The following is a 71,921-nucleotide window of genomic DNA, read 5'->3' on the forward strand; positions in this document are numbered from 1 at the left end:
GTAACTGTGTTTCCACCAAGCTGTTCCAGACCTGGAGTGGGTAACAGGTAACTGTGTTTCCACCAAGCTGTTCCAGACCTGGAGTGGGTAACAGGTAACTGTGTTTCCACCAAGCTGTTCCAGACCTGGAGTGGGTAACAGGTAACTGTGTTTCCACCAAGCTGTTCCAGACCTGGAGTGGGTAACAGGTAACTGTGTTTCCACCAAGCTGTTCCAGACCTGGAGTGGGTAACAGGTAACTGTGTTTCCACCAAGCTGTTCCAGACCTGGAGTGGGTAACAGGTAACTGTGTTTCCACCAAGCTGTTCCAGACCTGGAGTGGGTAACAGGTAACTGTGTTTCCACCAAGCTGTTCCAGACCTGAAGTGGGTAACTGTCAAGGCAACAATAGCATAGCCTAGTCGGGAACGGCCCAACAACAAGGCATAGCCTAGTCGGGAACGGCCCAACAACAAGGCATAGCCTAGTCGGGAACGGCCCAACAACAAGGCATAGCCTAGTCGGGAACGGCCCAACAACAAGGCATAGCCTAGTCGGGAACGGCCCAACAACAAGGCATAGCCTAGTCGGGAACGGCCCAACAACAAGGCATAGCCTAGTCGGGAACGGCCCAACAACAAGGCATAGCCTAGTCGGGAACGGCCCAACAACAAGGCATAGCCTAGTCGGGAACGGCCCAATAACAAGGCATAGCCTAGTCGGGAACGGCCCAATAACAAGGCCTCGTCGGGAACAGACTAATAAAAAGGCCTAGTCTGGAACGGCCCAATTACAAGGCATAGCCTAGTCAGGAACGGACCAATAACAAGGCCTAGTCGGGAACGCAGGAAATCAACCAGTGAAGAGCATGCAGACAATACAAGCCTTTTATTTCAACTACAATCGACAGATTGGAAAGCAAATGTCTCCTGCTGAAAAGAGAATACTCTATGCTGTAGGCTGCCAAAATATTTGATCAACTTCCAAGTATTGTTCTACAGAGAAGTGTAACAGGGATAAGCTATTAGCACGAATGCTTCGGCCATCACCTGCCCGTGACCTGAGTCAGTGAAACTGGAAACTATTTTCTTTGACTAATTTCCTCATATTGTACCCACAACACACCTGGGCTTAAACTATTGATGGATTCATCATTTTTATTGATCTCAGATTCTCAGTGTCAAAGTAGCCTGTAATTTCGATCATTTGTGCAGTATATAAAAAGTCTCCAGTCATGTAAAATTCCATAGAATTGTATGAAATTCATTGATAAAAGACTACATTTTTCCCAGGACCAGGCTACTAATTTTACCCCCATGTGTGCAACTTTTGGCTCCCAAGTGGAGCAGCGGTCTAACAGGCTGACTACACCGCTTGTGTTGCAAAATAAATGTAGAAATCTGTTATTCAATTACTGCACCCAATCAGTTCTATTTCTGACGCAGATCACGCTGCCAGTCCTGCCTCTCCCATCTCCTCATTGGTTTATAGAAGCAGGTACCCACGTGCCATCTCCTCATTGGTTATACCCACGTGGGTGACTGAAAGACGAACGAGGTCAGTGGCGGTAATGCACCTAATTTATGAAACGCAACAAGTCAAGAAGAAAAAGCCTGGAAGGAAGAGAGATGACTAGAAACAATTTGGTTAACCGTTTTATGTGTGGATTAATTGTCGTAGTAGAGGACCTTGTGCATTTCATGTAAAATAACTCATCGTTTATATCCAAGAACAAATTAGCTAGCAACAACAAGCTAGCTAGATACAGTGCCTTGCGAAAGTATTCGGCCCCCTTGAACTTTGCGACCTTTTGCCACATTTCAGGCTTCAAACATAAAGATATAAAACTGTATTTTTTTGTGAAGAATCAACAACAAGTGGGACACAATCATGAAGTGGAACGACATTTATTGGATATTTCAAACTTTTTTAACAAATCAAAAACTGAAAAATTGGGCGTGCAAAATTATTCAGCCCCTTTACTTTCAGTGCAGCAAACTCTCTCCAGAAGTTCAGTGAGGATCTCTGAATGATCCAATGTTGACCTAAATGACTAATGATGATAAATACAATCCACCTGTGTGTAATCAAGTCTCCGTATAAATGCACCTGCACTGTGATAGTCTCAGAGGTCTGTTAAAAGCGCAGAGAGCATCATGAAGAACAAGGAACACACCAGGCAGGTCCGAGATACTGTTGTGAAGAAGTTTAAAGCCGGATTTGGATACAAAAAGATTTCCCAAGCTTTAAAACATCCCAAGGAGCACTGTGCAAGCGATAATATTGAAATGGAAGGAGTATCAGACCACTGCAAATCTACCAAGACCTGGCCTTCCCTCTAAACTTTCAGCTTATACAAGGAGAAGACTGATCAGAGATGCAGCCAAGAGTCCCATGATCACTCTGGATGAACTGCAGAGATCTACAGCTGAGGTGGGAGACTCTGTCCATAGGACAACAATCAGTCGTATATTGCACAAATCTGGCCTTTATGGAAGAGTGGCAAGAAGAAAGCCATTTCTTAAAGATATCCATAAAAAGTGTCGTTTAAAGTTTGCCACAAGCCACCTGGGAGACACACCAAACATGTGGAAGAAGGTGCTCTGGTCAGATGAAACCAAAATTGAACTTTTTGGCAACAATGCAAAACGTTATGTTTGGCGTAAAGCAACACAGCACATCACCCTGAACACACCATCCCCACTGTCAAACATGGTGGTGGCAGCATCATGGTTTGGGCCTGCTTTTCTTCAGCAGGGACAGGGAAGATGGTTAAAATTAATGGGAAGATGGATGGATCCAAATACAGGACCATTCTGGAAGAAAACCTGATGGAGTCTGCAAAAGACCTGAGACTGGGACGGAGATTTGTCTTCCAACAAGACAATGATCCAAAACACAAAGCAAAATCTACAATGGATTGGTTCAAAAATAAACATATCCAGGTGTTAGAATGGCCAAGTCAAAGTCCAGACCTGAATCCAATCGAGAATCTGTGGAAAGAACTGAAAACTGCTGTTCACAAATGCATCTCAGCGGTCTAAGACGCTGCATCTCAGCGGTCTAAGACGCTGCATCTCAGCGGTCTAAGACGCTGCATCTCAGCGGTCTAAGGCGCTGCATCTCAGCGGTCTAAGGCGCTGCATCTCAGCGGTCTAAGGCGCTGCATCTCAGCGGTCTAAGGCGCTGCATCTCAGTTGGCCCGGCATCGTGCGGGTTCGGCAGGTGTAGGCCGTCATTATAAAAAAAAAAGTTATATTCTGAATTGCCAAGTTAAATAAAGGTTAAATAAAAAACTTCTGTATGTGCCTCTACACTACGCTTTATTATTTTAAAAAAATATCCCGGTACCTCAGAGGTCACCTCCCTCTCACATTTTGATCCGCACCTCAAATTATACACATGTAACGGCCTGAGAGCACTGGACAGGAAACAACCACATGGAACCATATGGTCAACACTGGACAGGAAACAACCACATGGAACCATATGGTCAACACTGGACAAGAAACAACCACATGGAACCATATGGTCAACACTGGACAGGAAACAACCACATGGAACCATATAGTCAACACTGGACAGGAAACAACCACATGGAACCATATAGTCAACACTGGACAGGAAACAACCACATGGAACCATATGGTCAACACTGGACAGGAAACAACCACATGGTCAACACTGGACAGGTTACAACCACATGGAACCATATAGTCAACACTGGACAGGAAACAACCACATGGAACCATATAGTCAACACTGGACAGGAAACAACCACATGGAACCATATAGTCAACACTGGACAGGAAACAACCACATGGAACCATATAGTCAACACTGGACAGGAAACAACCACATGGTCAACACTGGACAGGAAACAACCACATGGAACCATATGGTCAACACTGGACAGGAAACAACCACATGCAACCATATGGTCAACACTGGACAGGAAACAACCACATGGTCAACACTGGACAGGAAACAACCACATGGAACCATATGGTCAACACTGGACAGGAAACAACCACATGCAACCATATGGTCAACACTGGACAGGAAACAACCACATGGTCAACACTGGACAGGAAACAACCACATGGAACCATAAGGTCAACACTGGACAGGAAACAACCACATGGAACCATAAGGTCAACACTGGACAGGAAATAATCAAATGCAACCATAAGGTCAACACTGGACAGGAAACAACCACATGGTCAACACTGGACAGGAAACAACCATATAGTCAACATTACATGAGTATTCCACAGGTCACATTTAGGATTTTAAAAACAGATTAAGATTAGGGTTAATGTAATAATGACGTGGTCAGACAGGATACCAAAGACACTTTTATTTCTGTATTGTCATGGAAGAACACACAGTCGGTCCCACACTGGCCTGTTGTAACTCAGGGACAAGCTGCAAAAACACACTACTCCATCTCCACAGTGAAACATCTCTGAGTGAGAGAGGCAGAGATGGGAGAGGAGGGAGGGAGAAAACGTTCTCTCCCTCCACTCCAGTCTCTCCTTCCCTCCCTCCACTCCAGTCTCTCCCTCCCTCCCTCCACTCCAGTCTCTCTCTCCCTCCCTCCCTCCACTCCAGTCTCTCTCTCCCTCCCTCCCTCCACTCCAGTCTCTCTCTCCCTCCCTCCCTCCCTCCACTCCAGTCTCTCCCTCCCTCCCTCCCTCCACTCCAGTCTCTCCCTCCCTCCCTCCACTCCAGTCTCTCCCTCCCTCCACTCTTCCTTCTCCCTCCTCCTCTTGCTTTCTCTCCATCCTCCATCTCTTCACAGGGTGATCTTTGTGTTGCGGAAGCTGGAATTATCCCTAAGAAGAAAACACAGATCAATAAACAGAATTCTCCTTAGAGTCAACACAAAACACTGAGTGGTCGTTGTGTGTCCACGATGGTGTTAGGTGAGAGTGTGTGTGTGAATCGTACTTGAGGCTGTCGTTGTGTGTCTTGTACTCCATGATGGTGTTGGGAGGGAGGTTCAGAACGCGTCGAAGAGTGTCTCGGATTCTAGATGTCGTCACCTGATCGCTGGCCGTCTTATTCCATATAGACAAGATGTCTTCCTGTAAACAACAAGAAGAACATTACACACTAACCCTGATCGCTGGCTGTCATATAGACAGGATGTCTTCCTAGAGAAACACACATTACACTGACCACTCGATATTCGCGTTCACAAGTCAAACGCTCGTTGTCGAGTCATCGAGGGCTCCCCTGCTCCCCCTCTTCGAGAGGGAATCCTTTGCCAACTTTGTGCCCTTAGTAGTAGGGATGTGACATTTAAAATGTTTAAACAAATTTTGGATCGTTAACGTTTAGAAGAAAATCCCTAACCGAAAACCTTTTTATTACAGTTATCCCAAAAATACCACTCGCAGGCCACTAACATGCAATTACATTTCACAAATACTGTAAGTAGGAGATCGCAATCTTTTCTAATTATTTGGATATAAAGCGCTCCGCAACTCATCGTTAACAGCTGAAAAATAAATGATAGAGAGATGGGGAAGTGACATCATCAGTCCTGTATGAACTGACTGAAATGGAGGCAGTACAGATGCTGAAAGGGAGGCGCCGTGAGACCAAACCCGTTTCTGGCAGCCGTGAGATAAGGGACGGAGGGAGTAAGGCATATCTAGAACCAGACTACTAGATACCAATGGTATAGAATGTCAGCTTCAATACCCATAAGGCATATCTAGAACCAGACTATTAGATACCAATGGTATAGAATGTCAGCTTCAATACCCATATCTAGAACCAGACTACTAGATACCAATGGTATAGAATGTCAGCTTCAACACCCATAAGGCATATCTAGAACCAGACTATTAGATACCAATGGTATAGAATGTCAGCTTCAATACCAATATCTAGAACAGACTACTAGATACCAATGGTATAGAATGTCAGCTTCAATACCAATATCTAGAACAGACTACTAGATACCAATGGTATAGAATGTCAGCTTCAATACCCATAAGAAATATCTAGAACCAGACTACTAGATACCAATGGTATAGAATGTCAGCTTCAATACCCATAAGGCATATCTAGAACCAGACTACTAGATACCAATGGTATAGAATGTCAGCTTCAATACCCATATCTAGAACCAGACTACTAGATACCAAATGGTATAGAATGTCAGCTTCAATACCCATAAGGCATATCTAGAACCAGACTACTAGATACCAATGGTATAGAATGTCAGCTTCAATACCCATATCTAGAACCAGACTACTAGATACCAAATGGTATAGAATGTCAGCTTCAATACCCATAAGGCATATCTAGAACCAGACTACTAGATACCAATGGTATAGAATGTCAGCTTCAATACCCATACCTAGAACCAGACTTGTTGGATGTCTGTGAACACGCGGTCATGTATCACATTGAAGTGGGAAACGAAGTACGTACTGACAACATGGAGGAATAACCCATGTTATACTAACCCTAACCCCTAACCCTTAACCCCCAACCCAACAATCCATCACATTGAAGTGGGAAGTGAAGTACTGACAACATAGATGAATAACCGATGTTATACTAACCCTAACCCCTAACCCAACAAGCCATCACATTGAAGTGGGAAGCGAAGTACGTACTGACAACATGGAGGAGAGGGAGGAGAGGGAGGTGCGCCGTCTGGTAGGGTTTCCACTAGTTACCACAGACAAAATTGGCTATATTGTAAAAATGTATGAAAACAAGTTTAGCAGTGTGGTTAAGGTTAGGGTTAACGTTAGCAGTGTGGTTAAGGTTAGGGTTAACGTTAGCAGTGTGGTTAAGGTTAGGGTTAACGTTAGCAGTGTGGTTAAGGTTAGGGTTAACGTTAGCAGTGTGGTTAGGGTTAGGGTTAACGTTAGCAGTGTGGTTAAGGTTAGGGTTAACGTTAGCAGTGTGGTTAGGGTTAGGGTTAACGTTAGCAGTGTGGTTAAGGTTAGGGTTAACTTTAGCAGTGTGGTTAAGGTTAGGGTTAACGTTAGCAGTGTGGTTAAGGTTAGGGTTAACGTTAGCAGTGTGGTTAAGGTTAGGGTTAACGTTAGCAGTGTGGTTAAGGTTAGGGTTAACGTTAGCAGTGTGGTTAAGGTTAGGGTTAACGTTAGCAGTGTGGTTAAGGTTAGGGTTAACGTTAGCAGTGTGGTTAAGGTTAACGTTAGCAGTGTGGTTAAGGTTAGGGTTAACGTTAGCAGTGTGGTTAAGGTTAGGGTTAACGTTAGCAGTGTGGTTAAGGTTAGGGTTAACGTTAGCAGTGTGGTTAAGGTTAGGGTTAACAGTGTGGTTAAGGTTAGGGTTAACGTTAGCAGTGTGGTTAAGGTTAGAGTTAACGTTAGCAGTGTGGTTAGGGTTAACGTTAGCAGTGTGGTTAGGGTTAACGTTAGCAGTGTGGTTAGGGTTAACGTTAGCAGTGTGTTTTATGTTCAAATCAAAGTTTGTCCCATGCGTCGAATACAACAAGTGTAAACATTACCTTGAAATGCTTAATTACAAGCCCTTAACCAACAGTGCAGTTCAAGAAATAGAGTTAAGAAAAAAATGACCAAGTAGACTAAAACAATAATTAATAATAAAGAGTAAGAATAACGAGGCTATATACAGGGGACACCGGAGTCAGTGTGCGGGTTAGGGTTAGCATGTTATTGGAGGTCATTTGTAGGTTAATAACCTCTTGAAGCTAGGGGGCACTATTTTTATAGTCATGTTTGGAAAAATAACGTTCCCAAAGTAAACGGCCTATTTCTCAGGACCAGATGCATATAATTGACAGATTAGGATAGAAAACACTAAAAAGTTTCCAAAACTGTAAAAATATTCTGTGAGTATAACAGAACTGATATTGCAGGCGAAAGGCTGAGGATAATCCAATCAGGAAGTGCCTCTTATTTTGAGACCTCTGTGTTCCTATGCAGGCCTGTCCTCCATTTAAAGGGATATCAACCAGATTATTTTTCTGTGGCTTCCCTAAGGTGTCAGTCTTTAGACAGTTTCAGGCTTTTATTTTGAAAAATGAGCGTGAAGGATCACATTGCGTAAGTGGAGAGGTGGGGGCTCTCAGAGTGAGTTGGTGCGCAATTGAGTAAACCGGCCATTGTTCCTCCCGCTGTTATGGAAAAAGCTACACACTCAGTTGATATATTATCGAATATATATTTTAAACTACATGAGGAATTATTATAAAAAACGTTTGACATGTTCCTGTGGACATTATGAAAACTATTTGGAATTTCCGTCTGCGTTGTCGTGACTGCTCTTTCCTGTGGATTTCTGAACATAACGCGACAAACAAAAGTCAGTATTTTGGGTATAAAAATAATCTTTATGGAACAAAAGGAACATTTGTTGTGTAACTGGGAGTCTCGTGAGTGAAAACATCCGAAGATCATCAAAGGTAATCAATTAATTTGATTGCTTTTTTTGATTTTCGTGACCAAGCTTCCTGATGCTTAGTGTACATAATGCTATGCTAGGCTATCGATAAACTTACAAACGCTTGGATTGCTTTCACTGTAAAGCATCATTTCAAAATCTGAGACAACAAGGTGATTAACAAAAGGCTAAGCTGTGTTTCAAAATATTGCATAGTGAATTCATGAATATGAATATTTTCTAGTAATATTATTTGACTGTTGCGCTATGCTTTTCAGTGTGAGTTCAAGGTGATTAACAAAAGGCTAAGCTGTGTTTCAAAATATTGCATAGTGAATTCATGAATATTTTCTAGTAATATTATTGACTGTTGCGCTATGCTTTTCAGTGGTTGCAAATTATCCCGCTTACAGGGATGCCTTTTGGACCCAGACTTGGTGCTCCGGTACTGCTTGCCGTGTGGTAGCAGGGAGAACAGTCTATGACTTGATGATGAGTCTGACAATTTTATGGGCTTTCCTTAGACACCGCCTATTTTATAGGTCCTGGATGGCAGGAAGCTTGGCCCCAGTGATGTACTGGGCCGTACACACTACCCTCTGTAGTGCCTTATGGTCAGATGCTGAGCAGTTACCATACCAGACAGTGATGCAACTAGTCAGGATGCTATCGATGTTGCAGCTGTAGACATTTTTGAGGATCTGGAGACCCATGCCAAATCTTTTCAGTCTCCTGAGGGGGAAAAGGTTTTGTTGTGCCCTCTTCACCAATTTCTTGGTATGTTTGGACCATGACGGAAAGGCTCTGGAGCAACGAACCGCCCTTGCTGTCTCTGCCTGGCCGGTTCCCCTCTTTCCACTGGAATTCTCTGCCTCTAACCCTGTTACAGGGGCTGAGTCACTGGCTTTCTGGTGCTCTTTCATGCCATCCCTAGGAGGGGTGCGTCACTGATGTGATCTTCCTGTCTGGGATGTGCCCCCCCTTGGGTTATGCCGTGGCGGAGATCTTTGTGGGCTATACTCTGCCTTGTCTCAGGATGGTAAGTTGGTGGTTGAAGATATCCCTCTAGTGGTGTGGGGGCTGTGCTTTGGCAAAGTGGGTGGGGTTATATCCTTCCTGTTTGGCCCTGTCCGGGGGTATCATCGGATGGGGCCACAGTGTCTCCTGACCCCTCCCGTCTCAGCCTCCAGTATTTATACTGCAGTAGTTTATGTGTCGGGGGGCTAGGGTCAGTTTGTTATATCTAATTCTCTCTCTCGGAGGACCTGAGCCCTAGGACCATGCCTCAGGACTACCTGGCATGACTCCTTGCTGTCCCCAGTCCACCTGGCCGTGCTGCTGCTCCAGTTTCAACTGTTCTGCCTGCAGCTATGGAACCCTGGCCTGTTCACCGGGCGTGCTACCTGTCCCAGACCTATTATTTGACCATGCTGGTCATTTATGAACATCTTGGCCATGTTCTGTTATAATCTTCACCTGGCACAGCCAGAAGAGGACTGGCCACCCCTCATAGCCTGGTTCCTCTCTAGGTTTGTTCCTAGGTTTTAGCCTTTCTAGGGAGTTTTTCCTAGCCACCGTGCTTCTACACCTGCATTGCTTGCTGTTTGGGGTTTTAGGCTGGGTTTCTGTACAGCACTTTGAGATATCAGCTGATGTACGAAGGGCTATATTAATACATTTGATTTGATGATGGTGTCCACATCACCAACGAACTTGAAACTCTCGACCAGCTCCACTACTGCCCCATCGATGTTAGGGTTAAGGTTTAAAACCATATTTTAAGAAGAGAAAATGTAAAAAGAGTTGGGTTTTATGATTTTGTGGCGGTGGTAACTAGTGACAACCAATAGCCAGGAATGTGGTAGATTGAGCTGTATTGCACCAAGCGGCCATGCGCCAAACCACACGTGTGTGTGTGTGTACGTACCTGGAAGAGAATAGAGACCACCACCCCACAGATCTCCTCTTTGTGTGTGTGTGTGTACGTACCTGGAAGCGAATAGAGACCACCACCCCACAGATCTCCTCTCTGTGTGTGTGTGTGTGTGTGTGTGTGTGTACGTACGTACCTGGAAGCGAATAGAGACCACCACCCCACAGATCTCCTCTCTGTGTGTGTGTGTGTGTGTACGTACGTACCTGGAAGCGAATAGAGACCACCACCCCACAGATCTCCTCTCTCTGTGTGTGTGTGTGTGTGTACGTACGTACCTGGAAGCGAATAGAGACCACCACCCCACAGATCTCCTCTCTCTGTGTGTGTGTGTGTGTGTGTGTGTGTGTGTGTGTGTGTGTGTGTGTGTGTGTACGTACCTGGAAGCGAATAGAGACCACCACCCCACAGATCTCCTCTCCCACCATGAACTGTTCTCCCAACATGGCCAGAATAATGTTCTCCCAGAACCTGCTGGCCAGACCTGTCAACAACAACATTAACAACATGGCCAGAATAATGTTCTCCCAGAACCTGCTGGCCAGACCTGTCAACAACAAGTGGTGTCAGATTTCACCTCCTGTTTCACACAGTAGACATTCTCCGGTGCTTCTGAAAATCAGGGCTACTGCTCAATTCAAGCCATTTTAATCTAGTGTCCACAGATCGATTTCTAAGCAAAATGGCGGTCGGAACCAGTACCAGAACGTCCCTTAAGCCGACGTAGCTAGATAGTTGGCTAAGCTAGCTACTGTAGCTATCCAGTACCTCCTCCAGTATGTGTTGTGATGTAGCTAGTTCGTTAGCTAGGCTAGCTACTGTAGCTATCCAGTACCTCCTCCAGTATGTGTTGTGATGTAGCTACTTCGTTAGCTAGGCTAGCTACTGTAGCTATCCAGTACTTCCTCCAGTATGTGTTGTGATGTAGCTAGTTCATTAGCTAGGCTAGCTACTGTAGCTAACAAGTACCTCCTCCAGTATGTGTTGTGATGTAGCTAGTTCGTTAGCTAGTCTAGCTACTGTAGCTATCCAATACCTCCTCCAGTAGGTGTTGTGATGTAGCTAGTTCGTTAGCTAGGCTAGCTACTGTAGCTATCTAGTACCTTTTCCAGTATGTGTTGTGATGTAGCTAGTTTGTTAGCTAGGCTAGCTACTGTAGCTATCCAGTACTTCCTCCAGTATGTGTTGTGATGTAGCTAGTTCATTAGCTAGGCTAGCTACTGTAGCTAACCAGTACCTCCTCCAGTATGTATTGTGATGTAGCTAGTTCATTAGCTAGGCTAGCTACTGTAGCTATCCAGGACCTCCTCCAGTATGTGTTGATGTGATGTAGCTAGTTCATTAGCTAGGCTAGCTACTGTAGCTATCCAGTACCTCCTCCAGTATGTGTTGATGTGATGTAGCTAGTTCATTAGCTAGGCTAGCTACTGTAGCTATCCAGTACCTCCTCCAGTATGTGTTGATGTGATGTCTACACTTGAAGGGAGATTTAGAGAATGGTAAAAGACAACATGAGAAGCAAAGCGAACAGGTTGTGTCTTATAATAACAACAGACCTTTCCGCAGCCTGATGATCCACTTCCCTCCGTTCTTATTAGCTTCATCCTGGAGGGTTACACACACACACACACACACACAGTGAATACCAAAAAGGTATGGTTATACTGGATGGGATGCTATCATACTGATGGACTCACCATCTTAAAGACACACACCTCCCACATTATACCTATATATAATAAAAATTAAAAAATTATATCTATATACAGATGTGGCCAAAAGTTTTGAGAATGACACAAATATTAATTTCCACAAAGTTTGCTGCTTCAGTGTCTTTAGATATTTTTGTCAGATGTTACTATGGATACTGAAATATAATTACAAGCATTTCATAAGTGTCAAAGGCTTTTATTGACAATTACATGAAGTTGATGCAAAGAGTCAACATTTGCAGTGTTGACCCTTCTTTTTCAAGACCTCTGCAATCCGCCCTGGCATGCTGTCAATTAACTTCTGGGCCACATCCTGACTGATGGCAGCCCATTCTTGCATAATCAATGCTTGGAGTTTGTCAGAATTTGTGGCTTTTTGTTTGTCCACCCACCTCTTGAGGATTGACCACAAGTTCTCAATGGGATTAAGGTCTGGGGAGTTTCCTGGCCATGGACCTGAAATATCAATGTTTTGTTCCCGTGCCACTTAGTTATCACTTGCCTTATGACAAGGTGCGCCATCATGCTGGAAAAGACCTTGTTCGTCACCAAACTGTTTCTGGGTGGTTGGGAGAAGTTGCTCTCGGAGGATGTGTTGGTACCATTCTTTATTCATGGCTGTGTTCTTAGGCAAATTGTGAGTGAGCCCACTCCCTTGGCTGAGAAGCAACCCCACACATGAATGGTCTCAGGATGCTTTACTGTTGGCATGACACAGGACTGATGGTAGCTCTCACCTTGTCTTCCCCCGGACAAGCTTTTTTCAGGATGCCCCAAACAATCGGAAAGGGGATTCATCAGAGAAAATGACTTGCCTCATCAGTCCAATCCCTGTACCTTTTGCAGAATATCAGTCTGTCCCTGATGTTTTTCCTGGAGAGAAGTGGCTTCATGGCTGCCCTTCTTGACACGAGGCCATCCTCCAAAAGACTTCGCCCCAAGCATACTTCCAAAGTTGTGGCAAAATTGCTTAAGGACAACAAAGTCAAGGTATTGGAGTGGACATCATAAAGCCCTGACCTCAATCCCATAGAAAATGTGTGTGCGAGCATGGAGGCCTACAAACCTGACTCCGTTACACCAGCTTTGTCAGGAGGAAGGGGCCAAAATTCTACCAATTTATTGTGGGAAGCTTGTGGAAGGCTACCCGAAACATTTGACCCAAGTTAAACAATTGAAAGGCAATGCTACCAAATACTAATTGAGTGTATGAAAGTTCTGACCCACTGGGAATGTGATGAAAGAAATAAAAGCTGAAATAAATAATTCTCTCTACTATTATTCTGACATTTCACATTCTTCAAATAAAGTGGTGATCCTAACTGACCTTAGACAGGGAATTTTTACTTGGATTAAATGTCAGGAATTGTGGCTACGGTGTATATAAACTTCTGACTTCAACTGTATATATAATAATAACAATGTATATATCTACATGTTACCTTCCACATTATACCCATATATAATAATAATATAATGTATATATCTACATGTTACCTCCCACATGGGTTTGATTCCCTCTTTAAACAGGTGGAAGTCAGAGTGGCCAGTCAGATCTCCCGGTCGCACCAGGTGACTGTAGAACTTCCAGAACTGCTCCACCTGGCAACCAATCACAGCACAAGATCAACCAATCAGCTGGTCACATCCTAACCCTATCAACCACATGTTAAACACAGTGTGTATATGATGAGTGTTAGTGGTGTGTGTGTACTGACCGATGCGACCGTGCCGATCTGTCTGATGTTCTGTTCATAACTCTGTGTGTTGGCGGGCCGGGACGGAGTCCTCCGAGAATACCACAAGGTATAGTTATACTGGAGAGGATGTTCCCCTACTGCAGGACTCACTGTCTAACACACACACACACAGTCAGTATGAGTACCACAAGGTATAGTTATACTGGAGAGGATGTTCCCCTGCACGCACGCACACACACACAGTATGAGGCATTAGCTATAAAACAGGTTACACAGGCTTAATCGGCAAGGATTACTTGAACCCAAATATTAAATCAGATTTGAGGGAAAATAGGATAGATGAGCACAGATTGACAGAAGGAGGGGGATGAATCCCATTTGTTCCCATCTGGTCAAGTCTGTCAGTGATGCCAGTTGTAGAATGTAAAGTAATGCTTCAATTCATATTTAAGGAATGGATGTGGTATATTATTACGTATTTCTTTCAAATAGACTGTTGTTGGCAATTAGCACATTTTGCAGGTTGGATTAGTGAAAATATATACAATGAAATGAAAAATCAACAGTACCAGTCAAAGGTTTAAACACACCTACTCATTCAAGGGTTTTTCTTAATTTTTTACTATTTTCTACATTGTAGAATAATAGTGAAGACATCAGAACTATGAAATAACACATATGGAATCATGTAGTAACTCCCCCAAAAAAGTGTTAAACAAATAAATATATTTTATATTTGACATTTCTTCAAAGTAGCCACCCTTTGCCTCGATGACAGCGTTGCATACTCTTGGCATTCTCTCAACCAGCTTCACCTGAAATGTTTTCCAACAGAAGGAGTTCCCACATATGCTGAGCACTTGTTGGCTGCTTTACCTTCACTCTGCGGTCCAACTCATCCCAAACCATTTCAATTGGGTTGAGGTCGGGTGATTGTGGAGGCCAGGTCATCTGATGCAGCACTCCATCACTCTCCTTCTTGGTCAAATAGCCTTTACACAGCCTGGAGGTGTTGGGTCATTGTCCTGTTGAAAAACAAATGATAGTCCCACTAAATGCAAACCAGATGGGATGGCATATCACTGCAGAATGCTGTGGTAGTCATGCTGGTTAAGTGTGCCTTGAATTCTCAATAAATCACAGACAGTGTCACCAGCATAGCACCCCCACACCATCACACCTCCTCCTCCATGCTTCACGGTGGGAACCACACATGCGGAGATCATCCGTTCACCTACTCAGTCTCTCACAAAGACACGGCGGTTGGAACCAAGAATCTCAAATTTGGACTCATCAAACCAAAGGACAGATTTCTACCGGTCTAATGACCATTGCTTGTGTTTCTTGGCCCAAACAAGTCTCTTCTTCTTATTGGTGTCCTTTAGTAGTGGTTTCTTTACAGCAATTCGACCATGAAGGCCTGATTCACGCAGTTTCCTCTGAACAGTTGATGTTGAGATGTGTCCGTTACTTGAACTCTGTGAAGCATTTATTTGGGCTGCAATCTGAGGCTGGTAACTCTAATGAACTTATCCTCTGCAGCAGAGCTCCTGGGTCTTCCTTTCCTGTGGCGTTCCTCATGAGAGCCAGTTTCATGAAGGTGTTTGATGGTTTTTGCGACTGCACTTGAAAAAACTTTCACAGTTCTTAATTTTCCAGATTGACTGACCTTCATGTCTTAAAAGTAATGGACTGTCGTTTCTTTTTGACAATTTGTACTGTTCTTGCCATAATGTGGACTTGGTCTTTTACCAAATAGGGCTATCTCTTGTATACCACCCCTACCTTGTCACGACACAACTGATTGGCTCAAACGCATTAAGGAAGAAAGAACTTCCACAGATTAGCGTTTAACAAGGCACACCTATTAATTGAAATGCATTCCAGGTGACTACCTTGTGAAGCTGGTTAAGAGAATGCCAAGAGTGTGCAAAGCTGTCATCAAGGCAAAGGGTGGCTACTTTGAAGAATCTCAAATATATTTTGATTTGTTTAACACTTATTTGGTTACTACATGATTCCATTTGTTATTTCATAGTTTTGATCTCTTCGCTATTACTCTACAATGTAGAAAATAGCAAAAATAAAGAAAAACCTGTTAATAAGTAGGTGTCCAAACTTTTGACTGGTACTGTATGCGTGATTGTGTGTTTAGTGTGTGTTGCGTACCTTGCGTCGATTGTTGTTGATGGAGCAGTCTTCCTCCCGGTTACAGACCGTCTCATCCTGATCCTCTGGGTCGTCATCTTTCAGACTGGGGGGAGAGAATATAAACGGAGTGTACAAAACATTATGCTCTTTCCATGACAGACTGACTAGGTGAATCTGTGTGAAAGCTATGATCCATTGATGTCACTTATTAAATCCGCTTCAAATCAGTGTAGATAAAGGGGAGGAGACGGGTTAAAGAATGATTTTTAAATCTTGAGACATGGATTATAATCTCTGGTGGACAGATTCGCATGTAAACAACGAGAATCTGTCAAGACTCACATACAATGTGACTACGGGTAGCAGAAGTTCCTCGTTTTGGGGAACGATCATTTGGACGAATCAGGATTAGGCCGTGTTTAAACTGGGGAGATGATTTCAAGCCCTGTGCTCAGTAGTTATTGTACCCCCAGGGAAACACTAAAGCCCTGTGCTCAGTAGTTATTGTACCCCCAGGGAAACACTAAAGCCCTGTGCTCAGTAGTTATTGTACCCCCAGGGAAACACTAAAGCCCTGTGCTCAGTAGTTATTGTACCCCCAGGGAAACACTAAAGCCCTGTGCTCAGTAGTTATTGTACCCCCAGGGAAACACTAAAGCCCTGTGCTCAGTAGTTATTGTACCCCCAGGGAAACACTAAAGCCCTGTGCTCAGTAGTTATTGTACCCCCAGGGAAACACTAAAGCCCTGTGCTCAGTAGTTATTGTACCCCCAGGGAAACACTAAAGCCCTGTGCTCAGTAGTTATTGTACCCCCAGGGAAACACTAAAGCCCTGTGCTCAGTAGTTATTGTACCCCCAGGGAAACACTAAAGCCCTGTGCTCAGTAGTTATTGTACCCCCAGGGAAACACTAAAGCCCTGTGCTCAGTAGTTATTGTACCCCCAGGGAAACACTAAAGCCCTGTGCTCAGTAGTTATTGTACCCCCAGGGAAACACTAAAGCCCTGTGCTCAGTAGTTATTGTACCCCCAGGGAAACACTAAAGCCCTGTGCTCAGTAGTTATTGTACCCCCAGGGAAACACTAAAGCCCTGTGCTCAGTAGTTATTGTACCCCCAGGGAAACACTAAAGCCCTGTGCTCAGTAGTTATTGTACCCCCAGGGAAACACTAAAGCCCTGTGCTCAGTAGTTATTGTACCCCCAGGGAAACACTAAAGCCCTGTGCTCAGTAGTTATTGTACCCCCAGGGAAACACTAAAGCCCTGTGCTCAGTAGTTATTGTACCCCCAGGGAAACACTAAAGCCCTGTGCTCAGTAGTTATTGTACCCCCAGGGAAACACTAAAGCCCTGTGCTCAGTAGTTATTGTACCCCCAGGGAAACACTAAAGCCCTGTGCTCAGTAGTTATTGTACCCCCAGGGAAACACTAAAGCCCTGTGCTCAGTAGTTATTGTACCCCCAGGGAAACACTAAAGCCCTGTGCTCAGTAGTTATTGTACCCCCAGGGAAACACTAAAGCCCTGTGCTCAGTAGTTATTGTACCCCCAGGGAAACACTAAAGCCCTGTGCTCAGTAGTTATTGTACCCCCAGGGAAACACTAAAGCCCTGTGCTCAGTAGTTATTGTACCCCCAGGGAAACACTAAAGCCCTGTGCTCAGTAGTTATTGTACCCCCAGGGAAACACTAAAGCCCTGTGCTCAGTAGTTATTGTACCCCCAGGGAAACACTAAAGCCCTGTGCTCAGTAGTTATTGTACCCCCAGGGAAACACTAAAGCCCTGTGCTCAGTAGTTATTGTACCCCCAGGGAAACACTAAAGCCCTGTGCTCAGTAGTTATTGTACCCCCAGGGAAACACTAAAGCCCTGTGCTCAGTAGTTATTGTACCCCCAGGGAAACACTAAAGCCCTGTGCTCAGTAGTTATTGTACCCCCAGGGAAACACTAAAGCCCTGTGCTCAGTAGTTATTGTACCCCCAGGGAAACACTAAAGACGTTCGTCCTACATTTATATTTTTATTAAATGCCATGTTTCATATTAGCACCCCCAAAACAATAATTTGCAAATGTATCAATTTGATATGTCACTTTGAGATAAAAGCGATGTTGCTGTGCCGGTACATAGCTTTGGAACACAGAATTGCACCAGCTGGCTGTGTAACGAGTGTGTGGCTTTTTGACAATAAGGCACAAACGGGAGTAAGCAAGAAGGAGTTGACCGGGAATGGCAAGAGGAATGTCCAGTTGTCCTGAAAACATGGTAAGCTAACGTTACTGAGTGTCAAGCTAGTTAGCTTGTTGGTTAGCAAGCTAAGTAGTTGCGTTTTACAACCAGACTGTCAGTTTTACACATAGCTAGCTAGATAATGAACTAAAGTGCAATTATCAGAACCCATTATCTAGCCTATGGTAGCTATATCTGTCAGATGTAAAGCAAGGAGGATCATGGGATGTGTCAGAAGCTATGCATGTTGACTAACTACCACACGTTAGCTAGATCCAATTAGCTAGCTACAGCCTACAGATGTAACCGGAATAATCTGGGCTCTGGAGAGATAGTTAGATGGTCAGAAAGCGTCACCCCAGCCACTAGCAGCTGATGACCTTGGTGATGTGGAGCCAGCATCACCCCAGCCACTAGCAGCTGATGACCTTGGTGATGTGGAGCCAGCATCACCCCAGCCACTAGCAGCTGATGACCTTGGTGATGTGGAGCCAGCATCACCCCAGCCACTAGTATCTCTGTAGCACCTGGAGATGGACTGATAGGGGTAGTGAGTGTCCTTGAAAGTGAGCCCTCACCCCTGACCTCCCACTGATCCAGGGCCTCCTGCCTAACCCTAACCCTAACCCATATTATCCAGGGCCTCCTGCCTAACCCTAACCCATATTATCCAGGGCCTCCTGCCTAACCCTAACCCATATTATCCAGGGCCTCCTGCCTAACCCTAACCCATATTATCCAGGGCCTCCTGCCTAACCCATATTATCCAGGGCCTCCTGCCTAACCCTAACCCATATTATCCAGGGCCTCCTGCCTAACCCTAACCCATAACATATTATCCAGGGCCACTGGTTGAATTGGATGTACTCAAATTGATGCGCTCTCCTCCCAGACTTTTCTAAAAACATAGTGTCCATCCTCTGTCCCCAGGTGAGTCTGCTGGCCTATGGAACTCTAGAGCAGCCACCCTGTTCAGTCATCTTTGAGAAAGGATGTAACTAGCTAACCCTTTCAATTGCCACATTGTGGGGATGACCAATGCAGTAAAATTTGGTATAAAACAACTCATTTTCCAATTGTTAGATTACCGAATAAATAATTTTTCTTAGGATGTTTGGCATGTTGGTTTTCACTTGGTTTCTTTTTTTACTTATGTGGTAACTTCAACATCAAGCACTGAGTTTATGATTCACAAGGTTGGTGTGGATGAAGGGGAGGAGATAGGTTAAAGAAGGATTTTTAAGCCTTGAGACAATTGAGACATGTATTGTGTACCGGTCATTCTGAAAGTATTCAGACCCCTTTACTTTTGGATGAAATTCAGCTCTCTTCCTAGAGCTGGCCGCCTGCCCAAACTGGGAGAGAAGGGCCTTGGTCAGGGAGGTGACCAGGAACCCAATGGTCACTGACAGAGCTCCAGAATTCCTCTTTGGGGATGGGAGAGCCTTCCAGAAGGACAACCTTCTCTGCAGCACTCCACCAATCAGGTCTTTATGGTAGAGTGGCCAGACAGAAGCCACTCATCAGAAAAAGGCCCGACAGCCCGCTTAGAGTTTGCCAAAAGGCACCTAAAGGACTCTCAGACAATGAGAAACAATATTCTCTGGTCTGATGAAACCAAGATTGAACTCTTTGGCCTAAATGTCAAGCTTCACGTCTGGAGGAAACCTGGCACCATCCCTATGGTGAAGCATGGTGGTGGCAGCATCATGCTGTGGAGATGTTTTCAGAGGCAGGGACTGGGAGACTAGTCAGGATCAAGGGAAAGATGAACGGAAGTACAGAGAGATCCTTGAGAAAAACCTGCTCCAGAGCGCTCAGGACCTCAGACTGGGGCAAAGGTTCACCTTCCAACAGGACAACGACCCTAAGCACACAGCCAAGACAACGCAGGAGTGGCTTCAGGACAATTCTCTGAATGTCCTTTAGTGGCCAAGCCAGAGCCCGGACATGAGCCCGATCGAACATCTCTGGAGAGACCTGAAAATAGCTGTGCCGCGACGCTCCCCATCCAACCTGACAGAGCTAGAGAGGATCTGCAGAGAAGAATGGGAGAAACTCCCCAAATACGGGTTTGCCAAGCATGTAGCATCATACCTAAGAAGACTCGAGGCTGTAATTGCTGCCTAAGGTGCTTCAACAAAGTACCGAGTAAAGGGTCTGAATACTCATGTAAATGTGATATTGCAGTTATTTTATTTTTTTATAATATTGCACACAAAAATAAACCTGTTTTTGCTTTGTCATTGTGTGGTATTGTGTGTAGATTGATGGGGAAAAACAAATCCATTTTAGAATAAGGCTGTAACATAATAAATGTGCATGTCACACTGCATCACTGCATCACTGCATGTCACACTGCATCACTGCATGTCACACTGCATCACTGCATGTCACACTGCATCACTGCATGTCACACTGCCTGTCACACTGCATCACTGCCTGTCACACTGCATCACTGCATGTCACACTGCATCACTGCATGTCACACCGCATGTCACACTGCATGTCACACTGCATCACCGCATGTCACACTGCATCACCGCATGTCACACTGCATCACCGCATGTCACACTGCATCACCGCATGTCACACTGCATCACCGCATGTCACACTGCATCACCGCATGTCACACTGCATCACCGCATGTCACACTGCATCACCACATGTCACACTGCATCACTGCATGTCACACTGCATATCACACTGCATCACTGCATCACTGCATCACTGCATGGCAATCATCTTGCTGCTTTAGACTGGAACTGATGCTTTGTGGTTTTATACTGCCGCCTATTGGAAATATTTTAACATTTGAAGTTATTAATTCACAGCAGACCGTAAAGACATTGGAGAGGTAGATGAGAAATGTATATTTTTCTTATTAATTCCAGAGATCAGTCTCAAACCTGCTCCACGCCAATTGCAGGACTTTCACACAGAGGTCACCAAGTCACACCCAATTCAAACCACATTTTAAATAAATACAAATGTGGCTTGTTTATCAAATGTTCTTCCTTGGAATAATAACAGCATTTTTAAAACTGTAAATACTTGTAGGTTTAGATTTATTTTTATTATGAAAATGCTCTTTAGTATTATAACTAACATATTACTAAAATAGTTTGTAAAAAAGTGTTGTAGGCTACCCTGGTCTATAATTAGGGTCACGGCGTGTTCAGGGGTACAGCTAGGGGTCACGGCGTGTTCAGGGGTCATGGCTAGGGGATACTGCGTGTTCAGGGTTACGGCTAGGGGTTACTCCGTGTTCAGGGGTTACTGCGTGTTCAGGGCTTATGGCGTGTTCAGGGTTACGGCTAGAGGATATTGTGTGTTCAGGGGTTACGGCGTGTTCAGGGGTCACGGCGTGTTCAGGGGTACAGCTAGGGGTTACGGCGTGTTCAGGGGTCACGGCTAGGGGATACTGCGTGTTCAGGGTTACGGCTAGGGGATACTGCGTGTTCAGGGGTTTACGGCGTGTTCAGGGGTTTACGGCGTGTTCAGGGGTTTACGGCGTGTTCAGGGTTACATATTGAGAAAGAGGGACATGTTTTGTTTAGGTTTTACACATTTTTCAAAATAAAATATAGTTAACCATGACCAGAAAATGTTTCACTTTTGATGGGTAGGCACCAGTCATTTATGGCACCGTGGGTCACCACAACGTGCACCCAGGCAAACAGTGATATCGCTCACCGGGGAAATCTCGTTTAGCGCAGCTGGCATTGTGATGCAGAAGAATGGGTTGAGCACGGTGCTCAATATAACCAATAGTAGCTGGCAGCATGAAAAATGTCCTCAAATAAAGGCTTTTTCGCGGTTACTTCAAAACTATGGCAAGCAGCTGGGACATACGATAATGTTATAAAACAGGCCTCCATGGCGGATTCAATATACTAATTTTCAGTGGAGCCAGGCCTGACTTAAATAGTTACCACTTCCATGCAGTTTACAGCCACGCAAGGGTTGCTGTTAGCTAACGTTACCTAATTGGCGGACTGTGGGTAGATGCTACCTAATTGGCGGACTGTGGGTAGATGCTATCTAATTGGTGACTGTGGGTAGATGCTACCTAATTGGTGACTGTGGGTAGATGCTACCTAATTGGTGACTGTGGGTAGATGCTACTTAATTGGTGACTGTGGGTAGATGCTACCTAATTGGTGACTGTGGGTAGATGCTACCTAATTGGTGACTGTGGGTAGATGCTACCTAATTGGTGACTGTGGGTAGATGCTACCTAATTGGTGACTGTGGGTAGATGCTACCTAATTGGTGACTGTGGGTAGATGTTACCTAATTGGTGACTGTCGGTAGATGCTACCTAATTGGTGACTGTCGGTAGATGTTACCTAATTGGTGACTGTCGGTAGATGTTACCTAATTGGTGACTGTCGGTAGATGTTACCTAATTGGTGACTGTCGGTAGATGCTACCTAATTGGTGACTGTGGGTAGATGCTAAAACAACTAACATCGTGGTTAGCATCATGGCTAGCGCAGACAGATAACTTACTGTTCAAATTGATTCATCTCAGCTTCGAGCAGTCTTCTTCACAGAGAAGCGAACCTCACGACAACAAGGAGAGTTGATGGGTTTAAACGTTAATCGTTTATTAACCCGCTGGTTACGTTCACTCGCTTCAAACAACACGCAAGATAGCTGGTCGCGGTGCAACTGAAGTTCCACACAGCCGCGGTTCCGCTTGTGAACGGAAGCAGACCGGTCGGTGGATGGGACAAACGGAACGAAGTTGAACACGGAATGCCTCAGCTCCGTTCATTTCTCGAATGTATTGATGTTGATTGGATGGATGGATGGATGGATGGACGGATCTGTGGCCTGCTTTCCTATTTTAGATAATTCATAATAAACATAATGTAATACATGTTGCGGACCGGTATGCTCAGGCAGTATCTGAAGAACTGTAGCAGTAATATCATAGTCCACCACAGGAGGGCGCTTTTACCTCAGTTGTTCTAGTCTGTTCTGTCGTCAGTAGATGTAATACAAGCCTGGAACTGACAGTGGTGATGGTTTGCAATTTTGGGACTTTTCTATTGGTTTATTAAGCCAGGCAAGCACAAACAAGCACATATAAAATATTTGATTTATTTTGGACATCAAAATTGAGGGAAATTTATGAGTCAGAAAAGGATGTTCATATGATAGGCAAGATAATGTATACAAAACCGTGCAGAACATATCCAACTGACAATATCCTAAAGAAAGTTAACTATGGAGTCAAAGTTGGAGCAGAAATAACTAAATGACAGTTTATGAATGTGTATACTTAATCCAGTATACACTAATGTATTAAACAACAGACAAAATTCACATTCTACAGAACAACGGCAGAGTTATATCTTAAGTGTAAAACTAATAATGACTCAATAATCCTTTCTAAGAATAAAGTCTGGAAGTTGTGGGCGGAACTAGAATGTTGTCTATCAGAAGTATTACAATGTAAATGTACTTTTAATCCGTCTGTCTGCATATTTCAAGACATGACATTTGAGGGTGTAGTGAGATACCCAATGGGCTGGATGATTCTCTTCTCATGACATATATTAAGAACTAGGAAATCCCACTCCCCTGGCCAGTCCTGACAATAAGACCGCAGAAACCTGCCCACATCCTGGTTCACTCTCCCCACCTGCCCATTACTCTCGGGGTGAAAACCTGAGGTGAGGCTGATCGAGACCCCCAGACGTTCCATGAAAGCCCTCCAGACTCTCGAAGTGAACTGGGGACCTAGATCAGACATTATATCCTCAGGCACCCCATAGTGCCGGAAGACGTGCGTAAACAAGGCCTCCGCAGTCTGTAGGGCCGTAGGGAGACCGGGCAGAGGGAGGAGACGACAAGACTTAGAGAAACGATCCACAACGACCAGGATCGTGGTGTTTCCCTGTGAGGGAGGAAGATCGGTCAGAAAATCCACTGACAGGTGTGACCACGGCCGTTGTGGAACGGATAAGGGATGTAGCTTACCTCTGGGCAGGTGTCTAGGAGCCTTACACTGGGTGCACACTGAGCAGGAGGAAACATAAACCCTCACGTCCCGAGCCAAGGTGGGCCACCAGTACTTCCCAGTCAGAAAGCACACCGTCCGGCTGATCCCCGGATGACCAGAGGAGGGTGACGTGTGGAACGTACAGACGCTCGAAGGGACACTGGAGGGGAGTGGGCTCTGTATATAGAGGTGTGGTGTATATAGAGGTGTGGTGTATATAGAGGTGTGGTGTGTATAGAGATGTGGTGTGTATAGAGGTGCATATAGAGGTGTGGTGTATATAGAGGTGTGGTGTATATAGAGGTGTATATAGAGGTGTGGTGCATATAGAGGTGTATATAGAGGTGTGGTGTATATAGAGGTGTATATAGAGGTGTGGTGTATATAGAGGTGTATATAGAGGTGTGGTGTATATAGAGGTGTATATAAAGGTGTATATAGAGGTGTGGTGCATATAGAGGTGCATATAGAGGTGTATATAGAGGTGTGGTGTATATAGAGGTGTATATAGAGGTGTGGTGTATATAGAGGTGTGTATAGAGGTGTGGTGTATATAGAGGTGTGGTGTATATAGAGGTGTATATAGAGGTATATAGAGGTGTAGTATGTATAGAGGTGTATATAGAGGTGTGGTGTATATAGAGGTGTATATAGAGGTGTGTATAGAGGTGTATATAGAGGTGTGGTGCATATAGAGGTGTATATAGAGGTGTGGTGTATATAGAGGTATATAGAGGTGTAGTATGTATAGAGGTGTATATAGAGGTGTGGTGTGTATAGAGGTGTATATAGAGGTGTGGTGTATATAGATGTGTGGTGTGTATAGAAGTGTGGTGTGTATAGATGTGTGGTGTGTATAGATGTGTGGTGTGTATAGAGGTGTGGTGTATATAGAGGCGTGGTGTATATAGAGGTGTGGTGTATATAAAGGTGTGGTGTATATAGAGGTGTGGTGTGTATAGAGGTGTGGTGTGTATAGAGGTGTATATAGAGGTGTGGTGTATAGTTTTTCCTAGCCACCGTGCTTCTACACCTGCATTGCTTGCTGTTTGGGGTTTTAGGCTGGGTTTCTGTACAGCACTTTGAGATATCAGCTGATGTACGAAGGGCTATATAAATACATTTGATTAGATTTGATATAGAGTTGTGGTGTATATATAGGTGTTTATAGATGAGGTGGTGTATGTAGAGGTGTTTATAGAGGAGGTGGTGTGTATAGAGGTGTTTATAGAGGAGGTGGTGTATATATAGGTGTTTATAGATGAGGTGGTGTATGTAGAGGTGTTTATAGAGGAGGTGGTGTATACATAGGTGTTTATAGATGAGGTGGTGTATGTAGAGGTGTTTATAGAGGAGGTGGTGTATATAGAGGTGGTTATAGAGGAGGTGGTGTATATAGAGGTGGTGTATGTAGAGGTGTTTATAGAGGAGGTGGTGTATGTAGAGGTGTTTATAGATGAGGTGGTGTATATAGAGGTGGTTATAGAGGAGGTGGTGTATATAGAGGTGTATATAGAGGTGCTGATCCTTTCCTTCCCATCCTCTTAGCGCTCCGATCCACATTCTGACCCAGCTCAGCTGGTTACCCCTGACAACGCTGTGTGTGTGTGTGAGAGAATTGTGAGTAGTCAGGCAGGTTTTTAGTAAGTTATTTATTCTTGTTTTCTGCAGTTAGAGAGGATCAGTAATGCTGTATGTATTCTGGAAGGACCACTGCAGGAGCGTAACATGGCTGTTGCTGTTGTCAGTCTCTCAGAGTTCTCAGGATATAGTTCTCTCTCTCCAGCTGGGCGTTCCTTTCTGATAGTTCTTTAATCTGTTCCCATAGCAACTCCACTTCCTCTCTGACCGCCAGCATCAGGTGGGTCTTTACAAGGTCCTGAGTGGGCAAATATTAAGAACACCATGACAGACTGACCAGGTGAATCCTATGATCCTTCTTGATGTCACTTGTGAAATCCACTTCAGTGTAAGTAAAGGGGAGGAGACAGGTTAAAGAAGGATTTTTAAGCCTTGAGACATGGATTGTGTATGAGCAAGAGGAAGGATTTAAGTGCCTTTGAACGGGGTATGGTAGTAGGTGCCAGGCGCACTGGTTTGTGTCAAGGACCGCAATGCTGTCAAGAACTACAATGCTTCTGGGTTTTTCCACGCTCAACAATTTCCCACGTGTGTCAAGAATGGTCCACCACCAAAAGGACATCCAGCCAATTTAACACAACTGTGGGAAGTATTGGAGTCAACATGGGCCAGCATCCCTGGGGAAAGATTGCAACAACTTGTAGAGTCCATGACCGGCGAATTGAGGCTGTCCTGGGGGGGGGGGGGGGGGGGGGGTGTTCCTAATGTTTTGTGCACTCAGTAGATATCACAATATATAACTATCACTATATCCCAATATACTGTGTCAATATTTAACTAGAGATATAGAACACACTGTAAACTCTGTGGTTTATAATCTGGGTGGTGGTGAACTCAACGAAGCGCCCCTTGACAGGAACCTTGAGTGGGTATCGATCACAGATACGTAGCATCTCATCATATTTCAACCAGCCATAAAAGTGATGATGACTGTTTTCTGAGCAGTATAGCCGTCCCACCAGTTCCTGTGGGTTTTGTAGAAGACGTCATTGGAGGAGGTTGCCTACGTGCCTATGTCTGGACTTGCCGCGTGGACCAATCAGGACGAAGACCTGGGTTTTGAAGTTGCGAGTGGGGGGTAAATATCGCCATCCTTGGAACAGTAATCGTCTGTTGATCAGTACCTTTAGCTTGTTCGAAGTGAGCGCCACTGTAAATTAGCTTCTTCATGCTAGCTAAGTGTTGCTTCTTGTATAATGTACTGTGTTGATAGGTTGATAAGGTTGATTGTTCCAAAACCACTGGAGGGGGTGAGCATGGTACCTCCCGGGCAGTTTGCGTCGGGGAGGTTCCAGCCTGAACCGAAATCTACAAGGTGTCGAAATCGTTCCACAGGGAAGCTGGCCCCATGTTGACTCCAACACTTCCCACTGTTGTGTCAAGTTGTCTGGATGTTCTTTGGGTGGTGGACCATTCTAGATACACACAGGAAACTGTTGAGCGTGAAAAACCCAGAAGCATTGCAGTTCTTGACACAAACCGTTGCACCTGGCACCTACTATCCTACCCCGTTCAAAGGCACTTACATATTTTGTCTTGCTCATTCACCCTCTGAACGGCACACATACCATCCATGTCTCAATTGTCTCAAAATCCTTCTTTAACCTGTCTCCTCCCCTTCATCTAGACGTGGATATCACAATAAGGTTATTACACAACAGAGACCTAGATATCACAATACATGATATCACAATAAGGTTATTACACAACAGACTAGATATCACAATAAGGTTATTACACAACATACCTAGATATCACAATAAGGTTATTACACAACAGACTAGATATCACAATAAGGTTATTACACAACAGACTAGATATCACAATAAGGTTATTACACAACAGACTAGATATCACAATAAGGTTATTACACAACAGACTAGATATCACAATAAGGTTATTACACAACAGAGACCTAGATATCCCAATACATGACGTCACAATAAGGTTATTACACAACATACCTAGATATCACAATAAGGTTATTACACAACAGAGACCTAGATATCACAATAAGGTTATTACACAACAGACTAGATATCACAATAAGGTTATTACACAGACTAGATATCACAATAAGGTTATTACACAACAGACTAGATATCACAATAAGGTTATTACACAACAGACTAGATATCACAATAAGGTTATTACACAACAGACCTAGATATCACAATAAGGTTATTACACAACAGACTAGATATCACAATAAGGTTATTACACAACAGAGACCTAGATATCACAATAAGGTTATTACACAACAGACCAGGTATCACAATAAGGTTATTACACAACAGGCTAGATATCACAATAAGGTTATTACACAACAGACTAGATATCACAATAAGGTTATTACACAACAGAGACCTAGATATCACAATAAGGTTATTACACAACAGAGACCTAGATATCACAATAAGGTTATTACACAACAGAGACCTAGATATCACAATAAGGTTATTACACAACAGACCTAGATATCACAATAAGGTTATTACACAACAGACTAGATATCACAATAAGGTTATTACACAACAGACTAGATATCACAATAAGGTTATTACACAACAGACCTAGATATCACAATAAGGTTATTACACAACAGACCTAGATATCACAATAAGGTTATTACACAACAGACTAGATATCACAATAAGGTTATTACACAACAGAGACCTAGATATCACAATAAGGTTATTACACAACAGACTAGATATCACAATAAGGTTATTACACAACAGAGACCTAGATATCACAATAAGGTTATTACACAACAGAGACCTAGATATCACAATAAGGTTATTACACAACAGACCAGATATCACAATAAGGTTATTACACAACAGACTAGATATCACAATAAGGTTATTACACAACTGACCTACATATCACAATAAGGTTATTACACAACAGAGACCTACCATTGCCTGCTCTATCTTGTTGTCTATTGCGATCATGCTGCTGCTCGACCCACTGCAAAGACAATAAAATAAACCAGTCAGAATATGTTGACGTGTGTCTAGGTTCAGTGTCATGTGGTTGCAAATGGTTCACATTAATGCCTATTCCTAAATCAAACACCTCAAACAATCTAACATATTCCACTGCAGCAAAACACACACACACCAATCTAAAATGGCACCCTGTTCCCTACATAGTACATAGACCAGGGTGCCTTCACAGTCTTTGTTAGATCACACAGCACAGAGGCACAGAGCCAGAGACCCACTTCTAACCCAGCCAGCTACCCTAACCCCACAGAGCCAGAGATCCAACTCTAACCCAGCCAGCTACCCTAACCCCACAGAGCCAGAGACCCAACTCTAACCCAGCCAGCTACCCTAACCCCACAGAGCCAGAGAACCAACTCTAACCCAGCCAGCTACCCTAACCCCACAGAGCCAGAGAACCACCTCTAACCCAGCCAGCTACCCTAACCCCACAGAGCCAGAGACCCAACTCTAACCCAGCCAGCTACCCTAACCCCACAGAGCCAGAGACCCACCTCTAACCCAGCCAGCTACCCTAACCCAACAGAGCCAGAGACCCAACTCTAACCCAGCCAGCTACCCTAACCCCTAACTCCACAGAGCCAGAGACCCAACTCTAACCCAGCCAGCTACCCTAACCCCACAGAGCCAGAGACCCAACTCTAACCCAGCCAGCTACCCTAACCCGTAACCCCACAGAGCCAGAGACCCAACTCTAACCCAGCAAGCTACCCTAACCCAACAGAGCCAGAGACCCAACTCTAACCCAGCCAGCTACCCTAACCCCTAACCCCACAGAGCCAGAGACCCAACTCTAACCCAGCCAGCTACCCTAACCCCTAACCCAACAGAGCCAGAGACCCAACTCTAACCCAGCCCCAGCCAGCCAGCTACCCTAACCCCACAGAGCCAGAGACCCAACTCTAACCCAGCCAGCTACCCTAACCCCACAGAGCCAGAGACCCAACTCTAACCCAGCCAGCTACCCTAACCCAACAGAGCCAGAGACCCAACTCTAACCCAGCCAGCTACCCTAACCCCTAACTCCACAGAGCCAGAGACCCAACTCTAACCCAGCCAGCTACCCTAACCCCCAACTCCACAGAGCCAGAGACCCAACTCTAACCCAGCCAGCTACCCTAACCCCACAGAGCCAGAGACCCAACTCTAACCCAGCCAGCTCCTAACCCCACAGAGCCAGAGACCCAACTCTAACCCAGCCAGCTACCCTAACCCAACAGAGCCAGAGACCCAACTCTAACCCAGCCAGCTACCCTAACCCCTAACTCCACAGAGCCAGAGACCCAACTCTAACCCAGCCAGCTACCCTAACCCCACAGAGCCAGAGACCCAACTCTAACCCAGCCAGCTACCCTAACCCAACAGAGCCAGAGACCCAACTCTAACCCAGCCAGCTACCCTAACCCCTAACTCCACAGAGCCAGAGACCCAACTCTAACCCAGCCAGCTACCCTAACCCCCAACTCCACAGAGCCAGAGACCCAACTCTAACCCAGCCAGCTACCCTAACCCCACAGAGCCAGAGACCCAACTCTAACCCAGCCAGCTACCCTAACCCCACAGAGCCAGAGACCCAACTCTAACCCAGCCAGCTACCCTAACCCATAACCCCACAGAGCCAGAGACCCAACTCTAACCCAGCCAGCTACCCTAACCCAACAGAGCCAGAGACCCAAATCTAACCCAGCCAGCTACCCTAACCCCTAACCCCACAGAGCCAGAGACCCAACTCTAACCCAGCCAGCTACCCTAACCCCTAACCCAACAGAGCCAGAGACCCAACTCTAACCCAGCCCCAGCCAGCCAGCTACCCTAACCCCACAGAGCCAGAGACCCAACTGTAACCCATCCAGCTACCCTAACCCCTAACCCAACAGAGCCAGAGACCCAACTCTAACCCAGCCAGCTACCCTAACCCCACAGAGCCAGAGACCCAACTCTAACCCAGCCAGCTACCCTAACCCCTAACTCCACAGAGCCAGAGACCCAACTCTAACCCAGCCAGCTACCCTAACCCCTAACTCCACAGAGCCAGAGACCCAACTCTAACCCAGCCAGCTACCCTAACTTCACAGAGCCAGAGACCCAACTCTAACCCAGCCAGCTACCCTAACCCCACAGAGCCAGAGACCCAACTCTAACCCAGCCAGCCAGCTACCCTAACCCCTAACCCCACAGAGCCAGAGACCCAACTCTAATCCAGCCAGCTACCCTAACCCCACAGAGCCAGAGACCCACCTCTAACCCAACCAGCAACCCTAACCCCACAGAGCCAGATGAGACCCACCTCTAACCCAGCCAGCTACCCTAACCCCTAACCCCACATAACCAGAGACCCAACTCTAACCCAGCCCCAGCCATCCAGTTGATCCCAGATGAGAGCATGCTTTGTCTATGGATTTAGATTATGCAGATTACTTCCTGATTCTATCCACATGTCTCATTGGCAAATCATCACTTTACTTTCCGCATGGCGGAGTCTCCTGTCAAGGCGAGGGAAGTGTGTGCTCACAGAGCCAGAGACCCAACTCTAAACCAGCCCCAGCCAGCTACCCTAACCCCATAGAGCCAAAGACCCAACTCTAACCCAGCCCCAGCCAGCTACCCTAACCCCATAGAGCCAAAGACCCAACTCTAAACCAGGCCCCAGCCAGTGACCCTAACCCAATAGAGCCAAAGACCCAACTCTAAACCAGCCCCAGCCAGCTACCCTAACCCCATAGAGCCAAAGACCCAACTCTAACCCAGCCCCAGCCAGCTACCCTAACCCCATAGAGCCAAAGACCCAACTCTAACCCAGCCCCAGCCAGCTACCCTAACCCCATAGAGCCAGAGACCCAACTCTAACCCAGCCAGCTACCCTAACCCCACAGAGCCAGAGACCCAACTCTAACCCAGCCAGCTACCCTAACCCCACAGAGCCAGAGACCCAACTCTAACCCAGCCAGCTACCCTAACCCCATAGAGCCAGAGACCCAACTCTAACCCAGCCCCAGCCAGCTACCTTAACCCCTAACCCCACAGAGCCAGAGACCCAACTATAACCCAGCCCCAGCCAGCTACCCTAACCCCACAGAGCCAGAGACCCAACTCTAAACCAGCCAGCTACTCTAACCCCACAGAGCCAGAGACCCAACTCTAAACCAGCCCCAGCCAGCTACCCTAACCCCACAGAGCCAGAGACCAAACTCTAACCCAGCCAGCTACCCTAACCCCACAGAGCCAGAGACCAAACTCTAACCCAGCCAGCTACCCTAACCCCACAGAGCCAGAGACCCAACTCTAACCCAGCCCCAGCCAGCTACCCTAACCCCACAGAGCCAGAGACCTAACTCTAACCCAGCCAGCTACCCTAACCCCACAGAGCCAGAGACCCAACTCTAACCCAGCCCCAGCCAGCTACCCTAACCCCACAGAGCCAGAGACCCAACTCTAACCCAGCCCCAGCCAGCTACCCTAACCCCATAGAGCCAAAGACCCAACTCTAACCCAGCCCCAGCCAGCTACCCTAACCCCATAGAGCCAAAGACCCAACTCTAACCCAGCCCCAGCCAGCTACCCTAACCCCATAGAGCCAAAGACCCAACTCTAACCCAGCCCCAGCCAGCTACCCTAACCCCATAGAGCCAGAGACCCAACTCTAACCCAGCCAGCTACCCTAACCCCACAGAGCCAGAGACCCAACTCTAACCCAGCCAGCTACCCTAACCCCACAGAGCCAGAGACCCAACTCTAACCCAGCCAGCTACCCTAACACCATAGAGCCAGAGACCCAACTCTAACCCAGCCCCAGCCAGCTACCTTAACCCCTAACCCCACAGACCCAACTATAACCCAGCCCCAGCCAGCTACCCGAACCCCACAGAGCCAGAGACCCAACTCTAACCCAGCCCCAGCCAGCTACCCTAACCCCATAGAGCCAGAGACCCAACTCTAACCCAGCCCCAGCCAGCTACCCTAACCCCACAGAGCCAGAGACCCAACTCTAAACCAGCCAGCTACTCTAACCCAACAGAGCCAGAGACCCAACTCTAAACCAGCCCCAGCCAGCTACCCTAACCCCAAAGAGCCAGAGACCCAACTCTAACCCAGCCAGCTACCCTAACCCCACAGAGCCAGAGACCCAACTCTAACCCAGCCAGCTACCCTAACCCAACAGAGCCAGAGACCCAACTCTAACCCAGCCCCAGCCAGCTACCCTAACCCCACAGAGCCAGAGACGCAACTCTAACCCAGTTAGCTACCCTAACCCCACAGAGCCAGAGACCCAACTCTAACCCAGCCAGCTACCCTAACCCCACAGAGCCAGAGACCAAACTCTAACCCAGCCAGCTACCCTAACCCCACAGAGCCAGAGACCCAACTCTAACCCAGCCAGCTACCCTAACCCCATAGAGCCAGAGACCCAACTCTAACCCAGCCCCAGCCAGCTACCCGAACCCCACAGAGCCAGAGACCCAACTATAAACCAGCCCCAGCCAGCTACCCTAACCCCACAGAGCCAGAGACCCAACTCTAAACCAGCCCCAGCCAGCTACCCTAACCCCACAGAGCCAGAGACGCAACTCTAACCCAGTTAGCTACCCTAACCCCACAGAGCCAGAGACCCAACTCTAACCCAGCCCCAGCCAGCTACCCTAACCCCACAGAGCCAGAGACCCAACTCTAACCCAGCCAGCTACCCTAAGCCCACAGAGCCAGAGACCCAACTCTAACCCAGCCAGCTACCCTAAGCCCACAGAGCCAGAGACCCAACTCTAACCCAGCCCCAGCCAGCTACCCTAACCCCACAGAGCCAGAGACCCAACTCTAACCCAGCCAGCTGCCCTAACCCCACAGAGCCAGAGACCCAACTCTAACCCAGCCAGCTACCCTAACCCCACAGAGCCAGAGACCCAACTCTAACCCAGCCCCAGCCAGCTACCCTAACCCCACAGAGCCAGAGACCCAACTCTAAACCAGCCCCAGCCAGCTACCCTAACCCCACAGAGCCAGAGACCCAACTCTAACCCAGCCAGCTACCCTAACACCACAGAGCCAGAGACCCAACTCTAACCCAGCCAGCTACCCTAAGCCCACAGAGCCAGAGACCCAACTCTAACCCAGCCCCAGCCAGCTACCCTAACCCCACAGAGCCAGAGACGCAACTCTAACCCAGTTAGCTACCCTAACCCCACAGAGCCAGAGACCCAACTCTAACCCAGCCAGCTACCCTAACCCCACAGAGCCAGAGACCCAACTCTAACCCAGCCAGCTACCCTAACCCCACAGAGCCAGAGACCCAACTCTAACCCAGCCAGCTAACCTAACCCCATAGAGCCAGAGACCCAACTCTAACCCAGCCCCAGCCAGCTACCCGAACCCCACAGAGCCAGAGACCCAACTATAAACCAGCCCCAGCCAGCTACCCTAACCCCACAGAGCCAGAGACCCAACTCTAAACCAGCCCCAGCCAGCTACCCTAACCCCACAGAGCCAGAGACGCAACTCTAACCCAGTTAGCTACCCTAACCCCACAGAGCCAGAGACCCAACTCTAACCCAGCCAGCTGCCCTAACCCCACAGAGCCAGAGACCCAACTCTAACCCAGCCAGCTACCCTAACCCCACAGAGCCAGAGACTCAACTCTAACCCAGCCCCAGCCAGCTACCCTAACCCCACAGAGCCAGAGACCCAACTCTAAACCAGCCCCAGCCAGCTACCCTAACCCCACAGAGCCAGAGACCCAACTCTAACCCAGCCAGCTACCCTAACCCAACAGAGCCAGAGACCCAACTCTAACCCAGCCAGCTACCCTAACCCCACAGAGCCAGAGACCCAACTCTAACCCAGCCAGCTAACCTAACCCCATAGAGCCAGAGACCCAACTCTAACCCAGCCCCAGCCAGCTACCCGAACCCCACAGAGCCAGAGACCCAACTATAAACCAGCCCCAGCCAGCTACCCTAACCCCACAGAGCCAGAGACCCAACTCTAAACCAGCCCCAGCCAGCTACCCTAACCCCACAGAGCCAGAGACGCAACTCTAACCCAGTTAGCTACCCTAACCCCACAGAGCCAGAGACCCAACTCTAACCCAGCCAGCTGCCCTAACCCCACAGAGCCAGAGACCCAACTCTAACCCAGCCAGCTACCCTAACCCCACAGAGCCAGAGACTCAACTCTAACCCAGCCCGAGCCAGCTACCCTAACCCCACAGAGCCAGAGACCCAACTCTAAACCAGCCCCAGCCAGCTACCCTAACCCCACAGAACCAGAGACCCAACTCTAAACCAGCCCCAGCCAGCTACCCTAACCCCACAGAGCCAGAGACCCAACTCTAACCCAGCCAGCTACCCTAACACCACAGAGCCAGAGACCCAACTCTAACCCAGCCAGCTGCCCTAACCCCACAGAGCCAGAGACCCAACTCTAACCCAGCCAGCTACCCTAACCCCACAGAGCCAGAGACTCAACTCTAACCCAGCCCCAGCCAGCTACCCTAACCCCACAGAGCCAGAGACCCAACTCTAAACCAGCCCCAGCCAGCTACCCTAACCCCACAGAGCCAGAGACCCAACTCTAAACCAGCCCCAGCCAGCTACCCTAACCCCACAGAGCCAGAGACCCAACTCTAACCCAGCCAGCTACCCTAACACCACAGAGCCAGAGACCCAACTCTAACCCAGCCAGCTACCCTAACCCAACAGAGCCAGAGACCCAACTCTAACCCAGCCAGCTACCCTAAGCCCACAGAGCCAGAGACCCAACTCTAACCCAGCCCCAGCCAGCTACCCTAACCCCATAGAGCCAGAGACCCAACTCTAACCCAGCCAGCTACCCTAAGCCCACAGAGCCAGAGACACAACTCTAACCCAGCCAGCTACCCTAAGCCCACAGAGCCAGAGACCCAACTCTAACCCAGCCCCAGCCAGCTACCCTAACCCCATAGAGCCAGAGACCCAACTCTAACCCAGCCAGCTACCCTAACCCCATAGAGCCAGAGACCCAACTCTAACCCAGCCAGCTACCCTAAGCCCACAAAGCCAGAGACACAACTCTAAACCAGCCAGCTACCCTAACCCCACAGAGCCAGAGACCCAACTCTAAACCAGCCCCAGCCAGCTACCCTAACCCCACAGAGCCAGAGACCCAACTCTAAACCAGCCCCAGCCAGCTACCCTAACCCCACAGAGCCAGAGACCCAACTCTAACCCAGCCAGCTACCCTAACACCACAGAGCCAGAGACCCAACTCTAACCCAGCCAGCTACCCTAACCCAACAGAGCCAGAGACCCAACTCTAACCCAGCCAGCTACCCTAAGCCCACAGAGCCAGAGACCCAACTCTAACCCAGCCCCAGCCAGCTACCCTAACCCCATAGAGCCAGAGACCCAACTCTAACCCAGCCAGCTACCCTAAGCCCACAGAGCCAGAGACACAACTCTAACCCAGCCAGCTACCCTAAGCCCACAGAGCCAGAGACCCAACTCTAACCCAGCCCCAGCCAGCTACCCTAACCCCATAGAGCCAGAGACCCAACTCTAACCCAGCCAGCTACCCTAACCCCATAGAGCCAGAGACCCAACTCTAACCCAGCCAGCTACCCTAAGCCCACAAAGCCAGAGACACAACTCTAAACCAGCCAGCTACCCTAACCCCACAGAGCCAGAGACCCAACTCTAACCCAGCCCCAGCCAGCTACCCTAACCCCACAGAGCCAGAGACCCAACTCTAACCCAGCCCCAGCCAGCTACCCTAACCCCACAGAGCCAGAGACCCAACTCTAACCCAGCCAGCTACCCTAAGCCCACAGAGCCAGAGACCCAACTCTAACCCAGCCCCAGCCAGCTACCCTAACCCCACAGAGCCAGAGACCCAACTCTAACCCAGCCAGCTACCCTAAGCCCACAGAGCCAGAGACCCAACTCTAACCCAGCCCCAGCCAGCTAGTTGAACACAGATGAGAGCAGGCTTTGTCTGTGGATTTAGATTCTCACGAGGGACCATTCTGCCTCTCCCACACACCACACTGTACTGCACTCTCATTGGCTCACACAGGCACAACCTCACTTCCAAACCCCACCCACTCAGTGCCTCAGCCAATGACAACATTCTGAGCTGCCCACTCGCTCGGGGTATGCTGATTATCTCTCTCTTTAGAATAAAGAAACACAGCTCTCCCACCCAACAGAAACATGACTGAGGTCAACTACACTCATTGTCCCGGAGGGGGATCTAACCCACACACACCACCATACCTGTCATCCCCCGGCAGATGGAAGCCCCCCCCGGAGCCGAACATGGACCAGCCCGAAGGAGTCTGGATGGGTGTCAAACTGGGTGGGAACACACCATCTCTATCCTGTAGGGGGGAGCTGGGCTGGGAATTAGACACTCTCAACAGGGACTAGAGAGAGAGAGCGAGAGAGAGAGAGAGAGAGAGAGAAGAAGAAACAGTGAACGCCTTCAAAACACCTCTGCGCGTGTGTGTGTGTGTGTGTGTGTGTGTTCTCACCCTCCCGGTAGCGTCCACATCCAGGCGTAGAGGAGGGGGGATGTTCCGTGGGCGGGGGCTGGGTGGAGGGGGCGTGGAGTTGACCAATCGTAAGTGGAGTCTGTCCAGGTGTGTGGGGGAGGACGGGCCGCTGTGGAGGAGGAGGGGCTTCAGCCCTCCAAACCTCTCCCCATCTGACCCTATTGGCTGGGCCAGCAAGTGGGAGGTACCCTGAGAGTGCACAAGTTGTCCCGTTCTGAGCGCACGCACGTTCCCCAGCAGCCCGCCTGCAGCCCCTCCCCTCTCTAGACCAATCCCCTCAAGCGACTCTAGAGAGTGGGCGTGTCTCATGCTGTCAATCACCCGTCTAAGCCCCAACCCTTCCTCTCGTTCCAGGAAGTCAGTGCAGGTCCATCGCCCCCGGTGATAGGGTTCTCCGTGGCCCTGGCCCAATCGGACGACACGGAACCTGGATCCCTGTCCCGTGGCATCTTGGGAGTTGCATTTCCTCAGCGAGAGGGGAGTCGTCGGCTGGGAGGTGCTTCCCTGCTGGTGGAAGGGGCCAGGCTGGGAGGAAGCAGTGGATTGGCTGGAGGACGGAGGGGAGGGATTTGATTGGCTAGAGGCCTGGGCAGGGGGTGGGGCTTCCCCGGAGCTCTGAGTGTAGTCTGAAGTCACACTGGTAATCTGGAAGCCACTCCTCTTCTTCCCTCCACTCATCTAAACACACAGAGACAGAGACACACAGTGAGAGCTGGATGTGCCAGCAGGGCTAGTGTGTGTGTGTGTGTGTGTGTGTGTGTGTTTTGATAAGTGGGGGGTTAAGGTTACTGTTAACTGACAGTGGTAGGGTACAGCAGTCAACCACAGAGGGTTACTGTTAACTGACAGTGGTAGGGTACAGCAGTCAACCACAGAGGGAGTGGCAGGGAGCAGCTATTGCACAACACTGGGCTAGCTGTGTCTGTGTGTCTGTGTCTGTGTCTGTGTCTGTGTGTGTGTGTTCAGGTTGTGCAGCACTGACAGATATAAACCAGTTTACCAACATTACTAAATAATTATGACTTAGAAGAAACAGGTGGTATTTCTGCTTCATGACAAACACCAGATCTCACAGCTGGATTGGTGTCAACTAAGCACATCATATGATATAACAATCTGATACCTGGATAGGTGGTTAACAAAAAAACAGGCCCAATAACCATGATTTATGAGCGTTAGTAAAAATAAAGAAGATGAGTTTCTCTGAAATCCTCCCAGATGTTCCCTAGTAAAGTCATACTTGGTTACATTCATATGGCTATTTCACTGTCAGTTCTAGACTCACTCCTCTACCTTCTTGTGCTAAGTTGAGGGAAGGATAAATCTTTTCTCATCTTTTGCTGAGTTGAATGTGAACTCTACTCCGTTAAGGAAGACTTTCAGCATTACTGGAAAACGCAGCGCGAATCTCACCCCCTTGTTGTACAGCTCATAGAATGCAGCCCGGTCCTCGGTCACCTCGCTGTAGCAGCTGTAGTAGCAGCCCGGTCCTTGGTCACCTCGCTGTAGTAGCTGGCCGATCCTTGGTCACCTCGCTGTAGTAGCTGGCCGGTCCTTGGTCACCTTGCTGTAGTAGCTGGCCGGTCCATGGTCACCTTGCTGTAGTAGCTGTAGTAGCAGCCCGGTCCTTGGTCACCTCGCTGTGATAGCTGTAGTAGCAGCCCGGTCCTTGGTCACCTTGCTGTAGTAGCTGGCCGGTCCTTGGTCACCTCGCTGTAGTAGCTGTAGTAGCAGCCCAGTCCTTGGTCACCTCGCTGTAGTAGCTGGCCGATCCTTGGTCAACTCGCTGTAGTAGCTGGCCGGTCCTTGGTCACCTTGCTGTAGTAGCTGTAGTAGGAGCCCGGTCCTTGGTCACCTCGCTGTAGTAGCTGGCCGGTCCTTGGTCACCTTGCTGTAGTAGCTGGCCGGTCCTTGGTCACCTCGCTGTAGTAGCTGGCCGGTCCTTGGCCACCTCGCTGTAGTAGCTGGCCGGTCCTTGGCCACCTCGCTGTAGTAGCTGGCCGGTCCTTGGTCACCTCGCTGTAGTAGCTGGCCGGTCCTTGGTCACCTTGCTGTAGTAGCTGTAGTATCTGGCCAGTCCTTGGTTACCTTGCTGTAGTAGCTGGCCGGTCCTTGGTCACCTTGCTGTAGTAGCTGTAGTAGCTGGCCGGTCCTTGGTCACCTTGCTGTAGTAGCTGGCCGGTCCTTGGTTACCTTGCTGTAGTAGCTGGCCGGTCCATGGTCACCTCGCTGTAGTAGCTGTAGTAGCTGGCCGGTCCTTGGTTATCTTGCTGTAGTAGCTGTAGTAGCTGGCCGGTCCTTGGTCACCTTGCTGTAGTAGCTGGCCGGTCCTTGGTCACCTCGCTGTAGTAGCTGGCCGGTCCTTGGCCACCTCGCTGTAGTAGCTGGCCGGTCCTTGGCCACCTCGCTGTAGTAGCTGGCCGGTCCTTGGTCACCTCGCTGTAGTAGCTGGCCGGTCCTTGGTCACCTTGCTGTAGTAGCTGTAGTATCTGGCCAGTCCTTGGTTACCTTGCTGTAGTAGCTGGCCGGTCCTTGGTCACCTTGCTGTAGTAGCTGTAGTAGCTGGCCGGTCCTTGGTCACCTTGCTGTAGTAGCTGGCCGGTCCTTGGTTACCTTGCTGTAGTAGCTGGCCGGTCCTTGGTCACCTCGCTGTAGTAGCTGGCCGGTCCTTGGTTATCTTGCTGTAGTAGCTGTAGTAGCTGGCCGGTCCTTGGTCACCTTGCTGTAGTAGCTGTAGTAGCTGGCCGGTCCTTGGTCACCTTGCTGTAGTAGCTGTAGTAGCTGGCCGGTCCTTGGTCACCTTGCAGTAGTAGCTGGCCGGTCCTTGGTCACCTCGCTGTAGTAGCTGGCCGGTCCTTGGTCACCTCGCTGTAGTAGCTGGCCGGTCCTTGGTTACCTCGCTGTAGTAGCTGGCCAGTCCTTGGTCACCTCGCTGTAGTAGCTGGCCGGTCCTTGGTCACCTCGCTGTAGTAGCTGGCCGGTCCTTGGTCACCTCGCTGTAGTAGCAGCCCGGTCCTTGGCCACCTCGCTGTAGTAGCTGGCCGGTCCTTGGTCACCTCGCTGTAGTAGCTGGCCGGTCCTTCGTCACCTCGCTGTAGTAGCAGCCCGGTCCTTGGCCACCTCGCTGTAGTAGCTGTAGTAGCTGGCCGGTCCTTGGTCACCTTGCTGTAGTAGCTGTAGTATCTGGCCGGTCCTTGGTCACCTTGCTGTAGTAGCTGTAGTAGCTGGCCGGTCCTTGGTCACCTTGCTGTAGTAGCTGTAGTAGCAGCCCGGTCCATGGTCACCTTGCTGTAGTAGCTGTAGTAGCTGGCCGGTCCTTGGTCACCTTGCTGTAGTAGCTGTAGTAGCAGCCCGGTCCATGGTCACCTTGCTGTAGTAGCTGTAGTAGCTGGCCGGTCCTTGGTCACCTTGCTGTAGTAGCTGTAGTAGCAGCCCGGTCCATGGTCACCTTGCTGTAGTAGCTGTAGTAGCAGCCCGGTCCATGGTCACCTCGCTGTAGTAGCAGCCCGGTCCTTGGTCACCTCGCTGTAGTAGCAGCCCGGTCCATGGTCACCTTGCTGTAGTAGCAGCCCGGTCCATGGTCACCTTGCTGTAGTAGCTGTAGTAGCAGCCCGGTCCTTGGTCACCTTGCTGTAGTAGCAGCCCGGTCCATGGTCACCTTGCTGTAGTAGCTGTAGTAGCAGCCCCGTCCATGGTCACCTTGCTGTAGTAGCAGCCCGGTCCTTGGTCACCTTGCTGTAGTAGCAGCCCGGTCCTTGGTCACCTTGCTGTAGTAGCTGTAGTAGCAGCCCGGTCCATGGTCACCTTGCTGTAGTAGCAGGCCGGTCCTTGGTCACCTTATGTAGTAGCAGCCCGGTCCTTGGTCACCTTATGTAGTAGCAGCCCGGTCCTTGGTCACCTTATGTAGTAGCAGCCCGGTCCATGGTCACCTTGCTGTAGTAGCTGTAGTAGCAGCCCGGTCCTTGGTCACCTTATGTAGTAGCAGCCCGGTCCTTGGTCACCTTGCTGTAGTAGCTGTAGTAGCAGCCCGGTCCATGGTCACCATGCTGTAGTAGCAGCCCGGTCCTTGGTCACCTCGCTGTAGTAGCAGCCCGGTCCTTGGTCACCTTGCTGTAGTAGCAGCCCGGTCCTTGGTCACCTCGCTGTAGTAGCAGCCCGGTCCATGGTCACCTTGCTGTAGTAGCAGCCCGGTCCTTGGTCACCTCGCTGTAGTAGCAGCCCGGTCCTTGGTCACCTCGCTGTAGTAGCTGGCCGGTCCTTGGTCACCTTATGTAGTAGCAGCCCGGTCCATGGTCACCTTGCTGTAGTAGCTGGCTGGTCCTTGGTCACCTTATGTAGTAGCAGCCCGGTCCATGGTCACCTTGCTGTAGTAGCTGGCTGGTCCTTGGTCACCTTATGTAGTAGCAGCCCGGTCCATGGTCACCTTGCTGTAGTAGCTGGCTGGTCCTTGGTCACCTTGCTGTAGTAGCAGCCCGGTCCTTGGTCACCTTGCTGTAGTAGCTGGCCGGTCCTTGGTCACCTTGCTGTAGTAGCTGGCCGGTCCTTGGTCACCTTATGTAGTAGCAGCCCGGTCCATGGTCACCTTGCTGTAGTAGCAGCCCGGTCCTTGGTCACCTTGCTGTAGTAGCTGGCCGGTCCTTGGTCACCTTGCTGTAGTAGCAGCCCGGTCCATGGTCACCTTGCTGTAGTAGCAGCCCGGTCCATGGTCACCTTGCTGTAGTAGCAGCCCGGTCCATGGTCACCTTGCTGTAGTAGCAGCCCGGTCCTTGGTCACCTTGCTGTAGTAGCAGCCCGGTCCTTGGTCACCTTGCTGTAGTAGCTGGCCGGTCCTTGGTCACCTTGCTGTAGTAGCTGGCCGGTCCTTGGTCACCTTGCTGTAGTAGCTGGCCGGTCCTTGGTCACCTTGCAGTAGTAGCAGCCCGGTCCTTGGTCACCTTGCTGTAGTAGCTGTAGTAGCAGCCCGGTCCATGGTCACCTAGCTGTAGTAGCTGGCCGGTCCTTGGTCACCTTGCTGTAGTAGCTGGCTGGTCCTTGGTCACCTTGCTGTAGTAGCTGGCCGGTCCTTGGTCACCTTGCTGTAGTAGCAGCCCGGTCCTTGGTCACCTTATGTAGTAGCAGCCCGGTCCATGGTCACCTTGCTGTAGTAGCAGCCCGGTCCATGGTCACCTTGCTGTAGTAGCTGGCCGGTCCTTGGTCACCTCGCTGTAGTAGCTAGGGATCAGCCGGAGTTCAGACCCTTGGAACTCAAGAGTTTTTCTGTTGCTGAGTGGAGGACACTATCCTTCACTGAGTATTGATGGAACCTCACCGGCAACCTCAGGTGACTGTGACTGCAACTCCTCCCTCAAGATCTCCATCAACAGATTAGCAGTAAAGGTGGTAGCCTGTGGTAGTTTCACTATCTCAGGCAGGCCTGTGATTTTGATGGTTTGGTATCTTGATGGTTTGGTATCTTCTCCAGTACCCATGTCAGTTGGTGAGGGACTCCTGAGTCTTCTCCAGTACCCATGTCAGTTGGTGAGGGATTCCTGAGTCTTCTCCAGTACCCATGCCAGTTGCTGAGGGATTCCTGAGTCTTCTCCAGTACCTGAGTCTTCTCCAGTACCCATGTCAGTTGGTGAGGGATTCCCGAGTCTTCTCCAGTACCTGAGTCTTCTCCAGTACCCATGTCAGTTGGTGAGGGATTCCCGAGTCTTCTCCAGTACCCATGTCAGTTGGTGAGGGACTCCTGAGTCTTCTCCAGTACCCATGTCAGTTGGTGAGGGATTCCCGAGTCTTCTCCAGTACCCATGTCAGTTGGTGAGGGACTCCTGAGTCTTCTCCAGTACCGGAGTCTTCTCCAGTACCCATGTCAGTTGGTGAGGGACTCCTGAATCTTCTCCAGTACCCATGTCAGTTGGTGAGGTAATTCCTGAGTCTTCTCCAGTACCCATGTCAGTTGGTGAGGGGCTCCTGAGTCTTCTCCAGTACCCATGTCAGTTGGTGAGGGATTCCTGAGTCTTCTCCAGTACCCATGTCAGTTGGTGAGGGACTCCTGAGTCTTCTCCAGCCCAGTAACCCAATCGCCCATGTCAGTTGGTGACATTTCCAAGTCTGTAACCTGTACTCCCTGGGCTTTCACATCAATTTCAAGTTCTGCAAAAGGTTCATTGAATGTACTTATTTAGCACTTTCATGATAGCCACTACTGCTGGAACATTGTAGATACATCAGCCTTGTACCTGGTGTTGACTGTGTTTGGTGCTGGTTGTTGCTGCCCTTTACGTTGAGAAACAGCTACTAGCAACATGGGTCCGATCTTTTACTTCTCTGATATACAAATATTAGGCCAGTGTTAATATTAACATTTAAATATTAGGCCAATGTTAACATTTAAATATTAGGCCAGTGTTAATATTTAAATATTAGGCCAGTGTTAATATTTAAATATTAGGCCAGTGTTAATATTAATATTAGGCCGGTGTTAATATTAATATTAGGCCAGTGTTAATATTAATATTAGGCCAGTGTTAATATTAATATTAGGCCGGTGTTAATATTAATATTAGGCCGGTGGTCATTTTATAGCATTTTAAGCAAAAAAAAGGGTGAGAATATTGAGGTATATTTGCGCACCTCACTCCATTACTCACCCAGAACAGGAAGCTCGAGCTACAGTCTATATCATAACTAGACCAGTTGGTAACTCTACAGTCTATATCATAACTAGACCAGTTGGTAACTCTACAGTCTATATCATAACTAGACCAGTTGGTAACTCTACAGTCTATATCATAACTAGACCAGTTGGTAACTCTACAGTCTATATCATAACTAGACCAGTTGGTAACTCTACAGTCTATATCATAACTAGACCAGTTGGTCACTCTACAGTCTATATCATAACTAGACCAGTTGGTCACTCTACAGTCTATATCATAACTAGACCAGTTGTTCACTCTACAGTCTATATCATAACTAGACCAGTTGGTAACTCTACAGTCTATATCATAACTAGACCAGTTGGTCACTCTACAGTCTATATCATAACTAGACCAGTTGGTCACTCTACAGTCTATATCATAACTAGACCAGTTGTTCACTCTACAGTCTATATCATAACTAGACCAGTTGGTAACTCTACAGTCTGTATCATAACTAGACCAGTTGGTAACTCTACAGTCTGTATCATAACTAGACCAGTTGGTAACTCTACAGTCTATATCATAACTAGACCAGTTGTTCACTCTACAGTCTATATCATAACTAGACCAGTTGGTAACTCTACAGTATGTGTTTCATACCTAGACCAGTTAACTCTCCAGTATGTGTATGATAACTAGAACAGTTAACTATACAGTCTGTGTATCATACCTACAGTAGGACCGTTGTTAAGGTCTTCATAGAGGACAGCTATAACCCTAAGTATTACTGTTATCGGTTCAACAATCACTCAGCTACGTGCTTGAATGTAATTCCGCTCAGTGACGTCACCGGTCATAACGTACAACGAAGCCTCTATACAGCCTGACCCATCAACAAGTTCCGTCCATTTCAATACAATCCCTTCTCTCCCTCCCCCTTCACAGAGCTCTTCAGATGCACAACTTTCTTTGGTATTGTTTTTCCTTCTTGGTAGAGTTTGTTTCAGGCGAAAGACGACGTACCTTGTTTGATGGTCGCCTCTATGACTTACATGACGACATCTCATCACAGCCGAACAGACACACTGCATAACCTTCACCAGTTGGATGTTGGGATAAATAAATGTCAACTTTATAAAATCAGACTTTTATAAAAATTGTAGAAAGAGTTGGAAAAATACTCCTCGCCCAATCGCCGCTAGCTCTATCGGCCGTAGCTCCCGTTTCCAGGCTCACCCCACGGTTATAATATCCCGTTGGACCGGAGAGATGAGCAGGGACCGTACTTGGATCAGGGCATGGGGCAAAGGGTGAGGAGAGTCTGCTGCAGTCCCGGTCCGCCCTGTACTAGCAGCACTTCCATGGAGCCCCGACAGAGACAGGCATCAGTAGAGGAGCCGCGGAGAGGGAGAGCAGGCTGGAGTTATCTGTTAGCTGGCCTGGGACAAGTGAGTTAACTAACTACAGTAACTAACTACATTCTAGTTTTAACTAGCTACTTCTGCTTTACGCGGTGTCTGTCCGTCTTTACTCTACCTCCACCCGTCTCTCTCTCCAGGAAAAAGAAGGGTAGCGTTCTGCTCTCACACTATCTACATGTTTATTTATCTTTAGCAAACTGTTGACAACTTGCATAAACCCGGAAGTTCCGCTCTCCGTGTTTATGGCGCCCTTGCGGTCCCTGCTGGCTAGATCAAAGTACTGCTGTCTCCCTCCAGCGGATGGCGTTTTTTCGTTGTTTTTTCGAAGTGGGATGGGGCCTGATGCCATCGAAGAGGCGTGTACACGTGGGGAACTTGGTGTAGAGATATCGGAGGAGCAATGATAAAAAAAAAAAAAATGTTTTATTTAACCTTAATTTAACGAGGCAAGTCAGTTATTTTCAATGACGGCCTACCAGGGCGCCTTGTTCAGGGGCAAAATGACAGATTTTGACCTTGTCTTCTCAGGGATTTGATCCAGCAACCTTGCAGTTACTGACCCAACGCACTAGGCTACCTGCCATCCCTAACGTATCCCGTATAGCCGGGTGTTATTCATGATAATAGGCGGGTGTTATTATTATTATTTACAAAAATTCAACTTTATTTAACCAGGCAGGTTAGTTGAGAACAAGTTCTCATTTACAAATGTGACCTGGCCAATATAAAGCAAAGCAGTGCAACACAAACAACAACACAGAGTTACACATGGAATAAACAAGCATACAGTCAATAACACAATAGAAAAGTCTATACAGTGTGTGCAGATGAGGTAGGATAACGGAGGTAAGGCAATAAATAGGCCATAGTGGCGAAATAATTACAATTTAGCAATTAAACACTGGAGTGATAGATGTGCAGAAGATGAATGTGCAAGTTACTGGGGTGCAAAGGAGCAAAATAAATAAAATAGATAACAGTATGGGGATGAGGTAGTTGATTGGGCTGCTTACAGATGGGCTATGTACAGGTGCAATGATCTGTGAGTTGCTCTGTCAGCTGGTGCTTAAAGTTAGTGAGGGAGATATGAGTCTCCAGCTTCAGTGATTTTTGCAGTTCGTTCCAGTCATTGGCAGCAGAGAACTGTAAGGAAAGGCGCCCGTAGCCGGGTGTTATTCATGATAATAGCCTGTAGCTGTGTGTTATTCATGATAATAGCCCGTAGCTGTGTGTTATTCATGATAATAGCCCGTAGCTGTGTGTTATTCATGATAATAGCCCATAGCCGGGTGTTATTCATGATAATAGCCCGTAGGTGTGTGATATTCATGATAATAGCCTGTAGCTGTGTGTTATTCATAATAATAGCCCGTAGCTGTGTGTTATTCCTGATAATAGCTCGTAGCTGTGTGTTATTAATGATACTAGCCCGTAGCCGGGTGTTATTAATGATAGTAGCCCGTGGCCGGGTGATATTAATGATAATAGCCCGTAGCTGTGTGTTATTCATGATAATAGCCCGTAGCCGGCTGTTATTAATGCTAATAGCCCGTAGCTGCGTGTTATTCATGATAATAGCCCGTAGCTGTGTGTTATTCATGATAATAGCCCGTAGCTGTGTGTTATTCATGATAATAATAGCCCGTAGCTGTGTGTTATTCATGATAATAGCCCATAGCTGTGTGTTATTAATGATAATAGCCCGTAGATGTGTGCTATTCATGATAATAGCCTGTAGCCGGGTGTTATTAATGATAATAGCCCGTAGCTATGTGTTATTCATGATAATAATAGCCTGTAGCTGTGTGTTATTCATGATAATAGCCTGTAGCTGTGTGTTATTCATGATAATAATAGCCCGTAGCTATGTGTTATTCATGATAATAGCCCGTAGCTGTGTGTTATTCATGATAATAGCCTGTAGCTGTGTGATATTCATGATAATAGCCCGTAGCCGGGTGTTATTCATGATAATAGCCCGTAGCTGTGTGTTATTCATGATAATAGCCCGTAGCTGTGTGTTATTCATGATAATAGCCCGTAGCTGTGTGTTATTCATGATAATAGCCCGTAGCTGTGTGTCATTAATGATAATAGCCCGTAGCTGTGTGTTATTCATGATAATATCCTGTAGCTGTGTGTTATTCATGATAATAGCCCGTAGCTGTGTGTTATTCATGATAATAGCCTGTAGCTGTGTGTTATTCATGATAATAGCCCGTAGCTGTGTGTTATTCATGATAATAGCCCGTAGCTGTGTGTTATTCATGATAATAGCCCGTAGCTGTGTGATATTCATGATAATAGCCCGTAGCCGGGTGTTATTCATGATAATAGCCCGTAGCTGTGTGTTATTCATGATAATAGCCCGTAGCTGTGTGTTATTCATGATAATAGCCCGTAGCTGTGTGTTATTCATGATAATAGCCTGTAGCTGTGTGTTATTCATGATAATAATAGCCCATAGCTGTGTGTTATTCATGATAATAGCCCGTAGCTGTGTGTTATTCATGATAATAGCCCGTAGCTGTGTGTTATTCATGATAATAGTCTGTAGCTGTGTGTTATTAATGATAATAGCCCGTAGCTGTGTGTTATTAATGATAATAATAGCCCGTAGCTGTGTGTTATTAATGATAATAATAGCCCGTAGCTGTGTGTTATTAATGATAATAGCCCATAGCTGTGTGTTATTCATGATAATAGCCTGTAGCTGTGTGTTATTCATGATAATAATAGCCCATAGCTGTGTGTTATTCATGATAATAGCCCGTAGCTGTGTGTTATTCATGATAATAGCCCGTAGCTGTGTGTTATTCATGATAATAGTCTGTAGCTGTGTGTTATTAATGATAATAGCCCGTAGCTGTGTGTTATTAATGATAATAATAGCCCGTAGCTGTGTGTTATTAATGATAATAATAGCCCGTAGCTGTGTGTTATTAATGATAATAGCCCATAGCTGTGTGTTATTCATGATAATAGCCTGTAGCTGTGTGTTATTCATGATAATAATAGCCCGTAGCTGTGTGTTATTCATGATAATAGCCCGTAGCTGTGTGTTATTAATGATAATAGCCTGTAGCTGTGTGTTATTAATGATAATAGCCTGTAGCTGTGTGTTATTCATGATAATAGCCCGTAGCTGTGTGTCATTAATGATAATAGCCCATAGCTGTGTGTTATTCATGATAATAATAGCCCGTAGCTGTGTGTTATTCATGGTAATAGCCTGTAGCTGTGTGTTATTCATGATAATAGCCCGTAGCCGGGTGTTATTAATGATAATAGCCCGTAGTTGTGTGTTATTCATGATAATAGCCTGTAGCTGTGTGTTATTCATGATAATAGCCCGTAGCTGTGTGTTATTCATGATAATAGCCCGTAGCTGTGTGATATTCATGATAATAGCCCGTAGCCGGGTGTTATTCATGATAATAGCCCGTAGCTGTGTGTTATTCATGATAATAGCCCGTAGCTGTGTGTTATTCATGATAATAGCCCGTAGCTGTGTGTTATTCATGATAATAGCCCGTAGCTGTGTGTTATTCATGATAATAGCCTGTAGCTGTGTGTTATTCATGATAATAGCCCGTAGCTGTGTTATTCATGATAATAATAGCCCGTAGCTGTGTGTTATTAATGATAATAGCCCATAGCTGTGCGTTATTCATGATAATAGCTCATAGCTGTGTGTTATTCATGATAATAGCCCGTAGCTGGGTGTTATTAATGATAATAGCCCGTAGCCAGGTGTTATTCATGATAATAGCCTGTAGCTGTGTGTTATTCATGATAATAGCCCATAGCTGTGTGTTATTCATGATAATAGCCCATAGCTGTGTGTTATTCATGATAATAGCCCATTGCTGTGTGTTATTCATGATAATAGCTCATAGCTGTGTGTTATTCATGATAATAGCCCGTAGCTGTGTGATATTCATGATAATAGCTCATAGCTGTGTGTTATTAATGATAATAGCCTGTAGCTGTGTGTTATTCATGATATCAGAGGCTCTTATTGCTTGTCAATCCAATCCAGAATTTAAATATCTCATTTTATTGCATTCTCTAGACAATCAACTCCAAGGAAGCAAGCTGGTGTTTTGACCAGGGAATGGTGGTGAAAAGGGGTCTGAGCTGGTGCCTCTTGCAACTGAGGCCACATCCCTAACAGTGGATGTGATGAGGTGACAAGATGGCGGCTGAGGCCACATCCGTGACAGTGGATGTGATGAGGTGACAAGATGGCGGCTAAGGCCACATCCGTGACAGTGGATGTGATGAGGTGACAAGATGGCGGCTGAGGCCACATCCCTGACAGTGGATGTGATGAGGTGACAAGATGGCGGCTGAGGCCACATCCCTGACAGTGGATGTCATGAGGTGACAAGATGGCGGCTGAGGCCACATCCCTGACAGTGGATGTGATGAGGTGACAAGATGGCGGCTGAGGCCGCATCCCTGACGGTGGATGTGATGAGGTGACAAGATGGCAGAAGAGGCCACATCCGTGACAGTGGATGTGATGAGGTGACAAGATGGCGGCTGAGGCCACATCCCTGACAGTGGATGTTATGAGGTGACAAGATGGCGGCTGAGGCCACATCCCTGACAGTGGATGTGATGAGGTGAAGAGAGAATTTAGCCTACTTTCTCAGATTATTTGACCGGCATCTACCCATTATGTCATATCCTGAATGGGATGGTTGTCTCTGGACAGCCAATAACAGATAAGAACAATATATCCTGAATGGGATGGTTGTCTCTGGACAGCCAATAACAGATAAGAACAATATATCCTGAATGGGATGGTTGTCTCTGGACAGCCAATAACAGATAAGAACAATATATCCTGAATGGGATGGTTGTCTCTGGACAGCCAATAACAGATAAGGAACAGCAACATAAAGAACCTTGATCATAGGATTGTCAACCCTCCAGTTTGGCCTGGAGTCTCCTAAAATTGGACTTCATATCCTGAGGAATCATCAACCCCCTTAATGAAATAAATGTATTACCAAATCAAATTGTATTGGTCACATACACATGTTTAGCAGATGTTATTGAGGGTGTAGCGAAATGCTTGTGCTTCTAGTTCAGTGTCACGCCCTGAGAGATCCTTATTTATTCTCGATGTTTGGTTAGGTCAGAGTGTGACTCGGGTGGGAAAATTCTATGTTTTCTATTTCTTTGTTGTTTTGCCGAGTGTGGTTCACAATCAGAAGCAGCGGTCATTATCTCTGATTGGGGATCATATATAAGTTGTGATTTTCCGTTTGGGTTTTGTGGGTGTTATTTTCTGTTTAGTGTCTGTGCCTGACGTTACTGTTCACTCTCATTTTTGAATTTGTTATTTTTGTTTGAGTGTTTCTTGAAAATAAATATCATGAACACTTTCCACGCTGGTCCATTCTTCCTTCCACCGACGACGAGCGTTACAGTCAGACAGTACAGTAATATATAACAATTTCACAACAAATACCTAGTACACACAAATCTAAGTAATGGAATAAGAATATATAAATATATGGACGAGCAACGTCAGAGAGGCATAGACTAAGATACAGAAGATAGTATAGAATGCAGTATATACATATGAGATGAGCAATGCATAGACTAAGATACAGAAGATAGTATAGAATGCAGTATATACATATGAGATGAGCAATGCATAGACTAAGATACAGAAGATAGTATAGAATACAGTATATACATATGAGATGAGCAATGCATAGACTAAGATACAGAAGATAGTATAGAATACAGTATATACATATGAGATGAGCAATGCATAGACTAAGATACAGAAGATAGTATACAGTATATACATATGAGATGAGCAATGCATAGACTGAGATACAGAAGATAGTATAGAATGCAGTATATACATATGAGATGAGCAATGCATAGACTAAGATACAGAAGATAGTATAGAATGCAGTATATACATATGAGATGAGCAATGCATAGACTAAGATACAGAAGATAGTATAGAATGCAGTATATACATATGAGATGAGCAATGCATAGACTAAGATACAGAAGATAGTATAGAATGCAGTATATACATATGAGATGAGTAATGCATAGACTAAGATACAGAAGATAGTATAGAATGCAGTAAACACATATGAGATGAGCAATGCAAGATATGCAAACAGTATTAAAGTGACTAGTGTTCCATTTATTAAATTGGTGTTCAAGTCCGTATGTAGGCAGCAGCCTCTCTGTGCTTGTGATGGCTATACAACGTTAAATTACTTGTGTAATATCCTGAAAATTATTTCAGTCCAAGTTGTCAACCCTACTTGAAGTTACTGATGTTGTAAAATTAAGCTGCTGATACCTAGCCTACCTGTACATGTAACTAATATGTTTTTGTTTGGTTTCCATCACAGAATTAGATCGGCAATCACAGTAGAGCCCTGTATCCCAAACCCCAAAAGAACCAGCAATGTGTCACATCACCTGTCCTCATGCAATTTGTTTTGCAGGGAACACCTGAGACAAAACAAGAGTATGTTCTTTCATAGTGAAATATTTATACATACAGTGCCTTCAGAAAGTATTCACACCCTTTGTTATTGCAAGCATAAATAAGTTCAGGAGTAAAAATGTTCTTAACAAGTCACATAATAATATACATGGACTTTCTGTGTGTATCAAGGCACAAGGCAAGACCCAAATGCAGATACAGTAGGCAGATGGTTGGAGTCTTACAATGTTTATTAATCCAAAGGGGTAGGCAAGAGAATGGTCGTGGACAGGCAAAAAAGTCAAAACAAGATTAGAGTCCAGGAGGTACAGAGTGGCAGAAACACTCGTGGTCAAGGCAGGCGGGTACAAAGTCCATAAACAAGCAAGGGTCAAAACCAGGAGGACTAGAAAAAGGAGAATTCAAAAAGCAGGAGAACGGGAAAACCGCTGGTTGACTTGGAAACACAGGGATAAATACACTGGTGCAGAGAGACAGGAAACACAGGGATAAATACACTGGCACAGAGAGACAGGAAACACAGGGATAAATACACTGGCCCAGAGAGACAGGAAACACAGGGATAAATACACTGGCACAGAGAGACAGGAAACACAGGGATAAATACACTGGTACAGAGAGACAGGAAACACAGTGATAAATACACTGGCACAGAGAGACAGGAAACAGGGATAAATACACTGGTGCAGAGAGTCAGGACACACAGGGATAAATACACTGGTACAGAGAGACAGGAAACACAGGGATAAATACACTGGTGCAGAGAGACAGGAAACACAGGGATAAATACACTGGCCCAGAGAGTCAGGAAACACAGGGATAAATACACTGGCCCAGAGAGTCAGGAAACACAGGGATAAATACACTGGCCCAGAGAGTCAGGAAACACAGGGATAAATAAACTGGTACAGAGAGACAGGAAACACAGGGATAAATACACTGGCACAGAGAGACAGGAAACACAGGGATAAATACACTGGTACAGAGAGACAGGAAACACAGGGATAAATAAACTGGTACAGAGACACAGGAAACACAGGGATAAATACACTGGTACAGAGACAGGAAACACAGGGATAAATACACTGGTACAGAGACAGGAAACACAGGGATAAATACACTGGTACAGAGAGACAGGAAACACAGGGATAAATACACTGGCACAGAGAGACAGGAAACACAGGGATAAATACACTGGCCCAGAGAGTCAGGAAACACAGGGATAAATACACTGGCCCAGAGAGTCAGGAAACACAGGGATAAATACACTGGTACAGAGAGACAGGAAACACAGGGAAAAATACACTGGTACAGAGAGACAGGAAACACAGGGATAAATAAACTGGTACAGAGAGACAGGAAACACAGGGATAAATACACTGGCACAGAGAGACAGGAAACACAGGGATAAATACACTGGTACAGAGAGACAGGAAACACAGGGATAAATAAACTGGTACAGAGACACAGGAAACACAGGGATAAATACACTGGTACAGAGACAGGAAACACAGGGATAAATACACTGGTACAGAGACAGGAAACACAGGGATAAATACACTGGTACAGAGAGACACAGGAAACACAGGGATAAATACACTGGCCCAAGAGACACAGGAAACACAGGGATAAATACACTGGCACAGAGAGACAGGAAACACAGGGATAAATACACTGGCACAGAGAGACAGGAAACACAGGGATAAATACACTGGTACAGAGAGACAGGAAACACAGGGATAAATACACTGGCACAGAGAGACAGGAAACACAGGGATAAGTACACTGGGGAAAACAAGCAACACCTGGAGGGGGTGGACAATAACGAGGACAGGTGAAACCGATCAGGTTGTGACAGCGTGCAATAGTGTTTAAACTAGATTTTTGAATGACTACCTTATCGCTGAACCAGGGTAAACCTACACAAAACACAGCCCTTATTTTAAGTGTTTCTAAAATCCCCTATGGGAAAAACAAATGGAGGAACAATGATTGGAACCATTTCCCTCTTTGACTGCTAGGTTTTATGGGTATTATGACACCTCCACTGTGGGGCTCTATAAAAAAATAAATTAACGTTATGTGCTGAATACAAAGTGTTAAGTTCTGCAGAAATTTCAACACAACACATCACGGAGTACCACTGTTCATATTTTCAAGCATAGTGGTGGCTGCATCATGTTATGGGTATGGGTCACAGTTTAGTGCCAACCCCTTTGAACTCCACCCAACACAGGATGTAATGTTCTCCAGCACAGAAGACCAGGACAGGTAAGTATGCGCAAGGATACGTTTAATTTTTAACATGGATTGGACTCCTTCGGGTAGGTTACCCTCTCCCCTACTGCCTCAGTATTGGGCATGTGAAAGTGACACTGCTACACACTGAATTATTCTGATATGGCACTGCATATGGTGAAAGGCACTACAAATCTCCCTCCACTGCACACTGAATTATTCTGATATGGCCCTGCAACAATATACACTATGTATACACAAAAGTATGTGGACCTTCAAAATGAGTGGATTCTGCCATTTCAGCCACACCCGTTTCTGACCGGTGTAGAAAATTGAGCACAATAGCCATGCAATCGCTATTGACAAACATTGGCAGTAGAATGGCCTTACTGAAGAGCTCAGTGACTTTCAACGTGGCACCGTCATAGGTTGCCACATTTCCAACAAGTCAGTTCCTCAAATTTCTGCTCTGCTAGAGTTGCCCCGGTCAACTGTAAGTGCTGTTATTGTGAAGTGGAAATGTCTTGGAGCAACAACAGCTCAGCTGCGAAGTGGTAGGCCACACAAGCTCACAGAACAGGACCGTTGAGTGCTGAAGCATGTAAAAATCTTCTGTCCTTGGTTGCAATACTCACTACCGAGTTCTAAACTACCTCTGGAAGCAAGTCAGCACAAGTACTGTTCGTCGGAAGCTTCATGAAATGATCCATGGCCGAGCAGCCGCACACAAGCCTCAGATCACCATGTGCAATGCCACGCATCGGCTAGAGTGGTGTAAAGCTTGCCGCTATTAGACTCTGTAGCATTGGAAACGCGTTCTCTAGAGTGATGAATCACACTTCACCATCTGGCAGACCAATGGATGAATCTGGGTTTGGCGGATGCCAGGAGAACACTACCTGCCCCAAAGCATAGTGCCAACTGTAAAGTTTGGTGGAGGAGGAATAATTATCTGGGGTTGCTTTTCATGGTTCAGACTAGGCTCCTTAGTTCCAGTGAAGGGAAATCTTAACATTACAGCATTCAATGACATTCTAGATGATTCTGTGCTTCCAACTTTGTGGCAACAGTTTGGGGAATATCCTTTCCTGTTTCAGCATGACAATGACCCCAGCATGACAAGAACTTGACTGGCCTCCACAGAGCCCTGACCTCAACCCCATTGAACACCTTTGGAATGACTTTGAATGCTGACTATGAGCCAGGCCTAATCGCCCAACATCAGTGCCGACCTCACGAATGCTCGTTGCTGAATGGAAGCAAGTTCCTGCAGCAATGTTACAACATCTAATGGAAAGCCTTCCCAGAACAGTGGAGGCTGTTATTGCAGCAAGAACTACATAATAATGCCCATGATTTTGGAATGAGATGTTCGACGAGCAGGTGGCCACATACTTTTGGTCATGTAGTGTATTTACCTACTGTTAGATAATAGCAGGTGGCCACATACTTTTGGTCATGTAGTGTATCTACCTACTGTTAGATAATAGCAGGTGGCCACATACTTTTGGTCATGTAGTGCAGTTATTCTAAGGGAAGGCACTGCAAACAACATGGTGACTCTCTGGTGCTGCACACAATATGGGACCCACCCTTGACCCTGCTCTACCCCTTTACAGGACTCTACTGATATGGGACAAAATGGGACATCGCGGTCTAGCGACTCCTGTGGTGGGCCGAGGCGCATGCATGCTCAGCCGTGGTCGCCAGGTTTATGGTGTTTCCTCCAACACATTGGTGTGGCTGGGTTCTGGGTTGGATGGGCATTGTGTCAAGAAGCAGTGCGGCTAGGTTGGGTTGTGTTTCTGAGGACGCATGGCTCTCGACCTTCGCCTCTCCCGAGTCCGTAAAGGAGTTGCAGCGATGAGACAAGACTGTATCTACCAATGGGACATCACGAAATTGGGGAGAAAAAAAGGGGTAATTTAAAAAAAAATGAAATAGAATAAATAAAAGAGTTATTAAAGTGACTATGCATAAATACTAATAGAGGAGCAGCAGAGTAGAAGCTTTCCAAGTTATGGGTATGCTTGTCATCGTTAAGGACTGGGGAGCTTTTCAGGATGAAAATAAATGGAATGGAGCTGAGCACAGGCAAAATCATAGAAGAAAACCTGGTTCAGTCTGCTTTCCAACAGACACTGGGAGAAGAATTCACTTTTCAGCAGGACAATAACCTAAAACACAAGGCCAAATATACAGTGGAGTTACTTACCAAGACGACATTGAATGTTCCTGAGTGGCCTAGTTACAGTTTTGACTTAAATCTACTTGAAAATCTAGGGCAAGACCTGAAAATGGTTGTCTAGCATTGATCAACAACCAACTTGACAGAGCTTCAAGAATTTTGAAAATAATGAACGGGCAAATGTTGCACAATCCAGATTAGCTCTTAAAGACTTACCCAGAAAGACTTACAGCTGTAATCGCTGCCAAAGCAGATTCTAATATGTATCGACTCAGGGGTGTGAATAGTTATGTAAATGAGATATTTCTGTATTTCATTTTCAATAGATTTGCCAAAAATGCCTAAGAACATGTTTTCATTATGGGGTATTGTGTGTAGATAGGTGAGAAACATATATCTAATACAGTCAAGGGGTATGAATACTTCAGAAAGGCACGATGACAACATCAGGGTTAGTATGTAGGGCGTAGTGTGTAGTCTGTAGGGTTTAGGGTGTAGGGCGTAGTCTGTAGGGTTTAGGGTGTGGAATAAGTCAAGGGGTATGAATACTTCAGAAAGCCACGATGACAACATCAGGGTTAGTATGTAGGGCGTAGTGTGTAGTCTGTAGGGTTTAGGGTGTAGGGCGTAGTCTGTAGGGTTTAGGGTGTTGGGGGTAGTCTGTAGGGTTTAGGGTGTTGGGGGTAGTCTGTAGGGTTTAGGGTGTGGAATAAGTCAAGGGGTATGAATACTTCAGAAAGGCACGATGACAACATCAGGGTTAGTATGTAGGGCGTAGTGTGTAGTCTGTAGGGTTTAGGGTGTAGGGCGTAGTCTGTAGGGTTTAGGGTGTTGGGCGTAGTCTGTAGGGTGTAGGGTGTTGGGGGTAGTCTGTAGGGTTTAGGGTGTTGGGGTAGTCTGTAGGGTTTAGGGTGTAGGGTGTTGGGGGTAGTCTGTAGGGTGTAGTGCGTAGTCTGTAGGGTTTAGGGTGTGGAATAAGTCAAGGGGTATGAATACTTCAGAAAGGCACGATGACAACATCAGGGTTAGTATGTAGGGCGTAGTGTGTAGTCTGTAGGGTTTAGGGTGTAGGGCGTAGTCTGTAGGGTTTAGGGTGTTGGGCGTAGTCTGTAGGGTGTAGGGTGTTGGGGGTAGTCTGTAGGGTTTAGGGTGTTGGGGGTAGTCTGTAGGGTTTAGGTCGTTGGGGGTAGTCTGTAGGGTTTAGGTCGTTGGGGGTAGTCTGTAGGGTTTAGGGTGTTGGGCGTAGTCTGTAGGGTGTAGGGTGTTGGGGGTAGTCTGTAGGGTTTAGGGTGTTGGGGGTAGTCTGTAGGGTTTAGGTCGTTGGGGGTAGTCTGTAGGGTTTAGGTCGTTGGGGGTAGTCTGTAGGGTTTAGGTCGTTGGGGGTAGTCTGTAGGGTTTAGGGTGTAGGGTGTTGGGGGTAGTCTGTAGGGTGTAGTGCGTAGTCTGTAGGGTTTAGGGTGTGGAATAAGTCAAGGGGTATGAATACTTCAGAAAGGCACGATGACAACATCAGGGTTAGTATGTAGGGCGTAGTGTGTAGTCTGTAGGGTTTAGGGTGTAGGGCGTAGTCTGTAGGGTTTAGGGTGTTGGGCGTAGTCTGTAGGGTGTAGGGTGTTGGGGGTAGTCTGTAGGGTTTAGGGTGTTGGGGGTAGTCTGTAGGGTTTAGGTCGTTGGGGGTAGTCTGTAGGGTTTAGGTCGTTGGGGGTAGTCTGTAGGGTTTAGGGTGTTGGGCGTAGTCTGTAGGGTGTAGGGTGTTGGGGGTAGTCTGTAGGGTTTAGGGTGTTGGGGGTAGTCTGTAGGGTTTAGGTCGTTGGGGGTAGTCTGTAGGGTTTAGGGTGTTGGGGGTAGTCTGTAGGGTTTAGGGTGTAGGGTGTTGGGGGTAGTCTGTAGGGTGTAGTGCGTAGTCTGTAGGGTTTAGGGTGTGGAATAAGTCAAGGGGTATGAATACTTTCTGAAAGCACGATGACAACATCAGGGTTAGTATGTAGGGTGTTGGGGGTAGTCTGTAGGGTTTAGGGTGTAGGGTGTTGGGGGCCTTTTTCTTCTACTGTAACAAAGGGTTCTACATGGAACTCTTCATCCGAGAGGTTATTCATGTCTTTGTGAGAAACCACTTTGGAAATAACCATTTTCATTGCATGGCACTATCCACAAGAATGGGTTATTACCATGATGTCCAGGGTTAATTCACAAGAATGGGTTATTACCATGATGTCCAGGGTTAATTCACAAACTATCTTTGGCTGGGAAAAATGGCTGCGTTTTTTGGGGGATTTGGTGGTGATCTAACATAATCATGAGGTGTTTTCGCTGTAAAGCATTTTTCTAAATCGGACATGATGGGTAGATTAACAAGATGTTTATCTTTCATTTGCTGGGTTGGCGCCCCCCCCCCCCTTGGGTTGTGCCGTGGCGGAGATCTTTGTGGGCTATACTCAGCCTTGTCTCAGGATGGTAAGTTGGTGGTTGAAGATATCCCTCTAGTGGTGTGGGGGCTGTGCTTTGGCAAAGTGGGTGGGGTTATATCCTTCCTGTTTGGCCCTGTCCGGGGGTGTCCTCGGATGGGGCCACAGTGTCTCCTGACCCCTCCTGTCTCAGCCTCCAGTATTTATGCTGCAGTAGTTTATGTGTCGGGGGGCTGGGGTCAGTTTGTTATATCTGGAGTACTTCTCCTGTCCTATTCGGTGTCCTGTGTGAATCTAAGTGTGCGTTCTCTAATTCTCTCCTTCTCTCTTTCTTTCTCTCTCTCGGAGAACCTGAGCCCTAGGACCATGCCCCAGGACTACCTGACATGATGACTCCTTGCTGTCCCCAGTCCACCTGGCCATGCTGCTGTTCCAGTTTCAACTGACCTGAGCCCTAGGACCATGCCCCAGGACTACCTGACATGATGACTCCTTGCTGTCCCCAGTCTACCTGGCCATGCTGCTGCTCCAGTTTCAACTTCCACCTGACTGTGCTGCTGCTCTAGTTTCAACTGTTCTGCCTTATTATTATTCGACCATGCTGGTCATTTATGAACATTGAACATCTTGACCATGTTCTGTTATAATCTCCACCCGGCACAGCCAGAAGAGGACTGGCCACCCCACATAGCCTGGTTCCTCTCTAGGTTTCTTCCTAGGTATTGGCCTTTCTAGGGAGTTTTTCCTAGCCACCGTGCTTCTACACCTGCATTGCTTGCTGTTTGAGGTTTTAGGCTGGGTTTCTGTACAGCACTTTGAGATATCAGCTGATGTACGAAGGGCTATATAAATAAATTTGATTTGATTTGATTTGCTGTATTGGTTAATGTGATAACTACAAATACCTAGGTGTCTGGTTAGACTGTAAACTCTCCTTCCAGACTTACATTAAGCAGCTCCAATCCAAAATTTAATCTAGAATCAGCTTCCTATTTCGCAACAAAGCATCCTTCACTCATGCTGCCCAACATACCCTCGGAAAACTGACGATCCTTGACTTTGGCGATGTCATTTACAAAATAGCCTCCAACACTCTACTCAGCAAATTGGATGTAATCTATCACAGTGCCATCCGTTTTGTCACCAAAGCCCCATATACTACCTACCACTGCGACCTGTATGCTCTCGTTGGCTAGCCCTCGCTACATATTCGTCGCCAAACCCACTGGCTCCAGGTCATCTATAAGTCTTTGCAAGGTAAAGCCCTGCCTTATCTCAGCTCACTTGCCAGGTGTATCTCACTGTTCAAAGCAAACACTTCCTTCACCGCCTTTCCTTCCAGTTCTCTGCTGCCAATGACTGGAACGAACTGCAAAAAAAAAAAATTGCTGAAGCTTATATCTCCCTCTCGAACTTTAAGCATCTGTCAGAGCAACTTACTGATCACTGTATCTGTACACAGCCAATCTGTAAATAGCACACCCAACTAACTCATCCCCATATTGTCATATTATGAAACTGGGCTCCACGGAGGAATTAACTTGTTCTTATGAGAAAATAACATTGTTATGTGTCTAGCCTACTATCTACACGGATTTCAGAGCACTCTCGTCTGAGTGTACCAGAGCGCAGAATACCAGAGCACAGTAACCTAATAAACAAATAACCACATTTTGTTAATAAAATAAAGATTTTAAAAAACTCTCAAAATGCAGACGTTGATTTAGTTATGGATCCATAATGATTACTATGGGAATAAATATCACTGATTTATAGAAAATTTGGAACAAAGTTGTCTAATGAAGGCAAACAATTTAGAATCCTCCAATCCTGTAGCCTACTTCCGACAATCATGTTGTACAGCGCCATATTTTCCATTACATCCTAACAGAAACCTTTAGGATTTTGTTTTTCTCTGAATGGAAACACCACAATATTAATCAAATTAATTAAAATCAATCCCATGCTGGTAAAGACAGCACCTCCAGACATGAGCATTCTCTCAATAAATCCTTTTTCTCCACCCCTATTCTTAAAGTCATAAATTTGCCTACATTTTGTGTATCATTTTACACACACACACACAAAAAAAAGACAAATCAAATGGTTTTTAAAGATGCCCTCTGGTGGTCAAACTAGCATTAACTAGCATTAAATGAAAAAAATGGCTGACAATTAAATAACATGCCACAGAATGCTGCAGCAGCACACAGTGCTGCGGTATGACTTTTAAAGGAGGAACCACTGTACCACCTGGGTCCTGTTTCAGTAGTACTGAAATTAGACATTCATGTTATACCGTCAAGCCCTGGTGTTTTTCCAGACTGAACAGATTTAATTGCCTCAAGAAGTTCCTCCTCTGTAACACACAGGTCTTTATGTACATTTGTTAATTTTACATTATTATTAGGAAAGAAATCCTGACATCATTCAGTGGAAATGGAGGAGACAAAAGAAAAATACGCTTAAACTATTTAACTTCCTCTTTCAAAGTATAATTTGGTGAATCATGGATGACTCCGTCATGTGTAACGAGTTTCTGTAAATTGTAGTTGGTGGCATTTCTATGTTCAAATTTCTATGTTCAAATTTTTCCATCCAATTCACTTTATTTTTGTAATACATTACACTTGATCGTTATTGAATAAGTATTTCCATTTCTTTGTGTTTTTCCTAAACTCAGCAAAAAAATAAGTGTCCCTTTTTCAGGACCCGGTCTTTCAAAGTTAATTCGTAAAAATCCAAATAACTTCACAGATCTTCATTGTAAAGGGTTTAAACACTGTTTCCCGTGCTGGTTCAATGAACCATAAACAATGAATGAACATGCACCTGTGCAACGGTCTTTAAGACACTAACAGCTTACAGACGGTAGGCAATTAAGGTCACAGTTATGAAAACGTAGGACACTAAAGAGGCCTTACTACTGACTGATAAACACCAAAAGAAAGATGCCCAGGATCCATGCTCATCTGCGTGAACGTGCCTTAGGCATGCTGCAAGGAGGCATGAGGACTGCAGATGTGGCCAGGGCAATAAATAGCAATGTCCGTACTGTGAGACGCCTAAGAAAACGCTACAGGGAGACAGGACGGACAGCTGATCGTCCTCGCAGTGGCAGACCCCGTGTAACAACACCTGCACAGGATCGGTACATCTGAACATCACACCTGTGGGACAGGTACAGCATGGTAACAACAACTGCCCGAGTTACACCAGGAACGCACAATCCCTCCATCAGTGCTGACTGTCCGCAATAGGCTGAGAGAGGCTGGGCAGAGGGCTGGTAGGCCTGTTGTAAGGCAGGTCCTCAGCAGACATCACCGGCAACAACGTCGCCTATGGGCACAAACCCACAGTGGCTGAATCAGACAGGACAGGCAAAAAGTGCTCTTCACTGACGAGTTGTGGATTTGTCTCACTAGGGGTGATGTTCGGATTCGCTTTTATCATCGAAGGAATGAGCGTTACATCGAGGCCTCTGGAGCAGAATCGATTTGGAGGTGGAAGGTCCGTCACGGTCTGGGGCGGTGTGTCACAGCATCATCGGACTGAGCTTGTTGTCATTGCAGGCAATCTCAACGCTGTGCGTTACAGGGAAGACATCCTCCTCCCTCATGGGGTACCCTTCCTGCAGGCTCATCCTGACATGACCCTCCAGCATGACAATGCTACCAGCCATACTGCTCGTTCTGTGCGTGATTTCCTGCAAGACAGGAAGGTCAGTGTCATGGCATGGCCGGCGAAGATCGCGGTTCTCAATTCCATTGAGCACGTCTGGGACCTGTTGGAAGAGTGGGGTACCATCTCACAGAAAGAACTGGCAAATCTGGTCCAGTCCATGAGGAGATGCACTGCAGTGCTAAATGCCGCTGGTAGCCACACCAGATACTGACTGTTACTTTTGATTTTGGCCACCCCCTTTGTTCAGGGACACATTATTCAATTTCTGTTAGTCACATGTCTGTGGAACATGTTCAGTTTATGTCTCAGTTGTTGAATCTTGTTAAATTCATCAAATATTTACAAATTTTAAGTTTGCTGAAAATAAACGCAGTTTGACAGTGAGGAGGTTTCTATTTTTGCTTAGTTTATTGTACCTCTATAGCAGTTTCCATCTACCTGTTACTATCTATATATTACTATCCATCTACCTGTTACTATCTATATATTACTATCCATCTACCTGTTACTATCTATAGATTACTATCCACACTATTTTCTATAAATCAGTGATATTTATTCCCATAGTAATCATTATGGATCCATAACTAAATCAACGTCTGCATTTTGAGAGTTTTTTAAAATCTTTATTTTATTAACAAAATGTGGTTATTTGTTTATTAGGTTACTGTGCTCTGGTACACTCAGACGAGAGTGCTCTGAAATCCGTGTAGATAGTAGGCTAGACACATAACAATGTTATTTTCTCATAAGAACAAGTTAATTCCTCCGTGGAGCCCAGTTTCATAATATGACAATATGGGGATGAGTTAGTTGGGTGTGCTATTTACATATTGGCTGTGTACAGATACAGTGATCAGTAAGTTGCTCTGACAGATGCTTAAAGTTCGAGAGGGAGATATAAGCTTCAGCTATTTTTCTTTTTTTGCAGTTCGTTCCAGTCATTGGCAGCAGAGAACTGGAAGGAAAGGCGGTGAAGGAAGTGTTTGCTTTGAACAGTGAGATACACCTGGCAAGTGAGCTGAGATAAGGCAGGGCTTTACCTTGCAAAGACTTATAGATGACCTGGAGCCAGTGGGTTTGGCGACGAATATGTAGCGAGAGCTAGCCAACGAGAGCATACAGGTCGCAGTGGTAGGTAGTATATGGGGCTTTGGTGACAAAACGGATGGCACTGTGATAGATTACATCCAATTTGCTGAGTAGAGTGTTGGAGGCTATTTTGTAAATGACATCGCCGAAGTCAAGGATCAGCAGGATAGTCCGTTTTACGAGGGTATGTTGGGCAGCATGAATGAAGTAGGCTTTATAGCGAAATAGGAAACTGATTCTAGATTTAATTTTGGATTAGAGATGCTTAATGCGAGTCTGGAAGGAGAGTTTACAGTCTAACCAGACACCGAGGTATTTGTAGTTGCAAGTCGGACGGGCAGGTGGGGGCAACAATCGGTTGAAGAGCATGCATTTAGTTTTACTTGCATTTAAAAGCTGTTGAGACCACGGAAGGAGTGTTGTATGGCATTGAAACTCGTTTGGAGGTTTGTTAACACAGTGTCCAAAGAAGGGCCAGATGTATACAGAACGGTGTTGTCTGCGTAGAGGTGGATCAGAAAATCACCAGCAGCAAGAGTGACATCATTGATATATACAGAGAAAAGAGTCGGCCCGAGAATTGAACCCTGTGGCACCCCCATAGAGACTGCCAGGAGTCCGGACAACAGGTCCTCCAATTTTACACACTGAACTCTGAGAAGTAGTTGGTGAGCCAGGCAAGGCAGTCATTAGAGAAACCGAGGCTACTGAGTCTGCCGATAAGAATACGGTGATTGACAGAGTCGAAAGCCTTGGCCAGGTCGATGAAGACGGCTGCACAGTACTGTTTATCGATGACGGTTATGATATCGTTTAGGACCTTGAGCGTGGCTGAGGGGCACCCGTGACCAGCTCGGAAACCGGATAGCATAGAGGAGAAGGTACGGTGGGATTCGAGATGGTCGGTGATCTGTTTATGAACTTGGCTTTCAAAGACTTTAGAAAGGCAGGGTAGGATGGATATAGGTCTGTAACAGTTTGGGTCTAGAGTGTCTCCCCCTTTGAAGAGGGGGATGGACCAGCTATTTCAGCTGTCTGGATTTGGGTGAAGGAGGAGCGGGGGGGGGGCTTGGGCCAGTTGCTGCGGGGGGGTGCTGAGCTGTTGGCCGGGGGTTGGGGTAGCCAGATGGAAAGCATGGCCAGCCGTAGAGAAATGCTTATTGAAATTCTCGATTATCATGGATTTATCGGTGGTGACAGTGTTTCCTAGCCTAGGGCAGTGGGCAGCTGAGAGAAGGTGCTCTTGTTCTCCATGAACTTTACAGTGTCCCAAAACTTTTTGGAACTAGAGCTGCAGGATGCAAATTTCTGTTTGAAAAAGCTAGTCTTAGCTTTCCTAACTGCCTGTGTATAGTGGTTCCTGACTTCCCTGAAAAGTTGCATATCGCAGGGACTATTCGAGGCTAGTGCAGCTCACCATAGGGTGTTTTTGTGCTGGTCAAGGGCAGTCAGGTCTGGAGTGAACCAAGGGCTACATCTGTTCTTAGTTCAACATTTTTTGAAAGGGACATGCTTATTTAAGATGGTGAGGAAAGCCCTTATAAAGAACGACCAGGCATCCTCTACTGACGGGATGAGGTCAATATCCTTCCAGGATACCCGGGCCAGTTTGATTAGAAAGGCCTGCTCGCTGAAGTGTTTTAGGGAGCGCTTGACAGCGATGATGGGTGGTCATTTGACCACGGACCTGTAACGGATGAGGCAGTGATCGCTGAGATCCTGGTTGAAAACAGCAGAAGTATTTAAAGGGCAAGTTGGTCAGGATGAGATCTATGAGGGTGCCCATGTTTACGGATTTGGGGTTGTACCTGGTAGGTTCCTTGATAATTTGTGTGAGATTGAGGGCATCTAGCTTAGATTGTAGGACGGCCGGGGTGTTAAGCATATCCCAATTTAGGTCACCTAGCAGTACGAACTCTGACGATAGATCGGGGGAAATCAATTCACATATGGTGTCCAGGGCACAGCTAAGAGCTGAGGGGGGTCTATAACAAGCTGCAACAGTGGGGGACTTATTTCTGGAGAGATGGATCTTTAAAAGTAGAAGCTCTAATAGTTTGGGCATAGACCTGGATAGTATGACAGAAGTCTGGAGGCTCGCTCTACAGTAGATTGCAATTCCGCCTCCTTTCGCAGTTCTGTCTTGATGGAAAATGTTGTAATTGGGGATGGAAATCTCAGAATTTTTGGTGGCCTTCCTAAGCCAGGATTCAATCACGGCAAGGAGATTGGGGTTGGCAGAGTGTGCTAACGCAGTGAATAAAACAATCTTGGAGAGGCTTCTGATGTTAACATGCATGAAACCAAGGATTTTACGGTTGCAGAGGTCCACAGATGAGAGCGAATGGGAGTGATGCTGGGGGCTGCAGGGCCTGGGTTAACCTCTTCATCACCAGAGGAACAGAGGAGGAATGGGATGAGGGTACGTCTAAATGCTATAAGAATTGGTCGTCTAGTGCTTTGGGAACAGAGAATGAAAGGAGCAGATTTCTGGGCGTGGTAGGATAGATTCAGGGCATAGTGTACAGACAAGGGTATGGTAGGGTGCGAGTACAGTGGAGGTAAACCTAGGCATTGAGTGACGATGAGAGGGGTTTCATCTCTGGAAGCGCCAGTTAAGTGGTCTCCGGATGTGTGGGGGGGTGGGACAAGGGGGCCATCTGAGGCATGTTGAGCAGGACTAGGGGCTTCGCTGCAAAATAAAACAATGAGAGCTGCCCTAAACAACAGTATACAAGGCATATTGAAGTTAGAGAAAGGCATAAAGCAATCACAGGTGTTGATTGGGAGAGCCATAGACCGGGTGAGACAACGGGTGAGACAACGGGTAAACAGCTAGGACAACAACAGCTGGTAAATGGCAATGAATGGGCAGGGAGGGTCAGTTAACTACACACAGGGCCTGAGTTAGAGGCTGGGACCAACAGATAAACTAAATGAAGTACAGTGTTAATTAACAGTCCAGCAGGCATCAGCTGTGTAGCCGGAGTGGTCATAGTGTCCAATGAGCAGCAAAGATGAAACAGGGAGTTGTTCGGTTACTACGCAAGGCGAGCGGGAGACACGGCGTTCAGGAAACTAGCGGGCCAGGGCTAGCAGATGGATCAACACCAACGAGGCAGAGGCCGGTTGAGAGCACATCGGCCGAATTACATCAGTAGACCAGCAGACCAGTCGTGATGGATCGGCGGGGCTCCGTGCCAACAAAGGGTTCAGGCCAAGAGAGGTATTGTAGTTGGTGTACTTCGTTTGCTAGCCGGGGGAATGGGCCTAGCTCGAGGCTAGCTGGTGCATGCTTCTGGACAGGGTCGTTAGCAACAATAGCCACTCGGTAGCAACTAGCTAGCTGCAAAGATCCGGTGTAATGGTCCAGAGATTGCGGCAGCAATCCGGTGATGTAGTGGAGGGAAAAAAGCAGTCCGATATGTTCAGGGCTGATATGGTGCTGTGCAGATATTATCCAGGCTAAAGTGGCTGGAGTCCGAGCTAAAGGTAAAAACCGCTAGCAGTGGCTAACAATGACTAAAAAGCTAGTAGCTAATTAGGTCTAAAAAATAGCAGATCTGTACCACATTGGGGGCGGGTTGCAGGAAGTTTATTTAATTAGTAAATGGAGAAAAAAAATAGGTTGAAATATAATGAAATGTATACAACAAAAAATAATATAATAATAATATTTACATGGGACAAAAACAAACACGTCTTACTGCCCACCATCTTGGTACTAACTAACCCTACAGGACCCCACAGAATCCTACATGACCCTCTAGAACCCTACACAACACTACAGGACACTCTAGAACCCTACAGAACTCTATAGAACCCAACAGGACCCTCTAGAACCCTACAGGACCCTCTAGAACCCTACAGGACCCTCTAGAACCCTACATAACTTTACAGGATCCTACATAACCCCATAGAACCCTACAGGACCCTCTATAACCCTTTAGAACCCTACAAGACCCTCTAGAACCAGACAGGACCCTTGAGAACCCTACATCAACTCCACAGAACCCTACATAACGCCACAGGATCCTACAGAAGCCTAACCTTCAGCTAGAACTCTGACCTAGAAGGTGTTGCAACAGTTTTGGATTTGTCTGTAAAGCTTCTTTTCCTGCTGATTACAGGTGTGGATGCACTTATCTAGATGAAGTGGAGGTGTTTGTCTGGTGCAATGCCGTAGTTGTCCTTGTTGTCTTCAAACACCGTAGTGAGGCCCTCCAGGTAGAGAGAATGGAGACAGTCTATATCATCTTTAGTGGGAGAGGGGGTCTGGACCACTGGAATAGGCCTACCCACTGGAGAGAGAGAGATGAGAGAGAGAGAGATGAGAGGGGGTCTGGACCACTGGAATAGGCCTACCCACTAGAGAGAGAGAGAGAGAGAGAGAGAGATGAGAGAGGGTCTGGACCACTGGAATAGGCCTACCCACTAGAGCGAGAGAGATGAGAGGGGGTGTGGACCACTGGAATAGGCCTACCCATTAGAGAGAGATGAGAGGGGTCTGGACCACTGGAATAGGCCTACCCACTAGAGAGAGAGAGAGAGAGATAGATGAGAGAGAGAGGAGGGGGTCTGGACCACTGGAATAGGCCTACCCACTAGAGAAAGAGGGGGGTCTGGACCACTGGAATAGGCCTACCCACTAGAGAGAGATGAGAGGGGGTCTGGACCACTGGAATAGGCCTATCCACAAGAGAGAGAGGTGAGAGATGTGAGAGGTGAGCGAGGGGTGAGAGAGAGATGTGAGAGGTGAGCGAAGGATGGAAGAGAGGTGTGAGAGAGATGTGAGAGGTGAGGGATGAGAGAGATGAGAGGTGAGGGATGAGAGAGGTGAGAGAGAGAGGTGAGAGAGAGAGGTGAGAGAGAGGTGAGGTGAGAGAGAGAGAGAGGTGAGAGTTGCGGGATGAGGGGGGGGTCTGGACCACTGGAATAGGCCTACCCATTAGAGAGAGATGAGAGGGGTCTGGACCACTGGAATAGGCCTACCCACTAGAGAGAGAGAGGGGGGGGGGGGTCTGGACCACTGGAATAGGCCTACCCACTAGAGAGAGAGAGAGAGAGAGAGGGGGGTCTGGACCACTGGAATAGGCCTATCCACTAGAGAGAGAGGTGAGAGATATGAGAGGTGAGCGAGGGGTGAGAGAGATGTGAGAGGTGAGCGAGGGATGGAAGAGAGGTGTGAGAGAGATGTGAGAGGTGAGGGATGAGAGAGATGAGGGATGAGAGAGGTGAGAGAGAGGTGAGGTGAGAGAGAGGTGAGAGGTGAGAGGTGAGGGATGAGAGAGAGTTGAGTGTGTGTCTTACCAACAGTGTGTATGGGCTCTCTGTAGGGCAGTAGACCGAAGCTGTATTGGAACACTCCTCGTCCGGTGAACATTGGCAGCGCAACTCCCATGAGCCTTTGCAAGTGGTCCTGGAGCCAGCGGAGCGGCGATCCGGCAGGGTTGGTCATCTGGTCGAAGAGCTCATTCTCCCCAAAGGAGAACACAGGTACTAGCTGGGCCCTACGAGACATTATATATACTGGACATTACACAAACCAGCAGGGTTGGTCATCAGCTTGTTTTCCCCTGAAGGAGAACACAGGTACTAGCTGGGTCCTATAGGACAATAACTGGGGGTGCCACTTCCCCCTTACTCTCAATAACTGGTGGTGCCACTTCCCCCTTACACTCAATAACTGGTGGTGCCACTTCCCCCTTACTCTCAATAACTGGTGGTGCCACTTCCCCCTTACTCTCAATAACTGGTGGTGCCACTTCCCCCTTACTCTCAATAACTGGTGGTGCCACTTCCCCCTTACTCTCAATAACTGGTGGTGCCACTTCCCCCTTACTCTCAATAACTGGTGGTGCCACTTCCCCCTTACTCTCAATAACTGGTGGTGCCACTTCCCCCTTACTCTCAATAACTAGTGGTGCCACTTCCCCCTTACACTCAATAACTGGTGGTGCCACTTCCCCCTTACTCTCAATAACTGGTGGTGCCACTTCCCCCTTACTCTCAATAACTGGTGGTGCCACTTCCCCCTTACTCTCAATAACTGGTGGTGCCACTTCCCCCTTACTCTCAATAACTGGTGGTGCCACTTCCCCCTTACTCTCAATAACTGGGGGTGCCACTTCCCCCTTACTCTCAATAACTGGGGGTGCCACTTCCCCCTTACACTCAATAACTGGGGGTGCCACTTCCCCCTTACTCTCAATAACTGGTGGTGCCACTTCCCCCTTACTCTCAATAACTGGTGGTGCCACTTCCCCCTTACACTCAATAACTGGGGGTGCCACTTTCCTCTCTATTTTGGCCAACTCTTGCATGCAGAACTGCTATAACTCGGTAACATGTGGGTTTTCCAGCATGAACTGCTCGTTTCAAGTCCTGCTACAACATCTCAGTTGGGATTAGGTCTGGACTTTGACTAGGCCATTCCAGAAATTAAAATGTTTTTTTTAACCATTTTCACGTAGACTTGATTGTGTGTTTTGGATCATTGTATTGCTGAATGACCCAGCTGAGCTTCAGCTCACAGATGGATGGCCTGACATTCTCCTCCATAATTCTCTGATACAGAGCAGAATTCATGGTTCCATCTATTAAGGCAAGTTGTCCAGGTCCTGAGGCAGCAAAGCATCCCACTACCACCATGCTGACCCCAAACCATCACACTACCACCACCATGCTGACATAAACTAGAATAACATATACACTGGGACCAGCTGGGTATTAACATATACACTGGGACCAGCTGGGTATTAACATATACACTGGGACCAGCTGGGTATTAACATATACACTGGGACCAGCTGGGTATTAACATATACACTGGGACCAGCTGGGTATTAACATATACACTGGGACCAGCTGGGTATTAACATATACACTGGGACCAGCTGGGTATTAACATATACACTGGGACCAGCTGGGTATTAACATATACACTGGGACCAGCTGGGTATTAACATATACACTGGGACCAACTGGGTATTAACATATACACTGGGACCAGCTGGGTATTAACATATACACTGGGACCAGCTGGGTATTAACATATACACTGGGACCAGCTGGGTATTAACATATACACTGGGACCAGCTGGGTATTAACATATACACTGGGACCAGCTGGGTATTAACATATACACTGGGACCAGCTGGGTATTAACATATACACTGGGACCAGCTGGGTATTAACATATACACTGGGACCAGCTGGGTATTAACATATACACTGGGACCAGCTGGGTATTAACATATACACTGGGACCAGCTGGGTATTAACATATACACTGGGACCAGCTGGGTATTAACATATACACTGGGACCAGCTGGGTATTAACATATACACTGGGACCAGCTGGGTATTAACATATACACTGGGACCAGCTGGGTATTAACATATACACTGGGACCAGCTGGGTATTAACATATACACTGGGACCAGCTGGGTATTAACATATACACCTGGGACCAGCTGGGTATTAACATATACACTGGGACCAGCTGGGTATTAACATATACACTGGGACCAGCTGGGTATTAACATATACACTGGGACCAGCTGGGTATTAACATATACACTGGGACCAACTGGGCATTAAGGAACACCACAAACATACAGTACATTAAAATCAAACACACCACATGTATTGAATCTTGTCATTCAATATTACTGTGTTTCAGACATATCTGTATTCCATACCTACCAGTGTTTAAAATCTAGCCATGTTTCAGATGTTTCCCACCTACCCGTGTTTTAGCGCAAGTTTGATGAATCCCTTGCGGTGTAGAATCTGAAGGGTGAGAGCACCTGGCCGGGCGTCTAGAGCCTCTGGAGCGCCCCCTATAGCCACCACCGCCACATTACCTCCTCTAGGAGCTGAGAGCAGGTAGGACAGGCTGGCTTTCTCACTGGATACCAGACCTGGCATGAACACATAATACACACATCATACACACACACCGTATCCCCAATTACACACACACACAGTAACCCCAATTACACACCTTAACCCCAATTACACACACACAAACACCTTAACCCTTATTTCACACACACACACACACACACACACACACACACACACACACACACACACACACACACACACACTAACCCTACTTACATAGACACCTTAACCCCAAATACACACACACACACACACACACATTACACACCATAATTACACACACACACACACACACCTTAACCCCAAATACACACACACACACACACCATAATCACACACACCTTAACCCAAAATACACACACACACACACATTACACACCATAATTACACACACACACACCATAATCACACACACCTTAACCCCAATTACACACACACACACACACACACCTTAACCCCAAATACATATACACACAAACATTACACACCCTAATTATGCACACACACACACATTATACACACACACACACACTAACCCTACTACACACACACACACCTTAACCCCAATTACACAC

At 46.7% G+C, this 71,921-nt stretch overlaps 3 protein-coding genes across 8 annotated transcripts in view; all 3 read right to left on the minus strand.

The window, feature by feature from the left end:
• Window positions 1–4,319: 4,319 nt before the first annotated feature.
• LOC109884160 (eukaryotic translation initiation factor 4E type 2-like) lies at window positions 4,320–22,821 on the minus strand. Of its 4 annotated transcripts, XM_031791483.1 has the most exons (10): window positions 22,613–22,821; window positions 15,894–15,978; window positions 13,743–13,877; window positions 13,522–13,626; window positions 11,869–11,917; window positions 10,820–10,859; window positions 10,714–10,756; window positions 10,369–10,611; window positions 4,933–5,069; window positions 4,676–4,817 (listed from the first exon to the last, which is right to left on the minus strand). In XM_031791483.1, exons 1-10 carry the CDS (start codon window positions 22,627–22,629, stop codon window positions 4,778–4,780), a joined length of 894 nt encoding a protein of 297 aa, XP_031647343.1. In that variant the 5' UTR covers window positions 22,630–22,821; the 3' UTR covers window positions 4,676–4,777. The 4 variants fall into 4 exon arrangements, with proteins under 4 accessions (XP_031647344.1, XP_031647343.1, XP_031647342.1 ...); XM_031791482.1 differs by lacking the exon at window positions 10,820–10,859 and having other exon boundaries at window positions 10,714–10,796; XM_031791485.1 differs by lacking the exon at window positions 10,369–10,611 and having other exon boundaries at window positions 10,693–10,756; window positions 22,613–22,817.
• A 2,927-nt stretch (window positions 22,822–25,748) lies between these two features.
• On the minus strand, window positions 25,749–45,596 carry tsc22d4 (TSC22 domain family member 4). Of its 2 annotated transcripts, XM_031791487.1 has the most exons (6): window positions 40,691–43,700; window positions 38,697–40,083; window positions 37,263–37,961; window positions 37,006–37,154; window positions 28,676–28,727; window positions 25,749–25,992 (listed from the first exon to the last, which is right to left on the minus strand). In XM_031791487.1, the coding sequence occupies exons 3-6, from the start codon at window positions 37,959–37,961 to the stop codon at window positions 25,858–25,860; spliced, it is 1,035 nt and encodes a 344-aa protein (XP_031647347.1). In that variant the 5' UTR covers window positions 38,697–40,083; window positions 40,691–43,700; the 3' UTR covers window positions 25,749–25,857. The 2 variants fall into 2 exon arrangements, with proteins under 2 accessions (XP_031647347.1, XP_031647346.1); XM_031791486.1 differs by lacking the exons at window positions 38,697–40,083; window positions 40,691–43,700 and adding an exon at window positions 44,930–45,596.
• Window positions 45,597–67,011: 21,415 nt separating this feature from the next.
• Window positions 67,012–71,921, minus strand: part of LOC109881315 (2-acylglycerol O-acyltransferase 1-like) — a 39,075-nt gene continuing 34,165 nt past the window's right edge. Inside the window, exons 5-7 of one of the 2 annotated variants that reach the window (XM_031791488.1) lie at window positions 71,186–71,360; window positions 68,744–68,943; window positions 67,012–67,734 (exon numbers count right to left, since the gene is read on the minus strand). In XM_031791488.1, the coding sequence (XP_031647348.1) occupies window positions 67,580–67,734; window positions 68,744–68,943; window positions 71,186–71,360 (530 nt within the window). In that variant the 3' untranslated portion in view covers window positions 67,012–67,579. Of the gene's footprint in view, window positions 67,735–68,366; window positions 68,429–68,743; window positions 68,944–71,185; window positions 71,361–71,921 lie in introns of those variants that run through there. The other variant, XM_031791489.1, reaches the window with a different exon arrangement.

The sequence above is a fragment of the Oncorhynchus kisutch genome, linkage group LG16 (assembly GCF_002021735.2).
Source record: "Oncorhynchus kisutch isolate 150728-3 linkage group LG16, Okis_V2, whole genome shotgun sequence".
Lineage (NCBI taxonomy): Eukaryota > Metazoa > Chordata > Actinopteri > Salmoniformes > Salmonidae > Oncorhynchus > Oncorhynchus kisutch.

Excerpts from the sequence above, each read along its gene's own strand:
- LOC109884160 (XM_031791482.1), bottom strand. Across the intron at positions 10,797-11,868 it reads GATCATCAGGCTGCGGAAAG|GTCTGGCCAGCAGGTTCTGG; the intron begins GTCTGTTGTTAT and ends TGTTGTTGACAG. Across the intron at positions 10,612-10,713 it reads GAGAGGAGATCTGTGGGGTG|GTGGTCTCTATTCGCTTCCA; the intron begins GTGGTCTCTATT and ends ATCTGTGGGGTG.
- tsc22d4 (XM_031791486.1), bottom strand. The coding sequence starts at position 37,961 with ATGAGTGGAGGGAAGAAGAGGAGTGGCTTCCAGATTACCAGTGTGACT. Across the intron at positions 28,728-37,005 it reads CATCTGCCGGGGGATGACAG|TGGGTCGAGCAGCAGCATGA; the intron begins GTATGGTGGTGT and ends TTGTCTTTGCAG. Across the intron at positions 25,993-28,675 it reads ACAAGATAGAGCAGGCAATG|GACCTTGTAAAGACCCACCT; the intron begins GTAGGTCTCTGT and ends TTGCCCACTCAG.